At 32.1% G+C, this 72089-nt stretch overlaps 2 protein-coding genes across 4 annotated transcripts; both read right to left on the bottom strand.

Moving 5' to 3' along the window:
• Positions 1-34822: 34822 nt before the first annotated feature.
• LOC134724834 (collagen alpha-1(VIII) chain-like) lies at positions 34823-44950 on the bottom strand. Of its 2 annotated transcripts, none has more exons than XM_063588121.1 (3): positions 44813-44950; positions 38672-38848; positions 34823-35277 (listed from the first exon to the last, which is right to left on the bottom strand). In XM_063588121.1, exons 2-3 carry the CDS (start codon positions 38802-38804, stop codon positions 34880-34882), a joined length of 531 nt encoding a protein of 176 aa, XP_063444191.1. In that variant the 5' UTR covers positions 38805-38848; positions 44813-44950; the 3' UTR covers positions 34823-34879. The 2 variants fall into 2 exon arrangements, with proteins under 2 accessions (XP_063444191.1, XP_063444190.1); XM_063588120.1 differs by having other exon boundaries at positions 34823-35280; positions 44813-44949.
• Positions 44951-54397: 9447 nt separating this feature from the next.
• Positions 54398-71590, bottom strand: LOC134724833 (4-aminobutyrate aminotransferase, mitochondrial-like). Of its 2 annotated transcripts, XM_063588117.1 has the most exons (13): positions 71400-71590; positions 70471-70595; positions 69390-69507; positions 68279-68328; positions 67453-67533; positions 66753-66845; positions 66217-66343; positions 65517-65665; positions 64521-64658; positions 62225-62392; positions 57375-57521; positions 55075-55186; positions 54398-54610 (listed from the first exon to the last, which is right to left on the bottom strand). In XM_063588117.1, exons 1-13 carry the CDS (start codon positions 71461-71463, stop codon positions 54489-54491), a joined length of 1494 nt encoding a protein of 497 aa, XP_063444187.1. In that variant the 5' UTR covers positions 71464-71590; the 3' UTR covers positions 54398-54488. The 2 variants fall into 2 exon arrangements, with proteins under 2 accessions (XP_063444187.1, XP_063444189.1); XM_063588119.1 differs by lacking the exons at positions 69390-69507; positions 70471-70595; positions 71400-71590 and adding an exon at positions 68576-68617.
• Positions 71591-72089: the final 499 nt, after the last annotated feature.

The following is a 72089-nucleotide window of genomic DNA, read 5'->3' as shown; positions in this document are numbered from 1 at the left end:
TTTTCTATTCTTAATTTTAGACCTGAAAGTTATGCCTACTAAAGCTTGTAACAAGTCCATAATATGACAGTTGTTTTCCATTCGTTTGATGTGTTTGAGATTTTAATTCAAAATTTGTAATTATCAATGGACTTTCTGTTTTGAAGTTTCCTTTGCAATTTAATATATGTTTACATTACTTTTTACTAGACCTTTTTAACTATCCTTACCTTTTAACGCATACCATTGTAAAATTTTTATTTACATATTGTATAAAAACCAAATAACGCCATGTCAATATGTAAAATAAAAAAAGAAAGCTGAAGAGAGAAAAAATGTACGGATTTCACTCAAAGACATGTACCGCATATAAAACCCCCCAAAAAAACCAGAATATTTATTACAGTATAGTTTTGAAGAAAATGGTTATATACAACACCACTTTGGAGCATTGGTCTGTAATTCAAATACGATCTCACGATTTCCCATACAAATAATGAATTTTTACATGTCAATGTCCATTTGTCAAGTTGTAATTTCGAGGGTTCCACGAGTTGGATAAATGTCAAGTGAAAAAAGGTCGATATAAAAAATTACCATGTTATAATCTATTACCACGTGTTTTACAAAAAAAAATGGAGAGGGAAAAGAGAAGAAAGAAAATATAAAAGACAATAGATAATTTTTTTATTTAAAGTGCTTTCTTTTGTAATTGTTTGTTTGATTCCTAAACGTGTTTTTTTATTTGTCTATCTTAATGATAAATTGTTTCTAAATGTATTTTTATGAATTGAAGCAACCCCGTCATCCTAGATTTAAGAATCGACTTTGTACTCATAAACATGTTTAACCTAATATATTCTCATTGTCACCCTCCACTGGAGAGCCTTGATTCAGTTGTTGTCGTCAGTTGTTTTCTGCCTTATTTGATTTTTGTTTACTATATACTATTATATATTAGAAGATGTGGTATGAGTGTCAATGAGACAACTCTCCATGAAAGTCACAATTATAAAAGTAAACTGTTATAGGTCGAAGTACGGTCTTCAAAATGGAGTCTAGCTAACACCAAACATGAAGTTATACAGATCCTAAAAATTACTTGTGTTAAAACCACAAAAACGAGAAACTAGAAACACGTATGCCTATAAAAAAGAAGATGTGGTATGATTGCCAATGAGACAACTATCCACAAAAGACCGAAATGACACAGACATTAACAACTATAGGTCACCCTTCGCCCTTCAACAATGAGCAAAACCCATACCGCAAAGTCAGCTATAAAAGGCCCCGATAAGACAATGTTAAACAATTCAAACGAGAAAACTAACGAACCTATTTATGTTAAAAAAAAATAACCATGTCAACAAACAACAACTACTGAACAACAGATTCATGACTTAGAACAAATGCACACAATTGCAGTGGTTTTAAACGTTTCATAGTACAAAACCTTCATTGTTATCTGAAACAAAAGTGTAACATAACACCATAGAAAGACACACTATAAAATATCAATTGAAATGGCTTACCTCAAAAGATGTAGTTACACAAGTGAACATACACTGAACGAATACATTTGATATATGATACAATTAATGTGTATACAAGCAATTAAATAAGATAAGGGATGAATAATTGAAGTAACAGTATTTCACCGCCGTCAAATGTTAACATGGTTAAACAGTTTGATAAAAACAACAAAAACCCGCCATATACATTAATAGTATACACAGGTACACGAAAATAATTCCGTTGTTAGGTATATAGTTTTAATGGAGAAAGGAAACATATTTACAAAATAAATAGTTTTGATGTGCATAGTACGAAGAAGTTAAAAAAATAAAGTTATTCCAAACATAACCAGTATTTAGACCAGATACAACCTTGAACAAGTAAACTTTGATTAACAAAAAAGCATAACAAATATTATCAACAGGTCAAATTAACAAGACAGTACAATTTTAGAGCACTTGCAGTTACTGACAGCTAGTTTGAAGCCAAAAACAATTAATAATAAAACAACCTTGTCACCATCTTACGGTGTTTATATATCTCAACTTGTACGATTCGCTCGTGTATGTAACAATGTTTTAGATTTTAACGAGAGAAATTTATGTATTACTGAAAAATTATTACACCAGGGTTTTCGATATCACAAACTAGTCAAAACATTTACTAAATTTTAACATCGGTATAAAAACATCATTCGTAAATATAGCTCAACATGCAGACTTCTTATACGTTCAGGTATTTCACATCCAATTTTTTATGAAAATATTCTTTATAAAGCACAAAGGTGTCAGTATTCACCTTAGAAACTTACAAAACCTTTGAATAGACTTATTAAGAAGGGATATAATTACGATACTGTTGTCAAGTCATTAAAGATTGCATATTTTGGTGTTAATATTGAGTCACTGATAAGGTCTTTGCGTCGGAACTAAACACATTTAATCTAAAAACAGGTGTTGGCATGACACGGGTTATGTTCTTCTCATATATGTTATGATGGTATGATACTAAACCCCTAACGGGAAGGATCGTGCCTGATGTACATATGATGAAATCATAATCTTTCAGTCAGTTTAATTGAAGTCTGGAGCTGACATGTCAGTTAACTACTAGTAGTCTGTTGTTATTTATGTATTATTGTCATTTTGTTTATTATCTTTGGTTACATCTTCTGACATCAGACTCGGACTTCTCTTGAACTGAATTTTAATGTGCGTATTGTTATGCGTTTACTTTTCTACATTGGTTAGAGTTATTTGGGGAGGGTTGAGATCTCACAAACATGTTTAACCCCGCCGCATTTTTGCGCCTGTCCCAAGTCAGGAGCCTCTGGCCTTTGTTAGTCTTGTATTATTTTAATTTTATTTTCTTGTGTACAATTTCGAAATTAGTATGGCGTTCATTATCACTGAACTAGTATATATTTGTTTAGGGGCCAGCTGAAGGACGCCTCCGAGTGCGGGAATTTCTCGCTACATTGAAGACCTGTTGGTGACCTTCTGCTGTTGTTTTTTATTTGGTCGGGTTGTTGTCTCTTTGACACATTCTCCATTTCCATTCTCAATTTTAAATAATGCATTGGAGACTTTGTTTACATAGTTCAGAACGTGTGTTTAACCATCTGAAATGATTCACATCGTATTTGTGAAAATCTAAGTTGCAGACTGTTTACATTTTCATTAGTTTTGTGTCTGGTGGTTTGTTGTCTAATTAGAAATCATTACATGTAGGGGTTCAACCACCGAGTTCACTTCTTTGTCTGAAAAACATTTCTTAGCTTAACATGGAAAGCAGTCACAAAATATGCTCCACATTAATTTTTTACAGGATAGAAATGCGTCCATCTTTAAAAGATCTTCTTATCATTGCCTTTATTAACTAACTAAATGAAATTAATCGATATACAAATCAGCCAAAACATTTTAAGATACCTTAAGGAAAGTATCGACATCTTAAACGACGTATCAGGAGAAACTAAATGGTCTATAAATGTTACTGAAGCAGATAGACAGTTGGGATACCATACGGCGAATTTTGCCTGAGGAACAAAAGACTAGTATGCTGGAGTTTCTTATGAACAAAAATTTATTAAATTTGGAGGTAGACTTTTTCAACAAATTGTCCGCATTCCTAATTTAGCGAACTGTGTGCCTTTCCTTGACGAACTCTTCTTTTTTTCTTATGAGTCGGAGTTCCTTCAGAGACTTGTCAATATCTTCTTAATAACGTTTTAAAGTATTCTTGTATTTGCAGTAATGAAATATACTTTTACTGTTTAGTCAAGAATGGAGTTTTATGGGACTGTCATACACGTGAGAGTTTTAGCTAACTATCAAACAAGGTTGACATTTTCGACATAAGACAATGCATTTACCAAATCAGGAATATTACTGTTGTTATCCAATACTCGTTTGATTTGCTTGAACTTTCGATTTTGCCATTTGATTAGGTTTTTTTTTATTATTATTCTCAGAGTTCAGTATTTTTTAGAACACAATTTGTCAATGATATTTTGATATTGATATCTAAAATATACGAACCAGAAGAAACACAATTGTGTAAATTGATAACTGTAACATTTGGAACATGATGTGTCGATATAGAATAGATGTCGTTGATATCGTCAATACTCACATCTTAATAAGACTAACCAGAAGAAACTATATAATGGCTATATAGATAACGGTAACAGAATGATATTTTGTACATGAAAGGTCGATATCGACATTTGAAACAGACAAACCACAAGAAGTTGAATAGTCTATATATAAAAAGATTTCGAAAGCGACATTCCAGGTTAAGATTTTGACCGAAAATAAAGAATCGATATCGACGACTGATTTTATGTTTGCTGTGACACAAACAGTAAAAAGATGCATATGATATGGTTATATTTATAAATTTACTGTTTACAAAATTATTTTTTTTATTAAATACTAAGGCTTTTCTACGTCAGGCATAGATTACCTTAGCTGTATTTGGCAACACTTTTCGGAATTTTGGTCATTAATGCTCTTCAACTTCGTACTTTATTTGGCCTATTTAACTTTTTTAAATTCGAGCGTCACTGGTGAGTCTTTTGTAGACGAAACGCGCGTCTGGCGTATGTTACAAAATTTAGTCCTGGTATCTATGATGAGTTTTTTTGATATCGATAAAATATCGTCCATATCGAAACTACATCGTGTCTCTGTCATACCTCAAGATTTTTTAAATAAGCGTCACGTATTACATTTTTTATCATACGGGTTATTTTAATCGATATTATTCCTATTTGCTATATCTCATTTCTATCGTTCATGCTTGTTTATATTTATCACAATTAATTCTTCTCCATTATTTTGGTATATCTTTATTCTATATAATTTGCAAGTTAATTGTGAATGCTTTCATCTTCATGCACAATGCAGTACCTCTACTTGATCATGTTGATGATAGAGAAATTACAATAAGACACCAATAAACTGTTTTAAAAATATATTTATATAACTAAAACACGAATACACACTCCCACTTGACAATTTTGAACGACCATATAAAGCAATGAGGAAGTATGAAAACAACATAATTAAATTCGGTGTTGACATCAATAATGTGGTCATTTTTTTGTAAATTTCCTGTTTAAAAAAGTTTAATTTTTCGAAAAAATTATTGATGTTCACATCCCAGGCATAGATTACCAAATTATTTTTTTTTTTAAATAAATGAGGCCGTTAGTTTTCTCGTTTGAATTGTTTTACATTGTCTTGTTGGGGCCTTTTATAGCTGACTATGCGGTATGGGCTTTGCTCATTGTTGAAGGTCGTACGGTGACCTATAGTTGTTTATGTTTGTGTCATTTTGGTCTTTTGTGGATAGTTGTCTCATTGGCAATCATACCAAATCTTCTTTTTTATGTAATAGTCGTATTTGGCACATTTTAGGGGATTTTGGATACTTAATGCTTTTCAAATTTTTACGTGTTTTGTTTGATAAATATTTTTATATGAGCGTCACTGATGAGTCTTATGAAGATGAAACACGCGTATGGCGTACTAGGTTATAATCCTGGTACCTTTGATAACTATTTACACCACTGGGTTGATGCCACTGCTGGTAGAAGTTTCGTCCCCGAGTGAATCACAAGCCAAGTAGTCAACACTGCGGTGTTTGAATGAATACCAAAAAAGTGGTAATTTTTATTAATTTCCTGTCTACAAAACTTTGAATTTTTCGAAAAACTACGGATTTTCTTATCCCAGGAATAGATTACCTTAGCCGTATACGGCACAAATGTTTGGAATTTTGGAACCTCAATGCTCTTCAACTTTGTACTTGTTTGGCTTTATAAATATTTTGATATGAATTCAATTCAATTCAAAGTTTTTTGCCATTTAAACTTTAAAGTTTGTGACATATATCAACAACAAAAACAAATAAAGACAATAACTAAGTAACTCAATATATATACACAAATTCAGGTAAATGTTAAAGGGTCACTTGTCCTCAGTTCCACTGACTTTTTTCTATAAAGGATCCTAGTTAATTCACTTGTGTTGGTGTAAATGGATTAAGAATATATATATATATATCTTTGTCATTGTCAGTGAGATTAGCAAATGAATTACTTTCTCTGTTAATGCAATTCAAATATGTTAATGATATGAGTGTCACTGATGAGTTTTGTGCCTGCATTTCCTATCATGATTTTCTTGATAGAGGGTTACTGCTCACAAGGAAGCTATTAAACCAAGAGTTCCAAATGGTGAAGTTGAAATCATCCCTTCGTAAATTTTACGGACGCCATCACGAGTTGGTTGACCGTTATGGAATAACCGTTTCACAAATGATATCGGATATGTTCCTTACGTCGTAACTACAATCCCCTTCCCTTTCATGAATTTGACCTACCGAATTAGACTATTTACCGGATTTGTAATCACATAAGCAACACGACGGGTGCCGCATGTGGAGCAGGATCTGCTTACCCTTCCGGAGCACCTGAGATCACCCCTAGTTTTTGGTGGGGTTCGTGTTGTTTATTCTTTAGTTTTCTATGTTGTGTCATGTGTACTATTGTTTTTCTGTTTGTCTTTTTCATTTTTAGCCATGGCGTTGTCAGTTTGTTTTAGATTTACGAGTTTGACTGTCCCTTTGGTATCTTTTGTCCCTCTTTGTGAAGACGAAACGCGCTTCTGGCGTACTAAATTATAATCATGGTACCTTTGATAACTATTTAGGCCTGAAATCAAAACAAAGAAAATCAGGAATCTGCTTAAATTTGGTCAAATGACCTTTTATGACCTATTAAATCTTATATTAAAAGATAAATAGGTGTTATGGGGCAAAAGAGTTTACCTGGTATCGTATGGAAAAAGATTCATTTTTATGTGATCTAATTCAATAATTATTAATGTCTCTATTTCTCTATTAACATGATTAATACATTTTTTAAAAATGTCGAAGTAGGGTATTGTTTCCCTTGTAAACATGCGTATAACTCTTGTTTATACAGTTACTTTTCATATCAATATTTCCTTCCGCGTGACCAAGTACTTTATGAATGTTTTAGTACCTACGCTTTCCTATGATATATATTTTAATTAATTGCTTTTTAACACCGCGATATATATATATCATTATAGCAATATATTCTCATAGGTCTATCACGAATATGAACAGTCTTCCTTTAATTGTTTGTTTCTACGTTTTAACTGGAATTGATGGAAAAGGTGAGTGAATACACTATTTATTCGTTTCATGTTAAATACGTACACTACTGCTATCAAACCAGATTTGACTTACTAATTAATATCAACTGGAAAAACAATTATTACTGAAAAACATGAAATACTACGATATACCAAAAGCAGTTGAATGCAATAAGTAAAGAGGTCAAATGTTTATCTGACTTATGGGGAAAAAATCGCAATCACGAGCTCAAAATGGTACTTCAGACCAGGTAAAAGTCACATGTATAATGATTCCCTTCCAAAGAAAACACATGCCAAACAAGAAAAAAACGTAATGTAAGTGTTTATTTAGTGCATGAAAAAAAATCTTGGTATGTATAGTAAAAGAGAGGCGAAAGACACCATAGATACCAGACAGAAATTCAAACTCAATAGTCGAAAATATACTGACAACGCCATGACTACAACAAAAAATAAAAGGTAAAATCACAAAAAATACTGAACTCAGAGGAATCAATTCGGAAAGTTCATAATCACATGGCAAAATCAAATAACAAAACGCATCAAAAACGAACGAACAAATACTGTCATATTCCTGACTTGGTACAGGCATTTTCAAAAGTAGAAAATGGTGGATTAAACCTGGTTCTAAAGCGCTAAACCTCTCACTTTAATGACAGTCTTTAATGACTACAATAGAAAAAGACAAACAAACAAACAATAGTACACACATCAAACATGAACAACTTGAAACTGAGCAACACCAAAAGTTGTAGGTGATATCAGGTACTCCTGAAGTGTAAGAAGATTCTGCTCCACATATGTCTCCCATCATATTGCTTATGTTAGTTAATTTTTGTAAGCAAATTTTAATGAATACTTTCTGTCAAGTTTTCCTGAAATAATTCTCTACTGCAATACATAAAATTTAAATATCAATACCAATTCTATTGTACCTATACTTAGTTCAATGTATTAATACCTAGTGATATTGATTTTGCTTTGTCTTCTGATTCTGTTTATACACTTACACAGGAACATCTGTTTTCTATAGATGTGGATAACTTGACATAAGTAATGAACAAATAGATATGTTATAAAATCTTAGAAAATCTGTTTAGCTTTTATCTATCATTTATATGTTGTCTCCTAGGAATAATTTCGAATCATTATTCAGATTTAAATAAAATTGCGGTAACAGCAAATTTGCCTTGCAAAGAATTCAACGAAACAGACACCTTGTTTTTGTGCCTTTACAAAAACTACCACCAGAACAAAGACTGTATAGACATTGTACAGATGGCGATTTATAGAGGTATGTATATAAATAATAGTTTTCTATTAAAGAAACCATTTACATTAAAAAAAAATATTTAAAAAATGCATATCAACATTACACATATTACAGGAACCATGATACAATTGTGGGTCTGACAAGTGTTTATACACATTTTCGTTTATTTATCCATACAGTGTGTCATGTAAGAATTAACAAGCGATTAGACTTTATCTGCGGGAAAAGCACAACGAATAAATTTCATTTGTAAAAATATCAACTATTTAAACTATTTAAAACACAAAGGTTTTTTTCCCTGTGAAAACAGATGACAAACGCAAAAAAATATATATCTAAATCTATTGTTAATATTGTTGATTGAAGGAATAAATAAACTTGAACAAAGACAAGTAATAGGGTAAAAAATCTCTATTTGGGTAGTCTGACCATCGTACTGTACAACATCAGATGTGGATGCATAGATTCACGTTGCATACACTTCATATTTTGTCCCTATAGATCATATGTCTTTAAAGTAGTTCACACTCTACAAACCTGCCCTTTCAAGCTAGAAAAAATTGTTTTAGTTGTATATTTCATAAGCTTGAATCTTAGAGTACATATTGATACAGATTGTTTCTGATTTTGCAGTCCCTGTTAATATATTTTAATGGAACTTAAGGGGGCTCCTGGGTATAAATGATGTTTTTTTCTAATATAGGATTTCGCTATATTTTTTCATAAATGAACTTTATCATATACTTAAAAGAAAAATGAAATAAAAAAATGGGGTCACCGTTCATTTAAGCTAAAATCTGCCTCTGGAAAAAGCATACATTTTTGTTAATGTCCTTTTTTTCTGTTGAACTGATAGGAGAAAAAGAGGAAATATCGAAATAAAAAAATAGCCTAATATAAAACATCGCTTAATTTTTACAATTATTTAGTTTATGTACAGCTTATTTGAAAACAATAATAAAAATTTAGGTCAGCGATGTGTTAAAAAAGATATTTCAAATTTAAGGCCAAAAAATGGCATTTTTGCACCAAAGGGAGATAATTTGGAGCTTTTTCAATTTTTAAAGTCATCTGGGGCCAAACCAAATCATTTTTTTGGGTTGTTTTTTGTACCATATCATAAAGTAACAACTAATAGTGTAATAAATAAAATTTGTAATGAAAACATAAAAGTTTAATTTTTTACTAAAATTTTTGTACCCATGAGCCACCTTAATGCGTTTATCTCATTAAAATTTGTCATATTTTTGAATCCAACAGTCTTTTCTAAAATGCACTATACGTCACGTAGAAAAAAACTTAACGTTTGTTCCTCAACGTCATTTGGATAAACTTCTCAAATGATAATATTTCGAACGCTTAGGGAAAAAAATCCTTTAAACGCATGAGGTTATGACGATAACATTACTGGACGAATTGAGGACAATGACAGTTGTTAATTGTAACTAAAGGTACGAAATTGCTATTAGTTTTACATTATAAAGTGGCATCAAATATGAAACCTGATCTCCTAAAACAATAGATACGCTGATAAAAATCAACGCATTTATAAATAGATTGAGCTTAATGAAAATGATGAGAATGAAATGGAAATGATCATGAACCCTGATTAAAAAAAATTGTTGATATATCGAGACATTACCAAGAAACGAGGATTAATTTTCTTAAAGAGAAGTTTATTGTACATTGAATTTGCTACTCTTTTTTATTTAGTTACATTCACTCGGGTTAAAAATTCGGACGTGAATATTGTTCTTCACTTTTTCAATGTACCATACTTCATTCCATTACATTTATTCAACTAGAACTAGGTATGAAATGGTACATGAGTGTTGATAGTTTCTAATTACGTTCTTTACATGTGTTTTGAACGTATGAGCTTTTCATATCAAGACATCGAATTGTCGGAATTTTGTTTTCTGTTGATTTTTCCGAATATCTTAGGACTTTTCTGTTGTAATTTTTTACCGCGATGATTCACTAGTTTTCAAAATATTTTTGATAAAAGGCCATAGGGAAAGGTTATGAAAAATTGTTATACTCTCTAGTAAAAAATAGGTTAACATATTTCATATCATGTGTTCTTCAATTATTTATTATTTTATATGAACTCGTAACATACAGCCATGAATAAATCATTAACGGATAAATGTTTGGTGAAACAGTCAAAGCTTATATGTACAGACGTTAAGGGGAACAACAAATGTAAAGAGAAACAATGCAGAAGAGTATTGTTGTTTGTTATAGGTAAGTAACAAGACAATAACAATCAAAACCAAGGAGTAAACAAAGACTCGTAAAATCAAAAGTCATTTACATCAACAGTTATAAATAGAATTTAAAATTGTGATATGAGAAAATAGGATTAAAGTCTGTCTAACATGTTCCAAACTCGAGTGGAGAAAAACAAATGGGTTTCTTTGTTTTTTCAAACAGGTATTGTACCATCACCATAAAAATTAGACATCAATTCTTGAAATAAAACAACTTGCGCCGTTTTTTATATTATTGGTTATGATCTTGTTTATTTTCAGTCTGCCAAAGTATGCTTTAGATATAAAAATAAACTTTAGAAACATGAGTCGTATCAACTAAAACTAAATCGCAAGCCTACCACAGGTGGTTAAAGGTTGTCAAAGCCAACAAAAAAAAAAACAAAACAAGAAACGACTTATATCACAACCTTGCCTATGACCAAAATTAGTATGTTCTCGCTTTTTTAACCTTTATAGCGCATTATTGAGCAAAGATGAGATTGAGATTTATTTCATTTTTCATCGTTTATTTTAACATTCCAAACATTTGACAACACTGGCGGAGAAAACGGAAAGTGGACAAGGGTGGCACCTGGCAGGCCCTCTTTGTCCCATCTTTTTAATGAAAATACAAAAGAAACCATTTCTACGCCACTGAATAAAGAACAATATGTTACTTTCTGCATTCGTATTCAACCCGTTTAATGATTTTATAGAAATATTTGTAACTTCGCAAGTTTAATGTTTTAAAACAGACTTGAAACATATTTTTATTGCAGAAAGTGTACTCAATCAGCATAATCTGACAGAAAGGGGAAAAAGTAAAAAAGGTAATAAAGTACCAACTAAAAACGAGACATAATGATAAAAAATTAGTCAAGACTTTTCAACTTAATTATACATAAATGCATTAGAAATTCATCATTATACAACTTTCTAGGTTAGTGGAAGGGTTGATTACAGTTCTAAAACAAAATTGTTTGCCTTTCATAATGTTCTTGTTCAGGGTCGGGACCCTAGATTATTGTTTTATTTTTTTTATTTTTGTCTTGTATTATTGTATATACCAAATATCTGATTAGCTCAAAACTAGTCAAAAATTTTTTTTTTTTAATTAAGTTATCCCAGGGCCTCTATGTGGTACCTTTTGTTGAAGGCAGTACAGTTACATATATATGACATACACATGGCTCACAACGAACAAAAAGCTATAAGGAAACCCCAAAAATGACTAGTGTAAAACCTTTTAAACAGGAAAACGGTCTGATTTATATTTTTAAAAAACCCACACGAAACTAGTACACTTATGAACCACAACAACAAACCACAACCAATGAACATCAGGTTCCTGACTTTGGACAACGTGTTTGGACGTTTTAATAGGCGATAACCTTTTTCCTAATCTAAAACAATGGTATAACATCATACCTTATACACATCTTACAGATCACGCATTTGATCGAAGAGAAGTTCATCTACTTATATAGACCTGTTCTATGAAAGCAGATATATAGATTTTAACCAGGATTACAGTACGTAAATTATTCTCGTTATTTAGGCATATTTTTATACGCGTTCCTGTTGGGGGTAGATCTAAAGCATCGAGTTGGACACATCAAACTGGAAGAAATAATGCGTGTATTTTATCTTTAAATGCTTGGGCCATAACAGAGAGTTGTTAAGTAAAGCAATAAAATATCACGATACGAACACACTTATTCTGTAAAGTACAACTACTCTTAATTCCCGTTATATGGTTTTATTGTTTAAATGAATGGTCCGTTCAACAACATCAGCTTGTCAGGATTACACAATAAATCTGTATTCCTTTTTGTAGTTTCACTAAACTGCGATAATGATATAGGCAGCAATACTGGCGATGTAGTCACAAGTACGAGTGGAAAAGAAAATGGAGGAGGGAATGACAAAAACGACAAAGGAAAAAAGGGAAAAGAAAGTAATAGAATAGATTGAGTACATATAAATAAAGGGGTTAACTTTATACTAATAAAAAGTAGCCGTCAATGAAACATTAACCAAAAACCTTGATAAATTCTCTCAAAAGTAAAGACATGGTCAAAAGAAAAAAGTCTTCACACAGAGCTTTAAATCGCACCAAAGCACAATACAAGTTATCTTATATGGCATAATATGAGTTATCTTCGTTACATCCATAGATAGTGGGTTAGGCATTGCTGATCGATGTTTTACTTGATTTAGTTCACTTGACTGGGCGGGTTTAACCGGTTCGCTTATTTATGACTAGTCCATCTATAGACAGGTGTTTCCGATAAACTAAGGAATGAAAAGTTCAGTTATTCGTTCCATATCATACACTCAGTTCATTTGTATATCCGTTTGGTGATACTGATAGGTGTTTAGAAATCAATTATTATTATAACGGTCATCATCCTTATTAAACACATTTTCAAATACACTGTTCTTATGCAAATTAAAGCGTTAGCTCCGCCCGATCAGTTGAAATAACATTGGTAATACAGGGTGGTATATACTCTATGGATATAAACCTAGATACCAAATTTAGCAGCTGTCAAAATCCGATTCGGGCAACATGTAGAAAAATTTGGGACCAAGTTGTAACGTGAAAGCCTTTTTTTAAATTATTTATAAAGAATTTGGAAATGTTTTTATGAAATGTGAGATACTAACTACCTTTGAAAAACCCTTCGGGTATTCAAATATAATACAGTTGATATGAAGAGGCATCAAAGCTAGAATTCCATTTTATACTTAGAATTATCATGTAACTCAGAAAAACGTGTTCTTCAGGGGTAACGGCAGCAACGCCCAGTATATGGTGTAGACTCATCAGAGACTATTGGAATTTTTTTGATGTATCATTAGTCAAACTTAATCCTAGAAATGCACGATTCATTTTATTAGTTGTTATGGGCTTTGAACAAGCTGTCAGTAATTGTGAGTACTCTCAGATATGTACTTATAGTGTCATGTTGTTGGAATGTACAAGTACCCGTCATCGTCCATTCTATGATTGTGTATCCTTCTAATACTGTGGATTCATTAATATTCGTGGGATACCAATTTTCATGGATTTCGTGGTTACATGTGAACCACGAAATTAAATGTTCAACGAAGTATAAAATTTCTATTGGCCTGTGTGTACACTTTGGAAAAACCTCGAAATTGAATATCCACGAAAATATATTTTTTCCTCAAACCAAGAAAATTGGTATCCACGAAAATAAACGAATTTACAGAAAGTTAGAACTTTTCAACTGATATAATTATAGTTCGTTCTTATTTTGTACTATTATACAACTGTCCCATCTAAGGGGAAAGTTGTGATACGGCTAACATGTTTTTTCCGCCACATTTTGTATGTTTATGCAAATCGCAAGACAGGAGCCTGTAATTACCTGACTGATTTTTTTTTTACTTTTTGTTCGTTTGTTTTTGACTTGTGCTGTTTCACAACTGTCCCAGGTTAGGGAAACGTTTTAGCGCCAAGAAACTAGTTTAAACTAGTCAGAAGGCTGTAATTCAGTGGTTTTCGTTTGTTGCTGTGTTACATATTTGTATTTTGTTCATTATTTTGTACATAAATAGTGCCGTTAGTTCTCTCGTTTTAACTTTGTTTAAAATTTGTCCTGTCGTTGGCTGTGATAGCTTATCTTACGGTATGGGCCTGGCTTATTTTTAAAAGCCGTACGATCACATATAAATGTTAATTGATCGGTCATTTTGGTTTGTTATTGAGATTTGTCTCATTGGCAATCATACCACATCTTATTTCGTATATACTAGTATAAAAACCGAGGATAAAGACACATGGCGGACATACAGTCCAGTTTGGTCGATTTTCCTACTGTTGCTTTTATTTCCTACCGGAAAGCAAGATCCTTATTTAAATTACATGCGTCCAAAACGTTTTTTTTTTATTTTCCTGCATCAGAAACGCTCAAAGCAAAATCTTTAAAAAAAAAAAAAAGGATTTATTAAAACCGAAACAATTCACCGAATAAAATAGACAAATCAATTTCAACCAAATTTGCTTAAGTGAGTTGAAACCTTAGTTTCTTAATGATTTCAAAAGTTATAAACGGACAATTTAAGACATGATTTTTTGAATGAATCGTGTCAATACCGATGTACTGATTATTTAACCTCGGGGACTGGTACTCCAGCAACAGAGGAATTGACCCAGTGATGTAAAATGAAAACAACATGTTTTATAAATTCCATGTGTTCGAACCTTAGTTCATCATATTTCAAAATCTAAAAACGGACAATTTTGGAAAGGATTAGATATGAAAATGTTCAATATTGTTTTGGAAAAATAAATAATATACATACATACATATAACAATTTTCTTAATAGTTTCGATCTTTTTCAGAATTATTCAAACTTAGAGCGATAGTTGGTATATCAAGTGGAATAACAGGCACAATCATATTATTTTTTGTTATACTCATGACTATTTTCATTTGCAGAAGAAGGTAAATTGATTTTCGTGTGTTTAAGAAATATTTGACGCAAGCTATACTTTATTGTAGTTTTAAATAGGTAGGCATTTAATTCGTGATTATTTTTGCCCGAGCGATAGTGAGGGCTAAAATAACACGAATATAATGTCTACCCTTGTTAAAAGTACAAAAAAAGTATAGCATTATGGAAGCGTTTTAAGTTAATGAAATATTTTAAATGTATGCCAATTTGTTCAAATTCATTATTCTGCAGTAGCAAAAATACATGATATACGCATGTGGAAACACATTTTATTGGATTTAGGTTATTGGTTTATTCACAAAGCGAAAGTAGCACGTCATATTATAATTCATCATATTAAAAATGGCGTTGAACTTTCAGCCTTTGCTGTGTAGTACTTTGAATGCTACATTGCATGTTTGTCTATTATTGGCTTTTATATTTGTTCTCTGGTAGACTCTTTACCACTTTTTACGTTAGAAAAGTATCGTATGTCTCTTCTTTAAATTTATTTTCAAATCGGGACCTCACGTATTTTGTTTAATTTTCACAATTGACCGTGTCACATTTCTGACTTCAATGATTTTCTATCAATGTATTCTTTACATAAAATTACCGATAATCATATTGATTTTTTTCTCCAGATAAGTGCTGCATCGAGTCAGAAATAGCGTAGTTAGTTTTCATAACTTCTTTTGGTTAAAATAGCCAGAGTTTTAATTTAGGAAAGTTTAATGATTAAATAAAGGCAGCAGTCGTATACCGCTGTTAGAAATTCATAAACGGATTGAGAAAGAAAAAAATTGGGTTACAAACTAAAACTGATGGAAACGCATCAACTATGAGAGCAATACTACGATACAACTGTAACACATCATTAAAATGTAACACTCACAGAAACGAAATATAACATAGCAATGCCCTTTACTGACTTGGTAAAGGACATTTTAAGAAACAAATAACTTTCCCTTTTAGAATTTTCCTTTTAGGTCGGTTTTTGGTATTTAACCTTTTCTCAATTAATTGTTCTTTCGTCAATTATGCCTAGTATGTAAATTTTGAAAATAAGGTTTCACAATAAACTGCATTCGTATGCACGTGTAGTACGATACTGATCAATATTTTGATATTAACTATATTTTTAGACCTTTATTTTATTTTCATTTATAACATTAATGTTAAACAGATCAAAGAAAAAGAAGAGAAAGCAACATGCAATTCAAATGTCTATCGATCAAAGACTTGCAATCGAAAATTATGAAAGTGGTTCATTCAGTACAAACCAGGGAGGATACAATGTTCTTTCTGCTAACATACCTTTAGTTGCTGATAAGGCACAAGGCGAGTACTTTGTTCCCGATCCCTCCATTACGAAATACGATAAAGACTTGAGCAACCGGAAATTACCAGAAATAAAAAATTGCAGTGATGCAGATAGTGACGATGATGTTTACTACGAAATTGATGAAGATAAAATCAAATCATCGACAGATATGGAGCGTGTTTATCGGAATGAAATCAAAGAAGTCTCGGATAAAGGTTCTTATTATAGTGACCAGACAGGATATGAAATCCCATTAGGGTATGGCATTACATATTTTCTCGTTTTAATTGTTTTACGTTTGAATATGTCTGGATCTTTAAGAAATTGCATTGATGCATGTTTTTCTAATGTAGATAAATATATCTTATTCTTAAGCTCGTCGAATTTTTATCGAATTACATATTTTTCCCCTGCTTGAAACAATTCGTTGTATGTTTAACAAATGGAAATAGAAAGTTGGGCTTTTATCATGACAATCTGATAAATTCATTTTTTTCGGTCGGATTATGCTTGTTGTACTTTTTTTTAATTTTTTACGAGCAAGATAGAATCCAGGCAATGGCTGATGAATATAAATTTGAAAAAGATGAAAAAAAGTATAATATAATTCACTAATTTCTATAAAAAAATGTTGTTGTTTGTAAAACTTTGTTTATAGTAAATGAATGTGTTATCATTTCTAACGGAGCATTCATTGTAACACGATATGTTTATTGGTTTTTTTTTTAAAACGTCTGCAACTAAACATCAAATTGAAAGAAAAAGGCAATTTAGAAAATATCATCTTTTTGAATTATGAATATCATTGGATATTAATTTATGTATTGATTTCGTGTAGTAAATATCAATCTTTTGGAATTAATTGACTTTCAAAATATTTGGAAATACCACAAATAAAAAAAAATGGAGTTTAATTTTGACAATCTCACACATATTACGTCATACATTATATCGACTTTAAGGTTTAAAATAAGTTTTTTACAACATAATGTTTGCAGTATCCTGTTCGTATACGTTTCTTGTAAGATATATATTACAATTTTAAAGTCAATATACTAATCTTTTTACGTATTCCTAATAAGTACATGTATGATTCACAGATCAATAAACAAGAGGAGCGAACAACAGTCTATCGACCAACGAAGTGAGATTGAAAGTCTTGAAATAAGTCCTTTCAGTACAAATAATGAAGCAAACACTGTTCTTTTTGTGGACAAATTTTTAGATGCTGACGAGACACAAGGCGAGTACTTTGTTCTCGATCCCGCCATCTCGAAATATGATAAAGACGTGATCTGCCTTCCAGAGATTAAAAGGTTCAGTGTTGCACAGGGTGACGAGAGAGTTTATAATGAAATTGATGAAGATAAAATCCACTATCCAACAGATACGGAGGGCGTTCGCCAGAAGAAAATAGAAGAAGCTAGTAGTAAGGATAAATGGTGTTGCAATGGTGACCAGAACATATATGAAACCCCAGTGTAACTATGGCAATATTTATTTTTCTTGTTTGAATTATTTTACGCTATGTTATGTCTGGGTCGTTATATGCTTTGGGGTTTCTTCATTTCAAAAGGGCCTACGTTTATCTATAGTCGCTAATATCTACCTCATAGCAAATCAAAAATTTGGACGGCAAATATTCTACAACGTTTATTTGATATAATCAATTTAGCGGATTCTATTTTTTTTTCATTATCGGTTTTCAGTTCTCATACAAACACAAAAAGAACGTCGGGTTAATCTTCATGATCCGGTAATAAGTCTTGGTCAAATATTTTTACGTCGGCTCATGTTTTGTTCCATGTTTAAAGCTGTTATAGATAATCTATAATTTTTTTTAGCTTATTTATTGAGTCAGAGGAAAGACTGATAATTTCTAGTTTGCGATGTAAATACTAGAACGAGTGGAAAAATGTATAATAAAATTTACTAACTGATAATTCAAAAAAGGCGCTGTGTGTAAGTTAAAGATAATGCATATTTTAATGTTTTTCTTGTCGTAGAACACACCGAGGGGTGTCAGGATTGATCAAATGAAAGACCGACCGTAGGAAGGTCTTTCATTGAGCAATCTTGACACCCCGAGGTGTTCTACGACAAGAAAAACCTTAAAATATGCATTATCTGACTTATATACCGTCAAAAAAATGATTTTTTATAAAGATTTGCAAAATTAAGTATCCTATATTACCGACAACACTAAAGTGGGATATTCCTTTCTGATGCGTTCAGGTTTTGATACGCCCTACGGCTCATTTAGAATGTGAAATAAAACTCACTAATAAATCTAGATATAAACCTTTTAAAAAATATTATACATACACAATAAAAATATTACTGTAACTGCATGAAGTAAGACACAAATGTATTGTATCCATCCGATAACGGACACATTGTAAGTAATTTATTGTACCTCTTAGTTTATGGAAAAAGGGAAGGGGTATGTTTTTTTTCTATTTGTAATTTCGTTTCTATCGCGGAAAAGTGGTTCTTTTTTTACAATTTTAAATGAATCGAATGAAAAATTCAGAAAGATTGTCTTTTGAATAGCAATACATTTTATTAACAGATAATCAGGATATAATTATATACCCTCCGCATCCGACCCTTTTCTGAGTTACGTTAATGTTTTTCAATAGAATATAAAATTATCTTATCAGTTGATTATTTGATATAGTAAAAGGTATACATAAATTTAAGTTAAGAACTGACACAAAGACGAATATAAATACATGTAGGTCACAGTATCATTTCCTATGCAGCGTTTATTCTCCTGAACATGCATGAAATATCTGGCACTGGACGTTAATCAAGCAACCAAGTATCAACCAAACTATTCAGTGTGACTCAATAAGATTTTCAAAATATAACACACGAATTTGTTAAATCTGGCTTTTTCTTTATGAAAGTTTATATTAAAACTCATCTCGCATATATGATATAAATTAACAAAACTTCACGCGTTCTTTGTTTCTAAAATTAAAATGCGGGCAATGAAGGTTTCTTCATCGATTGAACTTTTAAATATAAATTTCCAAATCGGCAACAAAAAACTATCAGACGAATAAAATTTTGAAGTAAATTATAGATTGCATTTTTATCAAGGAAAATAATGACCTCACACAGGTCATTATTTTATGCCTTTGAGCATATTTAATTGAAACATGGTATCGTCCGGGTTGTTTCTGAAAAAGAATGACCTGTCGTTCTGAAAGAGAATAACTCCATATAGGTATATAAAACTTTGATAATAAAAGATATAAATGTATGTTTTACGATTTACAATGGAGAATAACAGATTATGAGAACATTGAAACAATACTTAATTTATGTTTTCATCGTTTTACCATCTACTTTGTTTTCTTTGAAAAAGAATGATGCCAACAAGTTATCGGCAATTTGAAATAAAAAGCAATTTATAAAAAAAATCAACTTTTATAATTGATATTATTGGATTGCTTTTATCCTGTGGTGTTAGAAAAACTTGGATATACGAGATTAAAAAAAAGAATTAAGCCGTTAAATTCTAAAAATTGAAATAAAATTTCCGTTACACTTAATGCCGATCGACGGTAAGATTTTAAATATGATTTCACCCAATTTCTTCAGAAATATTCGTATGCGTTCGTAATAAGATACCTGTCCAAATAATATAAATAAATGTTAAACCTTTTTTTTTACATCCCTAAATATCATATATATTTTTACAGATCAAAGAAAAATAAGAGAGAACAACTAACAAGACAACACTCTGTTGACCAAGGAACTGAGATTTCACATCTTGAAAATTGTCCATCCAGTACAAACAAGGGAGACAACGCTATTATTTCTGCGAACGAATCTTTAAATACTGACGAGGCGGAATGCGAGTACTTTGTTCTTGACCCCTCCGTTACGAAATATAATAAAGACCTGAGCAGCCTTGTCTTACCAATTGTAAAAAGGTTCAGTGTTTCAAAAGGTGACGAGAGCGTTTACACTGAAATTGGTGAGGATAAAATTTAATCCTCATCAGATATGAATAAAGATTACGGGAAGCAAATAGGAGAAATTAGGGATATAGTTATTTGCCATAGTGATCAGACTAACAATGTTATCTAATTAGTTTTTACCATCTTACCATGCAACATCAGAAACAGTCAATGAAATTTCTAAAGCATAAAAATATTGACACAAATGTATATGAGTGTTGATATATATAATGTAAAATTGTTTACTTAATTGTATGTCTATATTAAGTCTTAGATACCTTATTATTGTTTGCTATAATGCCAATCAAGGATCATTAACATTAGATTTTATTAAATGAGTAGAAAATACTGCTGAAAAATCCAATCTATTTGACAGAATCATAATGATTTTTATCTTTGTTAGATAAAAAGAATACAAATATTTTCCTATTCTTATAATTACACCGTGTACATATAGTGCAAAATAAGTTAAACCACACAGAATTAACCTATTACGTCTAACACATATCGTTTTAAGATGTATATACTAAAATGATGAAAAGATAACGTATTACATTCATTGCATGTCTTTTAAAAATATAGCTGCTATTCCAAATATTTTTTGTACATTTTCTTATCTAAATAAAAGAAGTTTATACAATATCGCTTTGAAAAACTATGTATCTTTGGGTTGCAAGATTTTTTATCATTTGCATTTTTTTATTGACCCGGTTAGCTGTGAAACCGTAGATATAAGATCGTTGAGTTAATTTATACGCTGGAGCGTATACCAAAAAACAGTTTTCAAGAAATGAATATTCAAACATAATTGGGTCCGTCATATTATAAGAAAAGATCTTATGAAACGAACAATATATATTTACAGGCTATGCACGGGCGCGCGATAATATTTTTTAGAATAAGTGCCACCTGAACCTGTTTTTTTCAAGACATATATCAGGACAAACACGAAAAACAGCATTTAAAGTATTTAACCTATTAAAATCGGAAAAAAAAGAAAATATAAAAAAAAGATGAATTCAAACTGATTTATTTATATATTTCGTTTGTTGTCTTCTTGCTTTTGTTTGTTTGTCTTTTTTATTCAACAAACTGGAAAATGATATCCCAGCAATTATCTAAATCATGCCTAGTACTCCGATACTAAAAAAAAATTCTATCAACGATATCAAAATATATGAAAACAAAAGATTTATAAGATTAATGTTACCAAAGTTTCTGCACTTGATAAGCATTTCACCGACTTATGTTTCTTTGGTGATTCTAGAAGCCAAATTATTTGAAAGTTCAAAACAAAATAATACAATATTTAGATAATTGATAGAAACAAATAAAAACAAAAAAAGTCTACACGAAAAGGTATTAGAGATCTGCATGGGGGAGAATTATTCATTAAGTATTTTACAGAATGAATATTTCCTTAAAGCAACTTATTTTAATAGAACATTAGGTTCATTTTTAAAAAAAATGAAGCAAAAGTGTGACATGGGGGGTCCAATTTCAAACTTAATATTTTGTATTTCTTTTTGTCTTGCCCTTTTACCAATACTTTGAATTTTATAATTCCAAAGTTTCAGGCAGAATGAAACAGACACATTGAATAATCTTAAATTTTAATAACATACATCTCAAAATGTTTAAACAGAAACCATACTACAGTAACTTAAAAACAAGTTTGGTGATAAAACAGTCAAGAAAACATTGCTCAGACCTTTTCCAAATAAAAGTCAATATAAAATGGAAAATTTTAAAACCAAAATTTCCATCTTTTCTGCTAAATCATATAATAACAATCAAATTGAAAAGCTTAATTTGAAAAAAATAATAGTAACTAGTGATTGAAGTTTTTGCCAATAAAAAGAATCTTAATATATTTCAGTTACAATAGTAAACTGTGAAAGCCCTGAGTTTTTGTGATCATTTGCAAAAAACAAAATGTCATTTCATTGTACCGTTTAAATGTAATTGTATGTAGAAAAAGCCTTCTATTTTCAGTAGTTTGTCACACTCCTGACATATTTTATAAAGATTGAAAAATGCTTTAAACTTTCACAAAAAAATCACTAAACACATTGCTATATCATTGATTTCAATTTCTGGTATCTTTTCCCATAGAACAGACTTTTTTTTAGGACCATTTATAAAAAAACGAAGAGAGGCACCCCAAAATGTCAGGAGTGTGACAACTGTCTTTAAACATCTACCAAAGAACACAAAGGACTTAAATGTTTTCCTTTTTTTTATTTTTCAAAAGTGGCTATTCCAAAGAGAAGAATTTTTTTTTTATTACCACTGTGATATGTTTATATCATAGATGTGGGAGTGCATTATATATGTCAGGAGTGTGAGGCTTTTTTTAAGGCACTTTCTGTCAATTCATAATTTCACAAGATTAAGTTCCACAAGTTTCTTTATGTTAGAAATGTTAAAACCAAGTAATATTCAAATCATTTACCTCTTAAATGTGTTATTTATCATGATTGTTTTGGCACAATCAGTTTTAATTAGTCATTTTCTATTTTTTGTGCACAGTAATGCAAATTTATCAAAGGAAATAAGTGTGTACAACTATAATATCATATAGGAAAGTGAGGAAATGAATTTTGTACAAAATAGAACAATTATTTTGATTTAAAATGGTATATTTAAAGATGTTTCAAGGATTAACCATTCAGATTTAATTCGTCACACTCCTGACATGAATTTAACAATTTAAGAAAAATATGAAAATTAGCTTTAGTTTTAGGACAGATAATTGAAAGACAGCTAGTAAATAGAAACAAATTTTGGTAAAACTTCCATTCCTCAAAACATCCACTAGATTTGCTGAAATAAGCAGGGCAAAATTCTCTAGAAGAAATAAATGAAAGAAGGAGACTTGGAAAGAGCGAACCTGTAAATACTGGCTGAATCTGAAATTTAAACAATTTTTTTGGACAAAAAAAAGGAAGAAAGATAAAAAAAGAAGTTGGCTTGAATAACGACTTAGAATCGAACCAAAAACTTTTCAGATTCAAATGAGAACAGATCTGTGACCGTGTCACATTCCAGATCTACAGTGAGAAAACCTGCATAACACACAAGAAATCAACTGCCACAAAACCCAAATGCTTATAACTGATCTCGTCTAGAAGGCCCTTTTTTCCAAGCATTTTTTATGATGTGTTTCAAAGTACTCGTCCAAGCATTTGGGTTTTGTGGTAGTTGATTTCTTGTGTGTTGTGCAGGTTTTCTCACTATAGATCTGGAATCTGACACAGTCACAAATCTGTTCTCATTTGAATCTGAGCTGTTTTTGTTTGATTCTAAGTCCTTATTCAAGCCAACTTCTTTTTTGTCTTTTCTTCCTTTTTTCTACTGTTTCTCTGCCACTGCCTTTGTTTTTCTTTATATTGTTTATCAAATTTGGAATTCAAAGTTCTTCTTACTTTAAGCCTTTTTTGCTAGCTAGGTTTTGTAGTTTTTTCTTTTGTTTAAGATTGTCCAACTTCCTCTGATCATTTTTCAATTTTAGATTCTGCCAGTATTTGAGGGTTCTCTCTTTCCAAGTCTCTTTCTTTGAATCATTTCTTCTAGAGAATTTTGCCTGGCTTATGTCAGCAAGTCTAGTGGATGTTTTAAGGAATGGAAGTTTTACAAAAGGATTCTTCGTTTTACTAGCTCTCTTTCAATTATCTGTCCTAAAATAAAGCTTATTTTCATATTTTTCTTAAATTGTTAAATTCATGTCAGGAGTGTGACAAATTACATCTGAATGGTTAATCCTTGAAACATCTGTAAGTATACCATTTTAAATCAAAATAAATGTTCTATTTTGCACAAAATTCATTTCCTCACTTTCCTATTTGATATTATAGTTGTACACACTTATTTCCTATGATAAATTTGCATTACTGTGCACAAAAAATAGTAAAATGACTGATTAAAACTGATTGTGCCAAAACAATCATGATAAATAACACATTTAAGAGGTAAATGATATGAATAATACTTGGTTTTAACATTTCTAACATAAAGAAACTTGTGGAACTTGTCCTAGTGAAATTATGAATTGACAGAAAATGCCTTAAAAAAAGCGTCACACTCCTGACATATATAATGCACTCCCACATCTATAATATAAACATATCACAGTTGTAATAACTTTTTTTCTTCTCTTTAAAATAGCCACTTCTGAAAAATAAAGAAGAAAAAAACATTTAAGTCCTATGTATTTTTTGGTAGATGTTTAAAGGCAGTTGTCACACTCCTGACATTTTTGGGTGCCTCTCTTTGGTGTCCATTAAAACAATAAAATATGTAATTTAGAGCACCAACATACCCTTAATTATAGTGCTTATATACCAATACAAACTTATTTTACATACTGACATTATTGGACTTTAAAACTTGTTTACAAGGAAGCTTTAATTTTAAAAGTGTCATTTTTTAGAAGATTTTTTTTCTGTACATACCTTCACAATAAAGGTCAGTGTTTACTTATTTTACAATTTTATTGCACAAAATTGCAAAAATATTTAAGACTAATAATGTAGCAACTATCAGAAATATTTCAGTATTGCATCAAAACAGTCCACTTTTTTCAATACTTCTTTGAAATTTTTTTTTTTTTTAAATGTCACGCTAAAAGCGTCACACTCCTGACAAAAATGGCCTGTTTTTTTTAACATTTCTCTGAAGTGGTTTGAGATATCTTCATGAAACTTGGGATTAAGCTATCCCTGACTATCTTGCATTTTATGACACCTGTGTTATAATTATAGACTTAACTAATATAAAAATATACCACAAAAAGTAAAAAGCTTCATTTTTTTTTAAATGGCCCATTAGCTGTTTGCTCGTACCAAGTACCTATTTGGCTTGTGATATCCTTCACGACTAACAGTCCACTAGTAGAGGTGTATAGATACGTTTGATAGCTGTGTTCTGCATTCTCTTGAATAAATTTGCTTTTTAATCAGCAAATGGTGTCAATTGAGATGATCGATTTCTTTTTAAAAAAAAACAGAAGAAAAACTCGAACCTTTGATACCGTTTTTAAATAACTAAAAAATGACAAATAGTTGGTGAACCCTGCAGGTACCATTTGTGATGGTTGGCCATATCACAAGAATAGTGCGATAAAGGTACATAAAAAAAGTTTTATCTTAGGTTGACCCTCTTTATTATGTTGCTTTACGGTACTATTTTCTAACGATCCTAGCGATTTATTCTAGATCTGTTTATAAAAATGACAACGCGGAAATAAAAAAAATACGAGTAGTGGTTTCTTGTAAGATCATTCAAGCAAGATGATTAATATGAATCACATATTTTTTTACAGTTCCCGTTATCAGAAAGATTCGTCCTCTTGTTGTTCTACCTTCACTAGTTTTAGGTTACCACAGTATTTCATTTACTTTAACACACGATATCGATTTCAGTTACCACGGTATTTGGGTAATACTAATCATGGTCGAGACTATAGAATATTTGTTTTTCTAGGAGCGTCAAAACTTAAGGTGGACATTTCCTGGTAGAGTTACTTGAAATCTTAGTTTTAGGCCATTGAATAATTAATTCATAACATATAACAGTTTTACTTAAATTATGTAGCATTAAATTCTGAAATCATAACCTCATGAGCAAATAATGCTATATGGAATTGAAAGTCATCAGCGCGCCATGATGGTGCTATTACTTTGTATAGTAAATTGTAACAACAGTGTTTTTACAATATAGTTTAAACACAGAAGAAACATGTATACTGCTTAAAAATGTTATTTCTATTAAATTAAGCAGTGTATAAATATATCATATACCATTTAAATGTTTGCTCCAATTGCATATAAACGTTCTCAACGATTGTGTTGTTCACGTAATAAGCAATAAACCATCAGTATAATTGAGATCAAAACATAACCGCTTATTTTTATCAAATATCTATTTGGAAAAGAATATAAATCTGTACATCAATGAATCAGAAGCCGATGATCCAACACGAAATACAGTATCAACTAACATATGACATATAACTCAAATTAGCAAGTTGAACATTTGCAAACGTTTTGTCCAACAGTTGGTCTTTAATATTTTATTTTCTAATATTTTGTATAGGTTAGTATAATAAACAATTCACTTTACAAAAACATTAATGTTTAATTCATAATATTTGAAGGGCTGTTGAGGTATTGTATAAATAAATCGCAAAAGTTATTGGAGTAATCATGATTATCAATGAAGTCACTTTTACTTTTAAAATATCAATAATGAGACTTTTAATTCTGCCAATATCTACGTTTGATGCGTTTTTAATTATAGTAAAATAAATGCTTTAAGTATATACTAAACTGGAAAAAAAACTCTTTTAGAAAACTAATGATTGAATCGGGGGTCAGTGTGCTTTACTCTTGAACTATTTAGTGGTATTTTTCAACCCATATGATTCACCACAATATCTAGTTTTATACATAATTTATAGTATAGTAAATATAATGAGATAACTGCAAGTGACTGCACATGATATTAGTAAAAAAATATGTGGTTTATATGTCATCAGACAGAAACAAAATGACGCATGGCAACCAGAAAACAACTCTCATATTTGTTTGAAAGTTGTAGTAATCTATACAAAATAACATGTTTTCTACGAAGAAAACAATATTGATCAATCATGAAACAAAACATAAAAAGTTTTGATTAAGTTCAAATGTTGGTTTGCTTTTAGTGTTGTTGAAATGAGTTACACTATATTCTCCGAATAGCTTTTTTAATAAATGTTTACTTCCCCATTTGTACTTACAGTAATTCATGATTGTTCTAATTCCTATGAATTGAGATTTGCGGAAATGTGAAAATCACAGAGTGCAAACTCTATTCGAATGATATCAATATGGTTTATGTTATGACAGATAGTTAGTCTCTAAGCTTCATCTTCTGAAATGTACAGTCTTTACTTGATTGTCATTTTCTGCATATTTACTGAATGTCATGGAAAGGGTGAGTTAATGAACTATTTTATTTGTTTTTCGTCCATTTTTTTTACTTAAATAAGGCCGTTAGTTTTCACATTTGAATTGTTTTACTTTGTCTTATCGGGGCCTTTTATAGCTGACTATGCGGTATGGGCTTTGCTCATTGTTGAAGGCCGTACGGTGACCTATAGTTGTTAATGTTTGTGTCATTTTGGTTTTTTGTGGATAGTTGTCTCATTGGCAATCATACCACATCTTCTTTTTTATATATTATAGATTGTTTAAAATCATTAAATAGGGGCGAAAGATATCAGAGGAACAGTCAAACTCGTAGATAGAATATAAACTGACAACGTCATGGCTGACAACGTCATGGCTAAAAATGAAAAGACAAACAGACAAATAATAGTACACAAGACACAACATAGAAAACTAAATACTAATCAATACGAACCCTTCCAAAAAAATAAAATATAAAGTACAATTCTTAAAGATTATATTTAACTAATACTAAGCAGTTTACACTTATTTCTAGTTTTACTAGTTAATTTATTTTTCCTTAGTAGCAAAAGTATTTTTGTTGATTTTCTTTGTTTAATAAAATGTGCTCTACCAGAACAAAAAAGTAAACATTTCATGTGGATCTATGGAAAGTTAAGCGGGATTTTTTACGGAATAAATTCATACATTGTTGAAAATCAAATATTCATGAAGTATCTGTTTGGAATAATTCACAATTTAATTTTTAAATCAGCCGAAGGAATCTACGAGGGAAGTGTTAATTGTAATAGACACAATACCAGTGAAGGGTTGTTTTCATGCTTTTATGAAAAATATCACAAAGAAAAACGTTGTATGAAAACAATAAAGAAATTTATGCAAAGGGGTAAGTATTTCACTGTTAGCTGTTTATTAGGACCATTTATATTTGAACTGACAGTATAACGTTGAAAATGTGCATACAAGTGCACGGGTAGTAATGTTGTTTCACGAAATTAATGCAGAATAAGCAAGATATCGAAATTGCTATGGTTTGGTTATGCAATTGACATGATTCGGTTAAGAGTCTAGAAATTCGTCATGGTTTTGGTCAAATTTGTCATGGTTTAGATTTAAATAAATATATATGTGTTTCACTTTAATACTGAAAATTTGTTTGATAGCGCCTGTGATTGAACGAAGTTACACTATATATTAACTGCCTGAGAAGAATAAAAGGGTGTTTAATCAAAATTAGAAGGTGTAATCGTCAAAGCGTAAATTAATTTTTTTAAACATGTCATGTTACTTTTCGTAAGTTTTCTACAATAGCATTTTAAAATTGACTCCATGATTTGGTATGGTGTGTCCTAGAATTGAAAATATGTCTAAATTGAACAGCTCACAATATTGGCTACAGAATTCCATCCTGAAATTTAAAAGGAAGCTTTCTTGGAATCATGATTTTTTTCATTATTTGTTATTGGTTTAAAACTAGTCCCGATAAATCTCAGTACTTTATTTGTGTCTTAAGAGTTTATGTTGCCTGATTTTATTGTTTAAACCCGATCTGGTGAGTCTTACATGTCTGATATTGTTAAGGTGAAGAAGAGGTTGGGGAGCCCGCAAACATGTTTAACTCCCCAATATTTTGTATATACTGTCTCATGTTAAGCGACTGTAATGCCGATAATATCATTTTTAACTGTATATCATATTTTGCTATTTATTTTGAACAGAAATTAGGCTGTTGGTTTTCTTATTGGAATGCCTATACATTGAATTTTGTCGCATCCTTTTATAACGTGCGAAGAAGTATGGTTTCGCTCATTGTTAAATGTTGAAGGTCTTTTGATGACATATATTTTTTCACGTCTACGTCATTTGATCTTAGGTGGATAGATGTCTCATTGGCAATCATATTGCATCTACTTATAACATATTAATACGTTGTATGTGCGTTCTTATGCCCTTTTGTGTTTCAAATGAATCAATTGTTGATAATTTTGATAGTAACTCAACTCGAGAAGAATTACATAATTGAACTATGTCCAACATGAACTTAACCATGACACGACGAAACCAAACCATGACACGACGAAACCAAACCATGACACAGATATTTCAGTAATTTTGAATTGCAAAAGAAAGGTATTGTTCAGTATAATTGACGGCAGTAATATATCACGAAGAAATATGTGATGTAACAGACAGAAATATAATAACTTTTTTATGCACGTTAAACCAATTAGCAACTTTTGAATTTTGACATACGCAAGCTTTGTTCTGTGTTAAATCATTAACTATATGATTTACGAACATATTTACTGTATCCAAAGGTTCTTGCAAGCTTGAATTATTGATCAGAAGTTCCTTTTACAAAATATCCGAATGTTTACATTTTTGCATTTATTGTCATCAAAAAGACTTAACATCGTCATGTCAAACTTATTCAAACTATGACAAAATCAATGTACTAAACGCTCCTCGATATGAGGAACTTACTACCCGTAAAGTGGAATGATACAAAAATAATTTAAAAGAGATATGTAATTCAATGTCTTCCAAATTCGTTAATTTCCGTAAGTTAGAAGAAACAGACACATATTAGAAAAACAAGTTAGGTGCAGATAAATTTAAACTAAAATGTGATGGATATGAAGTAATTGTTCCGCTTGCTTTTACAAAGCATACCATCTGCGTCCATTCGTTTTTCTGGATTTATGCGTTGAATTATGTTGGATTATGTAGGTTTTTGGTATGTATTCGGTTTTTTCTGTAATTAGTTTATACTTCAGTTTGATCATGTATATCTATTATATAGTCATTCTATAAAATTTACTGTTTGCAAAGTATAAATTATACTAAAACACAACAACTTTTTTGAACTTTTGGTCCTAAGTGCTGTTCGACTTCGTACTTTGTTTTGGCTTTTCAAACTATTTGTTTCTGAGCTTCACTTGACGTTGTTAATCTTGGGTGGACGAAACGCACTTCTGGAGTATTTAATTTTAAACCTGGTGCCTTCTTTAACCTATTATTCGTGTTTTCTTTGTCCAATATGTAGTCCTATAATGTTGTTTTCATTTTATGTTAATATATTTAATATTGCCATTAAAGCAAGAGTTGTTTGCATGTCACTAAACCAGGTTCAACTGCCCTTTTTTCTTTAAAAAATGTCCTTGTCAAATCAGGAATATTGCCATTGTTATTTTATAGTTCGTTTCTGTGTGGGTTATATTTTAACGTTGTGTTTCTGTTGCGTAGTTTGTTTCCTCATGTATTTGAGTGTGAATTCGAATTGTAGAAGACGTGTCACAGTACTTTTCGATCCCAAATTCATCCATATTTAGTTTTGATGTTATATTTGTTATTCTCATCAGATTTTTTCTAATGCTTAGTTCGTTTCTGTGTGTGTTACATTTTACTAAAAAATTTATGCGTTTCACTCAGTTTGATTATGTTTCGATCGAGTTATAAGTTTCGAACAGCGGTATATTACTGTTGCCTTTATTAAATCTAATTTAATTCAATTATTTTCCGTGATCGTACAAATTTTGAATGAGATTTACCAGGCTGTTTATTTACTAAAGGTTGAACCTGTTAAAATATAAAATACGATGATTGTTTTTAAGGTGTAGATAAATGATACTTTTTAATTTATTGGGTCTTTTGAAACAAGGAGCACTAGCTACGATATATATAAAAAAATAAAGCATGATTTTTTTAGATTAATCATTAATTAAATTGGAATAATGAAATAATAATTTGCTTTTAGCAATCAATTTGCTTTAATTTTGTTGAAATAAGCGATTATACATATTTTTTGACTGATTCACTTGCAAGTGAATACGTCATCATCATTCTAAGCGGTATTCATGTGAACTTCAATTTAACCCCTAGCTAGAGACTGACAACGCATGCATTGTACGTGAACTGGTTATTTAAAGAAGAAAAAATGTCAACAATGAAAGTGAAACTACGGTAAATCATTTGATTACTAATTCGATCCACATAAATCATTCTTATACGGTTAAAAAACAATGAGAAACTTATATTTTTAATCTTTAAATTCAAATCAAACAGACCTATAAAAATCCAATTGCACGTGCTGGTTTAACCTATTCATATCTTTATTTGTGTTTACATCGCTTATATGGTCATCTGAGGTCAAATCGATAGTTAATTAGATGGCATCTGGATTTAAATACACACGAAACGAACCTACATATCATCTACCTCATGCTCTGTAAACTGTTTATTTTAAACGTTTGATAGATTGGATAAATGTTTTACATTGTTATTAATCAAAAATGAGAATTTGAGTAAAATTGGTGACCATGAATTTGACAGCTAGTGCCCCTTTAAGTGATTGTTTGATTTACAAATGATTGTGTGTATTGAAATACTAGTATATATAATGTATATATATCTAGCGGAACGGCAACAGTGCAGGCGATTTGGTGTCACGATATCTCAGTAGCATGGGTTCGTATTCCGGCGAGGGAAGAACAAAAAAATTGCGAAAGCAAATTTACAGATCTAACATTGTTGGATTGATGTTTAGACGAGTTGTATATATATGATGACTTTTCGTTCTGATCCGAAATTTGAATATGATAAAAACATTTAATGGTTGTTATTAAACCAGCCCTCGGCTCTGTCGTGTAGTATTGCACCCTACTCTTTTTTGTTATTTATTAGTATGATTATTATCAGTGTTTGTGATATATGGGTGTTAACGGAAGACGAAGACGAATAGATAAATATCGTCCGCTTTCACCTACGTACTGAATGAATGCCGCATCTGGTTTGTTTCATGCGAGTAAATAAATAATACTGTTTGTTTTTCAAGTTATATCAGTTTCAACATTTAAAGAAAATGTGCGATCATTAAACGTGAACCTTTCTGTACTGTTGATGAAAAGACAGGAACAAAACCAAAAACACATCAAACGATTGGATAACAACTGTCATATTTTTGAGTTGGAACGTGCATAATGTTCTAATGAAGAAGATGGCGTATACGTTATCAGCTGAAAAATATAGGCCTCTGTGCGACCTGTAACAATAATCCAACATCAAATAACATAGACATATTATAGGCTAAGCCCATGACATGACATATGAAAAACAATTCAAACGAAAACTGTCCTGGCCCGTCTTGTGTACAAAACCATAAACGAAAAGAAATATGATAAACAATAAACTTTTACCACTAGATGACATACTTCTGACATGAGAAAGTCACGGAGAGAATGTGGTGGAGTCTAACATGCTTGCAGCCGCTCTTTCGCTATTCTTACCATGGACATTGGTGTTACAGCACATTATAATTATAAGAACAAACTGAAAACCAGATGAAAAGTGCACGATTCATAAGATCGATATATGGCACAAAACACTAAATACTAAATATTTATCTGCGGGTACTCTTAGATAAAGGAGGGGCAAAAGATGCGAGAGGGACAGTCAAACTCAGAGATCGAAAACAAACCGACAACGCCATGGCTAAAAATGAAAAAGACAAACAGACAAATAATGATATACATGACACAACATAGAAGACTGAAGACTAATCAACACGAACCCCACCAAAGTATGCGGGTGGTCTAAGGTGCTCCGGAAGGGCACGATAGCAATAAGTTCACATGTTTTGTAATAAACGTCATTACAATTACAGGCATTCATGTCTTTAATGTGGTTATAATCATTCTCCTTTTAGATGTCGAAGTTTAATTATGGACAATTTATTCAATATCTGTACATCTATGCCCGACAGGAATAATAAGACGTATTTGATTGGCAACTCGGCTATTAGACAAACACAAGAAGGAAGTCTTTAAAGAGAATTATAAACTTCATATTTTCTGAATTACATCCATACCAGGTTAATATTTGGGCTTCATGAACCTCGCCGGCAAATATACCGATGATTTTGAAACAATAAGCTAGTACTTAAAGTGCTGGGACCTGTTGGGTGTATTCAAATATGGGGTTAAAAATTTATTATGAAGGTTCTAGAAGGCCGTATAATGGTTTAATTTTTAAATTGTTATTTGGATGGAGAGTTGTCTCATTGGCACTCACACCACATCTTCCTATATCTATCTAGACGTTCAATTGAATTTGAATTTGCTGTCTTTTTATTATTATACAACATTCTACACAATAAGTTACGTGTTGATTTTATTTGTCTATGTATATGTTTAACCTATACTACTTAGTCCATTGTTGTTTATGATCTTTCAAGGTGACTCGGTATATCTATTATCCACTATTGTGTTATGCAACGGTAATTGTTTGCCTTCTTGTAATTTATTTATTCTGATGTACTTTGTTCAATATATACCCGTTTTTCTTTGTTGCAATACTTGTTTGTTTTTTAGTGAAGTTTGAATAGAGGTATACTACTGTTGCCTTTATTTATAGTAATTGAAATTTTGACATAATGTGGAAATTTTAACCTGGTATGTCTTTTTTGCTACCTCACGGATATCAATGAAATGGAACTCTTAAGTGATTTTCATGCAAATAAGCGTTTAAGCTAGCTATAAAACCAGGTTTTATTCACAAGTTTCTGCATAAAGAAATACCTGCACCAAACTAGAAATATGATAGTTGTTTTTCCGTTCGTTTGATTTGTTTGAGATTTTAATTTTGCCTTTTGATTATTGACTTTCCATTCTATTTCATACAGGACTATTGTTTCTTAAATGCATTATTTTATGCCAAATAAGATATAATGAAATCTTCTATGATATTGATTGTTGTTGTATACCATTAAAAGTGTTTTATCCTGCAATCAGCCGACTATTGTACAAATAACAGGTACATAAATAAATTTATGCTTGATGTGTACCCGCTGCAATTATTTGCATCTGTCCTATGTCAGGAATCTGATGTCCAGTAGTTATCGTTTGTTGATGTGGTTAACAAGTGTTTGTCGTATTTTTATAAGATTATACCGTTTGTTTTCCAGTTTGAATGGTTTTACAAGTAATTGTTGTGGTTATTTATCGCTTGCTGTTTTGTGTAAGCCAAGGCTCCGTGTTGAAGACCGTACGTTGACCACCTATAATGGTTTACTTTTAAAAATTGTGACTTGGATAAAGAGTTGTCTTATTGGCACTCATACGTCATCTTATATATAGATATAGGAAGATGTGGTGCGAATGCCAATGCGACAACTCTCCATCTAAATGTACAAATAACGTCTCCAGTAACCTGCTTCCGTGCAAGTACTTGTAATCGTTTCTTTTTCAGGTACTTTTTCAATTAGGGGTCCTCATCACTCGCTATTTGATTTTATAAGTGTTGAAATTTTGCCAAAGACGTGTCTGCTATCATATTGAAATAGTTAACCAGACGTAATCATATTGTACCACGTTATATACATTGTAAATAGGTTTTATATTGAATTACCTTTATTAGTCAAGTAAAACAGCATGAAAAAACAAGAAAAATCAAGGTGCTATGAAATATCCAGAAAAGGACGTGTGAGCTGCCCCAAAAACAACTTCTGAAGCTCCAGTATGTCTATGTTTGATAAATACTCGATCTCCAGCTGCTAGCTCCATCACAGCACTAATTGTACTAGAGTCTGCAGCTAGTCCTCTATGTGAGTAACCTAGAATGTATGGCTGATCATTCTTGTTCAGTTGGTAATGCACTACGGCACCATGATTTGCCAAAATCATACATGAAAAATGGTATAGTCCTGGAACCCTTGCTGTAAACACGCCTGTTGATGGATCATATGCTTCACCTCTATTCACTTTCACATCATCGAATTTCAAAACCGCATTTATTCCAGTTAATGTAAAATGCGGAGTAAGTGCAGCAAAAAATGCGGTCTTGACTGCTGCTGTATAAATAAAAAAAAAGTTTAATCAGTTATAACAATTAAACTCAGAACTAAAATATATAATTCAATCAGTTTAAGGAGAACGACCAGTTACGTTCCTAAAGGAGCAAACTTTTTTGTCAACGGAATTCTGCTCCTGTAGGCTTTCTTATTTAATTTCAACACTATGTATTGTTTCTGTATTTTGTAAGGCATAATATTTACATTTTCTTATATCACCGTAGTTCTAAACAGGTAAGCACATCTATTTCAAAACTGTCCAATGTCCAGGTAAACCAAACGATCGTTCTCTTATAAAGTAATTTATCTTAGATGAATCCCTTTTTGAAAGTGGCAAGTACTGAGGAAGGTGTAAGGGGTCAGAAAACATTACAGAGTGTCTAATCAAAGTTAGGATATAGGAAGTTTCATAGGACTTTAACAGTATAAAAAACGTATAAAAACCTCTCGTTATTCGTCTTCCAAACGAGCGCAATATTCAGATAAATTAATGGTGGCACGAACCCTTAGCCTAGATTTATGACCTCTTCTGTAGCCAGTCAAATACGAGTTTTTCAAACTGCAATAGTATAAAAATAACAAATATAACGAATTATGGAGATAGGCTATTTTGTACATATATACGACGGGAAAAATTCGCGCAAAGCATTATTATCTGACCCAGTTAATTTAAATCAGAATAACCTTAGTCATCTTCTTTATGCAGATGATTTAATCTAAATTTCAGAAACACCTAATGGCTTGCAACACTGTGTGGATGCTTTACAATCCTTTTGTATTGATTGGGGCCTTAATGTGAACACCAAGAAAACCCAAACTATGATTTTATCAAATAGTAAACATAGATCTTTATTAGATAAACATTATTTTTATTTTGGTCCCCAACCATTAGAATCTGCTACAGAATATAAATACTTGGGTATAGTCTTCAACAATAGAGGTACACTTAATATAGCAGCTGGAAATCTTGCTGATAAAGCACGTAAGGCATATTTCGCCTTGAAATCAAAATTACCATATTCTAATTGTATTGCAGTGGAAAAATGGGTAAGATATTTCAACTCATTAATTTCACCAATTATGACTTATGGATCTGAAATTTAGATCTCAGATTTTAATATCAATCTCGACACTGCTGATACACTGCCATTTGAAAAGGTTTAGAATATGATTATGAAAAATGTTCTTTGTGTAAGGCTTGCAATTTAGCTTAACGTACAGAACTTGAGCTATATCCAGTGTGATTTATATCATATAAACTAATGTTTAAAACTATGCTAGATTAACTGACATTGAAGTTGGAAACAAGCCAAAATTTGATTTATTAAAATCTGCATTCATTGAAGATAACAAATTTAACACAAAAGAGCTCTTGCTGGGTACAATCATTACATAAACTAAAAAAGTTAATCAACTTTGATTCACTTCAAATATCACATAATATGTTTGAAGACTCACTGAAAAACTTTTATTAATGCAAGATTTTGGGTCAACTTTAGAATATTAAATCTAATAACACAGGTAAACTAAGATTTTATTGTAAAATGGGCTCATCATTTGACTTGAAAGCTTACTTAAGATTTTATATTAAGAAATATAATAGATCACTGCTTACAAAAATTAGAATAAGTGCACCTTCAATTGCAATTGAAACTGGGAGGTATAGCAAACCAAAAAATTTGGCAAGTGAAAGATACTGCAAACTTTGTAAAGATAAAGTGGAAGATGAAGTTCATTCTCTTTTATATTGTCCTCTATATAAAGACCTTCTAGAGAAGTTTGATATTTTCAAAAACCTTAATAATGATGATGATATTATATCAACGATTTATTTACTTAACCCAGTAAATCTGGTTGACACTAGACAAATATGTAATTATTTAAGTCAAGCTTTTGAAGTTCGTAATAAAAATCTAATGTCAGTTGGTCTACCATAAGTGTAATACTGTGATATCTATAATACTAAAATTACAAAGTCCAACTTTTCAGCCGTCATCACGTAAAAACGACGAATCAAAGAATTCAACTTTATATATCACTAATATAGTACAAAGGTGTAGATTGAAAATTACACCACTCCAGGCCCTTTTGTTTTCCACGTAATTAATATTGCCAATAATTAAGAAGTTCCGGGTCGAGTCCGATACCGATACCAATAGTATATTCACCCGTTACCTATTACCTAATCTGTACGTTCCGCATCTGACAGGCGCACCACCAAACGGTATATTCAGGGTTAATATGCAACTCGTCTAAACATCAACCCAACAATGTTAGATCAGGGTTAATATGCTATATACACGGGTCATAATCACAGGATTGACACTACTAAATTGTCAAATAGCTACCTATTGTAGTATTTTAATCAGTAAGACTTTCTAAGATAACAAGACTAAAAATGAGGAACAGTTTTCAGGACCTTCCAGGACCTTTTGTTTTCCAAATAATTAATATTACCAATAATTGATAAGTTCCAGTTCGACGGGTTCACACAGAAAGATTTGAAAGCAGAGAAAAACTGTGTATCTTATAATCGGCATGACTTTATCAGATGACAATACTAATACTAAAATAAGGCTTGCGTATAGTTATATACCATAATTCAGTCACGGACCCGCGATATCACGGGTGTGTTCTAGTTATATATATAATTAGTACTTGAAATGTTTTCTTTATGTTGTACATGTATTTGCATAAATTGTCATGTTTAATGTGTTTGTATCTTGGAATACGCATTGTTTCATATGTGCTTTGTCCAATAAAATATTTTGAATTTTGAATTTTGAATGTTACTGTTTCATTGAATTTACTAGAAAAAGGGGACTTTGTGTCAAATAAACCCAATATTTTTTATTGAAAATCAAGTCTTAAAATGGAGATTTTACTGTTCTTAAATTTTAAACATAGATCATTTACTTGCTTTTCTATGATGTGCCAGCGTTTTATTGTTTACAAAGAGTTCTTAAACTTTTAATTCGAAAAAATCCAAGCTAAGTCACTAAAGGCGAGTGCAACTTAGAAGGTGTACTTGATTTGATCCATATTTATATTTGTATTTACCAATAACTAAATTTATATATGTGTTTTAAGGGAATCAATGCTAGCACTGCATGCAATAATACTATATCAGCCCCCGAATTTCGACATCAAGGGGAAAGAATGGATTTTCTATAAAATGTCCATATGTTTAGCATTGGATCAACATAAGAGTACATAATCCTTAAACGAAAACTCAGTCGACAGATGACAGTAAATATTTGTCTTTCGACAAAGTAACAATGATAAAAACCATAATAAAACAATCTCACTTTTTCCTATTGCTCACATGCCACTGACAATTACAAAATTGACAGTTAAAGATTTATCTTTAAACAAAGTATTCCATATATACCTTTAGACCTTGCCACGTCCACTTTCATTTGTTCAAAATCATGTATTATGTCCCTAACACATGACTGTGAACTGCACGCTATGAAGGGCAAATACATGGCTATGAAAATGACGATCGTTGGACACGTAATCATCCTAACTACCAATGTAATGACGTTCTTCTTTCAGCGTACGAGTTCTACAAAAAAGAAACAAACAATTTTCCTGTAGATATATCTTTTAACACTCACGACACGAAAAAACTAGAGGCTAAAGAGCCTGTGTCGCTCACCTGTGTTTATGTGCATATCATGATAAACGAATGACACAGATGGATTCATGATAAAATTGTGATTTTCTTATGGTGATGTGTTTGTACATCTTACTTTACTGAACATTCATGCTGCTTACAATTATCTCTATGTATAAAGAACTTGGCTCAGTTGTTAAGATACTTTGAAAATTTTAAGGCAGATAGACCTTGGCCTAACGAAAAAAAATGTGCAGTCAGATTTACTCTAAATGCTTGGTTTCTGAGACAAAGCCAAAAATTGCATTTTACCCTATGTACTATTTTTACCAATGTCGGCCATCTTGGTTCGCATGCGTTAAACATGCATAAAATGTCGGATAAGATAGCATGAAAAAGAGTATATATATACTTATACAGTCAAATGTGAAAGCTAAAATTGTATAAAGAAAAACTGTATGTGTACAAGTATGATCAATAAATTATGGTCGTTTAGAAGGAGTGAGCTTACTATCAAAATACATCGTATAAAATTGCAAAGGTTTCTTAGTGTCTTTGGTTGTTTTGGATTAAACAGTGTGTTAAATTTGATAATGTTGTGTCTGGGTATTGGTTCATTTGGCATAAATCTTCTTCTTTCATCTTGTAAAGCCGGGAAAACAAAAACTGGTCAATTAATCTAAGTTTGAAATGTTTTGGTAACTATTTGGTGAGGTCTGTTTTTTGCACATACAATAAGTTTGAAAATCCGGTATTGTCCAATATATTTTTAGTCTGATTATTTATCCATGTCTGTTATTTATAGAATGTAGGACAAATGGACTGTATTCCTCTTAACTTTTTAAAACTAATAAAATTGGGAATGGAAATGGGGAATAGGTCAAAGACACAACAATCCGTCCAAAGAGCAGAAAACAGCTAAAGGCCAACAATTATTCTTCACCGCAGCGAGAAAATCTCGCACCCGGAGGCGGTTCTCAGCTGGCTCCTAAATAAAAATGTCTACTAGTTCAGTGAAAATGGACGTCATACTCAACTCCAAAACATATAAAAGAACTAAAATCAAAAACATACTAGACTTAACAAAGACCAGAGGCGAGTTCGGACAGGAGCAAACATGCGACGGGGTTAAACATTTTTTTTAGATCTCAAGACGCACAGTAAAACTAAGTTTAAAAGTCAGAATACGATGTCAGAACAGGCAACAACAAAAACTTAAGAAACGTGGCAATGATGCATAAATTAACAAAGGACTACTAGCCGTTACTATCACCACAGCTTCAGACCTTAATTAGTATGTTGCAAAATTACGTATCTCTTGTTGCAGCAACACTATATGTTTTGCCATTCAACTTTTTTTCTCCAAATTTCCGACTTTTTTAAAGTTTTTTTTTATCTTTATTCTTAAAAGTCTATTTTGTTGTAATTTGTCTACTTATAATGTGCAAGTACTTGTCTGTTTAACATAAGTTGAATGGAATTCATTTATTTAAGTGCCTAAGAATCACACAGTGGTGAAAACATGACAAACAAAAACCCACTCAGGTTGACATTAATTTGTTTAAAATGTATAATGATGCAAAATTATACCATTCTTTTCATTGTCCTGTTCTGGTAATTGGAGATAAAATTTGGTTACACTGTACTAGAAATTAACAATTAAGGGGAGTTAACTCTGTAATTTGCTATCAGTCCAACCAAAGTTTGTCTCACTATTTCTAAGTTACCAGACACGCAGACACTAAAGACCTACCATTTCTAACTCAGTATTAGTGTTACTTCAAAATTTATAGGATGGCTAGGTACATGTAGGTGGGTTTTTTAAAGCCATGTTTTGATTTTTTTCAAAATTGCCCGATTCTTATAAAGACTGGCACTTTAAAAATATTAAAGTCAAAAATTGAGATTTTGATCTGCATGACATGTAAACCATATATATGCAAAATATCAATGCTTTTATTATTAAAAAATTGTGATTTCTGTCGTTAATATATTTTCAAATGACAATCATTAAAATCTTTCGAACGAATGGAAAACAACTGGCATATTCCTGGCTTGGTACAGCAGTAGCGGATCATCCAGAATTTTTCATAAGGGTGCTCGTTGAGCGACCTAAAGAGGGGCTCCAGTCATGCTTCAGTGATTCCCTATAGCTATATAATCAACCATTTGTTTCCCCACACCCCCATGGATCCGCCTATGTACAGGTATTTTCTTATGGAGAAAATGGTGGATTAAACCTGTTTTATAGCTAGCTAACCTCTCACTTATTTGACAGTCGCATACAATTTCATATTATTGACCACAATGTGTGAATAAAACAATACAAATTGTAGAACTTAATTAACAAAGAGTGCAAATATCAACTTTTTCACGTTGAAAAGGGGTCTAATGAGTCAAAGACAACAATCAATTCCTAGATTAAATTCAATTGTATACTGTATGTAAATGAGAAAATAGATCTAAATTGAGAATTATAGCAAAAAAGTTTGATTTTAGAAAAGGTGCAATTTTCTTGTTCCGAAAGTCTTTGGTTTTATAGAGGGAGAGGGTTGGGATCCCGCTAACATGTTCAACCCCACCACATAATTTATGTATGTGCCTGTCCCAAGTCAGGAGCCTGTAATTCAGTGGTTGTCGTTTGTTTATGTGTTACATATTTGTTTTTCGTACATTGTTTACATAAATGAGGCCGTTAGTTTTCTCGTTTGAATTGTTTTACATCGTCTTATCGGGGCCTTTTATAGCCGACTATGCGGTATGGGCTTGGCTCATTGTTGTTGAAGGCCGTACGGTGACCTATAGTTGTTAATGTTTGTGTCATTTTGGTCTTTTGTGGATAGTTGTCTCATTGGCAATCATACCACATCTTTTTTATATTGTGTACATGCTGTGTCCAAGTTTGTCATTAGAATATTGGGCATTACAATTTTTAAGTTTTCTTTTATGAATTTGTGATCAGTTAATGTGATTTGTTTTTCATAATTAAAAAAATAAGGCAATCGTTTAGTGTAAAATTGTAAGCACCTTTCCCAAGACCTATGTCAGGAATCTGATCTCCAGTAGTTGTCGTTTGTTGATGTCGTTCATAAGTGTTTCTTGTGTCTTGTTTTTATATAGATTAGATCGTTGGTTTTCCCGTTTGAACGGTTTTACACTAGATTTTTTTGGGGTTCTTAAAGCCTCGGTCACACCTTACCGGATAGCTCGAACGGACGCCTAACGGATAACTTTTTTTCAATCCGTTGATGTCCGTTAGACGTCCGTTCTTATCCGTTATGCGTCCGTCCATATCCGTTGCGTGTCCGTTAAGCGTCCGTTTTATCCGTTAATGTCCGTTCTGTCCGGTGGAAAATTTTGAGCATGTTCAAAACTTTGAACGGACGTCCAACGGATAAAATGTCCGTTGAACGTCCGTTAGGCGTCCGTTTTGTACGGTACTCGTCCGTTTTGTATCCGTTACGTGTCCGTTATGCATCCGTTGGAGATCCGGTAGACCAATTCATCAACAAACGTCTACCGGACGCCTAACGGATAAAACGGATGTGAAACGGACATTAACGGAAGGATAACGGATAAAACGGATGCCTACTGATAGTTTATTCTCATAAAACCATGCAAGTACAAAGGTTACAGAGAAGTTGAAAAATAATATACATAAAAAACAAAATATGCATTAGAAATGCATAAAATTCAAAAATACTAGATGTAAAACGGACAAATGCCAATTGAAATTTCGCGTCAGAAATGCCAATATATGGTATGTTTGATTTTCTTGAGTGTCATGACTATTTATTATTCGTGAAGGATCTTGGAGTAAGAGCACGTCTTCGCTACCAAGAAGCTCTTATTCATGCCAGACTCAATTTAAATGTAGCAAATATAAACATTATAGCTGTCGAAAGGAGAAGACAAAGGAGATGGTGGACACGACCATGGCTAAGTCCTGAAAGACGACGCAGTTTTGGTCTATATGACCAACTCATGACCGAACTTAGGCTGGAGGATCGGCATTCCTTTGTACACTTCCTTCGAATGCCCTCAGAGATGTTCGACGAGATATTGCAGCGGGTTGGGCCTCGCAAAGCCAAGCAGAATACCTTTTACAGAAATCCGCTGGAACCAGGACTCAAGTTAGCAATTACACTTAGACACCTTGCTTCTGGAGCAAAGTATCGTAGCATGCAGTACGGATGGAGAGTTCCGCGTAACACCACATCCGTTTTCATACCAGAGGTACATAATATAAACAAATTCAGAAAATCAACTTAAACTCTATAAGACTGAATTACCACACTGCTTCTACCTTGATTTTTTTTAATCAGAGGAGCTCTATATTTGCACACATATCATGCTAAACAAGACGCAATACAAAATAAAATCAACTAAACCAGTTAACTCAAAAAGTGACCCTCGTGTGAAGAAACGTAAAAAAAAACGGATAAATTGTTCAATTTGTTTGGTACGTGTGACCTTGATAACTGTCCTACTGACCAGACTTTCCCAGAAGCAAATATTATAATATATATACTAGATACCATGTCCATCTGACACGCCTTTAATTTTCAGATGGTTTATTTCTTTTAATTTTCAGATGGTTTATTGCCTTTAATTTTTAGATGGTTTATTGCCTTTAATTTTCAGATTATTTTGTTCATCCGTTTTATCCGTTACGCTTCCGTTAGGTGTCCGTTTTATCCGGTACTCGTCCGTTGGATGTACGTTCGACGTCCGTTCTGTCCGGTATGTATCCGTTTCACGTACGTTCAATGTCCGTTGTGTGTCCGTTAGGCATTCGTTACATGACCGTTAGTACACCAACGGACTCACAACGATTAAATTTTTTGTCAACGGATAACTTTTTTTTTATCCGTTAGGCGTCCGTTCGAGCTATCCGGTAAGGTGTGACCGAGGCTTTATAGATTGCTGTTCGATGTGAGCCAAGACTCCGTGTTGAAGACCATACTTTGATCTATAATAGTTTACCTTTATAAATTGCGACTTGGATGGAGAGTTGTCTTTATATTGGCACTCATACCACATCTTCTTATATAAATATTGTACATAGACAGGTATAGGTGACTTATTGCATATAGTCATGATGAGACCGGTTAAAAAAGGGTCTGAAGAGTCAAGGATTCAGAAATAATGGTTAAAACTGCATGTCATATAACACGAAAGTCTTTTCTCTTTGAGGCATTCTTATTTAACTTATATTTCATAAACTAAATAAACCGGCCATACCAGATATAGATATGAACATATAAACTAAAGTTTAAACATGAGTCAGGAGTTTTTTTTTCTCCATTCTGTATGTTAGAGCTCTTACTTTTAATGAAAAAGACTATTAAACACAGAGATAAAAAAAAATCACTGTAGGCAGCAGGCCATCATTTTGAAAATCTCTAAACCGTCCTTGGAAGTACGGTTAAAGGTTTTATTAACCAAATAACCAATTGATTAAGAACAAAAAATAATAAAACATTGAACCAATATTAAACTAAACTTCAACCAGGTAAATGGTAAAAGAAAAGAAAACACGCCTTAATTTATATTTTCCGTTTAATTACGTCCGATACATTTTCAAATAGCATTACCAGTTTAAGACCTTAAAAAACATGGGATTATACAGAATTCAATTTCAAAGTAAGGCTCGAACAATTCCGATTAACGACCGATACTCTAAAATATCTCTCGGATTTATCATTATTCACTATCGATACCCCATAAACTCGAAATCATAAAATATCTAGCTAGTGTACAATTCCTCTTATATTTTTTTTAACGGAAACGTAAATTTATGAATTAAGAAATGTTTGACTATAAAATTAGAAAAAAATAATCAAATGTAGAGAAATAAATATTCAAGTAAATCATTGAAAACGAATAAAATAAATTTAAAATACAACTTACCAGGACGAAAGTTATCCCAATCTGAAAAAAATAGTTCAGACGAGGTTTAAATATCCATGCCTGGATGGACAAATGAGTCTCTAGCACGAGAAAAACGAGCCCGCGAAAAGTGAACGGACAACCTAGTCGTATATCTAAAAATAGAAAAATGGATTCCGATAACCCATGGAAACCCAGTTGAAATACATCAAAAGAATCGAAGCTCTTTGTAACAGGTCGAGACTTCTAGATTTTCTGACGTCAGGATATATTTGCATAGTAATTTCCAAAACACAAGGCCAGTGGCCTTGAATAACTGACCAATCGACTCAATGAAATACAATGCATTGTGGGCTACTACAAGTAAACTACTACTTAAACCACGTGGAATTAGTGGGAAAACAGTCAACTAATATATTGTCTGGGACTGTCATTACCAAAGTTTTTATTCTGCAAATATATTTAATGTAAAATATATAACGTAATCTTCAATATGCAAGCTTATTCTCAGATTAAAAAAATATTGTTTATAGGCTTCACGATTCGACTTTCTTTTTCCCCTTGCAAAAGTAGTTGAACCGGTTTTGTCCATTGTTATGAATTGAACCTGCATTAATTTCACGACATGACACAGTGAAATATCCAATGAAGTGACTACTGTCCAGTAAGAAAATCATTTGAGCTCTTTTAAACCTGTATAATGTGATTCCAAAATCATTTCTGCCTAGAAAAACAGGAAAACTTTCATTGAAACACTTCTCTCTGTACTGAATGTGTATTTGTTTTTATCAGGACCTGAACTAATAGTACGAACATCATAATATTCAGTATGCTAAAAATAAGTGTTATGAAAGCGGCATGGGCGGATCCAGCCATTTTAAAAAGGGGGTCCTAAACCTGGACAAGAGGGGAGGGGGTACCAACTACATGTCCCCATCCAAATGCACTGATTGTCCAAAAAATCCCCGGAACCCCCGCCCCCTGAATCCGCCACTGAGTGGGTACGGTATATAGCTCAATACATTTTTTATAGTTTCATCCATCGATAATATCCGTTCGTTGCTAATTTCATCACAAAATATACCTGAGAGTTTTTTTTTATCGTTCGGCTGCTGTCCTGTTGACAAATGTAAAATAAAATTAAAAGTCTCTGGATCAGAGTGGGTCTCATATTACCTAATTTTTTTTCTTTTCTAAAACGTGCTTTGTATATACAAATAAGAAGAGAAGGTATGAGTGCCAAATGAAACATCTTTCCAACAAAGACATAATTTAGTAAAGTAAGCAGTCATAGGTTCAATGCTGAAAAGTAAGCTTTTAATGGCCCAAAAATTACTTGTGTAAAACAATCAACAAAAAAAAAAAAAAACGGCCCAATCAAATATATAAAAGGACAAAAAATCTATCCCATAAAAAAAATATATTGTATAGGGGCCTGTATTTCAGGGGTTGTTGTTTGTTTTTGTGTTACATATTTATTTTTCGTTCATTCTTTTTTATGTATATATAATCAATGTCGTTAGTTTTCTCGTTTGAATTGTTTTACATTGTCATATCGGGGCCTTTTATAGCTGACTATGCGGTATGGGCTTTGTTCACTGTTGAAGGCCGTACGGTGATTTATAAATGTTAATTTCTGTGACATTTTGGTCTCTTGTGGACAGCTGTCTCATTGGCAATCATACCACATCTTCTTTTTTTTATTATAAACCCAACGCTGCAATTTTCACAAAACATATCAAATGTTCCACCTTGTCGCACATACATATGGATAAAATCACTACAGCTTATTTCCTAATGCATGTAGAGCAAATCTTTGGTTAGCTTGTTTGCTTAGTTTATGTATTGTACAAAATATATAATATCCAAGTTAAAATATGCCTATATATGTATTGTTTAAAGATTTCTATTTATTTTCAAAGCTTATATAAACAATTATACAAACAAGGCAAGCAAGCCAACCAAAGTTTTACTTTGCAGGTATAAGAAATGTAATGATTTTATTCAGTTTGGCAAATGTCCGAGCACGTTAAAAAACAAACAAACTGAAACTACAGTTGCTGACTTCTCTACCTTCAAAACAAAGGGAACAGTTTGGAAGTCCCATATACTGAAATAAATATGACAAAAAAATACTTATAGATTTTGTTAACACTGCCATGTATGTAAATATTTCTTCGTCTTTTTTACGAACACAAAATTCAAGGATCTCACATTTGCCTTTAATTATCTATACGAACATTGCGGTACTCATGAATATCAGCACCGGCTGTTATCGACGGCTTACTTTACACTAGTAAGTTTGTCTCATTGGTAATAGTGTTTTTTCGCTGTTGTTTCGTTGCTGTCTGGTGGACAAATACATGAAATCTCTGTGCCATCAACAAACATGTTAATGACCATATATCGGGTAATTCAAATCCTTTTTTCTTCGCATAGAAACAAATCTTCGTTAACCTGAGCATGGAAGTAATACTTTATATCACGAACTATAAATGTGGATCCACAAAATGAAAAACTAAGCGAAATTGTGAATCCTGCATTGCACGAAAAAATATGTTGTATTTCAGTAAAAAACAGGTGTCCTTGGTTGATTGTAAACACGAAGCAGTCTATCATGCATTGTGACTCATTTATAGTACTGCAACTGACATCGAAAAAGACGCTTAGTTAACGAGTTTAATGGTCCGGAATAACACACGGCTGCAAAATGTTTTAAATGATAGAATGATATCTATATTTTAATTTCCGTCGGGTCGTAAAAAGTTTCTATGGTCACATTTTTGTATGTTATCCCTTTAATGGGGGTACCTCTCAATTTACGGTTTTGGGAAGTGACCTTAAAATCCAAAAATATTTTTTTGGTTAATTTTCCCGCTATTTTTGTAAATATTTTCTATGCACATATCATCAAGGATCATCGTAATGATGAAGACATAAATATAATACCATCTCCAAGTAAAAATTTCAAACTTAAAGTTGTCTGTTTGTTAAGATATAAATTTAACGCGTTTTTCTTTGAAAACGAGAAAATATATGATTCAAACACAGTACTTGACATTTGAGAGGACAAAACATATTATTGTGATACTGCATGCAAATTTTGTTGGGCATATTCCAAACTTTTTTGTCAAAAACTCAAAAATAAAAACATCATTTGTACCTTTTTTAATTACGGAAATTTCCTATCCGTCAATCAGCTCCACCATTTATTTTTTCCTTCACAATCAATTTGATAGTTTCGATGTGATTATGTAGATTTTGTAGAAGTTAATTTATTTTTGAGTGATTTGAATATATATAGTAGGTCTTTCGTGTATTTTCTGTAAATAAGTTATAATTTTGTTGATAAAATTTGGACTTTTTATAAAAGTTAACAAAATCCTTCGGATAATGACTAGTTGATATTGTGTGAAAATACATTGTATGTCAATGTTTATGCCCGTGTCACACTGTGCCGATTTTTACGCCGATGGCAACACGATACTGGAAATTTTCAAAATCGGGACTGATCGTATACATATCGGGCTATTCGTAGTGCCATCTTTAACCATCTTCAACCATCGGTCACTTTTTCTAGCCTTCGAGGACAACATCGTGAAGGGTTCTAAATCTTTTAACATGTTAAAAAATCCCCGAATGTGCGTCCGATGTTGAAGGTTCGCATTTTAAATGCATAATTTGTTTTATATGTATATTATTTTTCAACTTCTCTGTAACCTTTGTACTTGCATGGTTTTATGAGAATAAACTATCTATCTATTGAGTTCGTATCACCATCCTCACCATCGTAATGTCACCGGGAATGCATCTTCGAACATCGTATTGCATTCATGTTTCCATCGTTTCCTTCGGGCAGTTCTGACATTACGATGTCTACAAGAATGAATCACGAAGCTACCCGAAGCTCTTACGATGGCAACACGACTACGTGAATACCTCGTAATCCCGTCGTGTTGCCATCGAATAAAAGTACGACGGCAATAAATCCAGCAAAATGTATGTTAATTTTCGGGCTAAAATACATTTTTAGTGCCAGGCGCGATCTGCACTTGTCAGTCTAATACGACAGTTAAGAAAGACGTTCACAAAACATGGAGCTCATATAATATGATTCTATGAGATCAAGAAAGGCGACAGCGTTGTTTCTATTAATTCAAATGGAACAAGAAGAGCAGCTATTACAGGCTCAGGAGTCAAATACCATTTTTTTGTCAATTTTTCATATCAAGTGACATAATGAAAATAATGAACACGCCTTGTACACCAACACTGCAGGTACACGTATATAGGGAAACCAACTTTTTCTTCATTATTCTGATATTTTATGAATCGTCTGAGTTGTTGTCACACGAATGTTTACTCCATAACCATTTTGATTTCTATATGTCATATTTTGCCGCATTTGTTGCTTTCTCCACATCCTTCCTTTTGTCTATATTATTATGATATTATCCTGGAAAAAGCTCTTTTTGAATAAAAGGGATCAACGCACCCATTACCTTACCTTTAAGATAGATAGGTAAACATGGGCATAATTATGGGTGATTATTCAGACTAGTCCACACATTTTACAATGCCGAGCGTGGCATCCCCTCGTATGAAACATATTGGGGACAAATATGGACACCATATTTGTATATGCCACATTCTCAAAATGGTAATTTGAATATGCATATTTGATACATAAACTATTTTTTTAGAAATCAACCAAAACATTCAGTAACTGGAAATACCTTTAATAATGTCTTAAGAACCAACAGGTAAAAAAATGAGCAACAAATTTCCTGTGTATTATGCTATTTCAAGGAGAAACAACAAGTCCATCTGCTTGACCTTGACCTTTGGCCTTGAACGTAAAAAATGTCAGATCATTAGGGACAAAAGTTCAATGTAAGATAAAAAAAAATTAATTCACATATTTTTTTCACAGACTCCCCCTTCCCCAACCCCCTTCTTAAATTAATTTGGGAAAAATTGATTTACCTATATGGATATATGTAAAATCGATTTGGATAAACAAAACTTGCAGCAATGTTGACCCCCACCTCCAAACTATTTGATATAAGTTTTGCATTCTACATCGATCTTTTGATGTCGTCCCTTACAAGGAGGAACAATATACCAAATGTGGTTAAAATCTTTTGAAGCATATTGGTTTTGGAGTGTCAACAAGGATGATATTGTCTTGTACTACAACTGCCACTGTGACATTGACCTTTAAAGTCAATGGCGCTTCAGATATTCTTTACGAGTAACACCATACCAAGTTTTGAGCATTTTTGTTCTAGAGTGTCCATAACAATTTTATCTACACGCAACTAACATGTAGTAGGCGAGGGGATAATAAAATAAGTTTTATTAGAATTAGACAAAAAGATCAATTATCCGCCATGCATGGCAGACTCGTACAGAAACGATATGTTGTCGAAATTCTGTTCGTATCATAAAAAAGTTAAAAACAGGTAGAACGCATTTTAGACATCGTATGGCCATCGCGCCATCATCGTAATCCATCGTGTAGCCTTCGTTATCCATCGTGTAGCCTTCGTGATCCATCGTGTATGCTTCGGCTGAGATATGAAGCTTAAATACCCGTCTTCGGTTAACCTTCGTATGTCCATCTTTTGATATCGTATATAATTTCGGCACCATCGTATAGACTTCGTTATTCATCGTACTTCGAGATCGGGACCAACTTCGTACGAACTTACAATTTTCGCATTCGGGTGTCCATCGTATATAAAAATCGGGACAGTGTGACGCGGGCAATAACCTCAGAGCAATTAATATGCATGCAAGTGGTCGGGGGAACAGTACTATTGAAGTTTCGCAGAGATTTTGTGTTTGGCAAGGTGATGCTAAAACCAACCAATCTTGATTGGGCGAATCATCAGTGATGTTATGAGACTTGCACCAGAAGGCAACATTGGTGCGTCTTTAAATTAGATTGATTGATTGTTGATTGCGTAACGTCAAGTGGCAAATATTTGATGCATGTTCAGGACGAGAACAAGTTAACAATAAAAACAATAGGTAGGTTTTGTCATAATAGAGGCCATTCGGGATGATGGTCGGGAAAATTTAGACTGCCACTGGAAATGGTGGCATATTGGATTGGGACAGAAATTTTCCATTGATACAGGCCACCTACGGACCCCTCGAAGAGTTGTTGCAAGGGTTTTTACGTGCAAAGAACGGGGCACTCCCTTTACACGAGGCATCGGATTTAACGTCCCCATTCTGACCGGACGTGACTGCGAACTTGATACATCCCGCACAGCCAAACGGACGCCCCACTCAGTTTTACTGCCGGTCGGGAGAAGACCAAGTGATCATATTTCGTTTCCCCAGTCACACGTGGGGAACTTTAAATAAGAAACAACAGAAATCCATATATGTGAACAAACTGATCGACATGTATCCTCACAACCTGAAACTTTTATACTATCTCGCGCTCGGTTTCTTCCTTGTAGTTTGGATATGAAAGCAGGGTTTTTATATAAAAGAAAAACCTTTAAAAAAACAGAAAACTACACAACACTGAGTCCTCTAAACGTGTTGACAGTCTTTTAAGTTGTGCTTAATAATGTGAGTAATCATTTATCCATGCATAACCAAATACTTATTGAAGTCGAATTTGAACTTGCTGTCAGTTCATTTAGTAACTTGTTCTTGTCATGTCAGTAGCTTCGAAATTTCTCACAACAATCATGCATCGAATTAATTAATAAATTATAACACTTACTTACAAAAAAAAGATCAACTTCCAATGCTACAAAAGAGTGTCCAAAGATATCGGAAGGACATTCAAACTCGTAAATCAAAAATAAACTGACAACGTAATTGCTAAAAAAAATTAATTTAAGATATTGTGAACAATATCAATATAACCTTATGGTAACTGTATGTCAACAACATACATAATAGTTTGCTTCTTAAAATTGCTGCTCCACGAAATGACTTGAATAAAATCCGCGAAAAAAAGTATTTCGTCATACACTACAATGATGACGTGGAAAACTCAAAATAATGTGGTGTGATTCTTAGTTATACCATCAAAGCAAAAAAGGTGTAATTTTATTTAATTCCGGATTATTTTGAAAGCTGAAAACTTGAATGGATTTACGGGCAGCAAAACTAGTCAAAATATTATAATCAGATCATTCACTTAAGAATTGAATTCTTCTTTTTGTAACTTCATTGGGGTGTAAAAGCGTTGACCAAAGTACATTTTATATGAAGCGCTTCATTCTAAAATATACATATACATTACTAGAACTTATAAAGAAATGAAAATGAACAATACAGAATATTATTAGCATAATTAGCACTTCTATAACCGAAAATGACACTAATGTCATCTTGATGGTCGTATTGATCAATGCATGTTTTCAATCGGTTACACGACTGAACGATTGACATCGAAATGTCCGCCAAATACATTTTGCTGTAACTGTTACCTTAAAAGAAGATCTACAAACACCTCTGCACCATTAATGTTTACTATCTAACCACAATTTTTTTTTCAATTTTTCAAGTTATGAAAAAATATATACATGCACCTGTCTTATTTGAATGTGGCTTTCTTAAACGATTTATGAAAATACTCACGACGTAGTACATGAGTATTTCGGTTGAACCTTTCGCTCCTCTTTGCATCATTAAGAATATATTGATATTTGCTAGGGTTTACTTCTGTAGTCTGACTATTAACATTCTCAAAATAGAAAAATGCGATTCGTACCATATGAGTTATTTCAATTGACGTCTTTAACATGTTTGCAACAGCATACCTACCAATTTATTGTTTTATTTTATTTTATTTTAATTAATACAGTTGAGTTCGGCCATAATTTCTGTTCATTCATGTTTTTAATTCTAGTTTTTGCAACTAATCTAAACATAGTGCAAATTACGATTTAGTTCATTTATCTTCTTTTACTTTCGTGGCCTAGCTTTGTTGTTGAACAATAACATCGTGACTCATTGAAACAGTTTTGAAATTAAGTTTTAATGATGGGAACACTTGACCCTACTTTATATTTTTATAAAATCAAATAAAATGATGAGGAAACGTACAAAATACTCTTTAAACTTTTTCTCAATAGCATTTAATTTCTAAATGATTATGTTGTTGTTCCCTGATGATGAAGGAAGGTAATTTCTTAAATCAATGGTAAAGTTTATTTTTTATTAGTCCTTAACTTATTAAAATGAAAAAAGTAGAATAAAAAATAACGAATTTAAAAAGGGAAAGTCCATACATATCTCATATAACCATACGTCAATCAACGAAACAAATGAACAGCAACTGAAATATTTCTGGCTTGGTACAGGCATTTATTGAAAAAAAAAAATAGAGGTTTGAACCTGGTTTTATAACTAGTTGAGTAGTTTATAATGTTCACTTTTGTATATAGTGTCCAATGCCGTTCGAGGACATATAGATGTCATATTCTCATCCTTTTGAATTTTAATTTTTTTTTTAGTCAATGTCAATTTCAACGCATCTATTTATTTTTGTAAACATGCAAGTAGAACAAGTACATAACTTAGTTCCATAGCAATAAAAAGAAATTTATTCATAGAATCTGAAAAAAGCTGTAAAAAGAGACATTGAAACATTTGAAATTCCTTTTTCTAAATTAAATGCTATTATGAAACCAGATTTTTCAGAATAGAAACACTTTTTTTAGACATCAACATTTGTATTTCTAAAAAAATATAATGAGAGTTCTGCAAGTGATGGTGCAACATGAATAAAAGGAGATTTAGTGATTGACGATTTCATACCGAGTGAGAATAAGATATTGCTTGCCTGTACGAAAAAATCCAGGCGTATTTTACATGGATTTCAGACGGATATTTTAGAGGGAACCCGTTTAAAGTCCACTTTTACACGAAGAATCTTTCTTACATGGAGCCCAGGCGGGTTAAGGGCGGAATAGAGCCGAAATATGCAAATTTATCCGCCTGTCTTAGGAGGAAAAAATTCCGTCTAATTAAAAGGAAAAATGTTTTTTCTCAAAAATATATCCGCCTAAAGAGACGGAAAATGTATCCGCCTAAAGAGACAGAAAATATATCCGCCTAATGAAACGGAATTTTATCTCATAGATTTTTTTTATGCACACAAATGTGTTTTTCCATGAACAATCTACCCAAATTTAGGCAGTTTTCAACGACTCATAGCTTGAAAAATAGCACGGTGACCCATACATATTATTATATTTTTGAAAAGAGCATAGTAAAATCTTCATTTTGGCTAAGTATAAGAAAATTCTGTCCCAAAAAATATTTTCTTATGATCTACCTTAAGAAAATGCTGAGATTGATCAACTTGTGATTTTAAAATATATAGAAAACACACAACTATGTTGTTATCTAATAGTTAATTTCTAAGTATGTTGCATTAATGTTGTTGTTATTTGTTGCACTTCAGTGTTTCTGTTGGTCCGATTTTTTTTTATAGTTGATGTGTTTCCCTGTGTTTGATTTTTTTTCAATCGATTTATGACTTTTGATCAGGGATATACTACTGTTGCCTTTATATCCTACTTAAATAAATTTGTAAATTGGCTAGCAAAGATTTAAAGATTTTAATATTTCAACTTTTTATTGAAATTTAAAATTGTCTTGAATAAAATAATATTGCATGTGTTAATAAACAGGAATTAATCGAGATTATGATCAGTTAGTTCATTTCTTGGCAAACTGAATTCAACTTGTCCAGAAAAATGTCGACATGCTGTTTCTGTAAGGTAAGAGTTGGTCTCAGTCTGAGTGAGCTTTCTCCACAGGCACCGGTATTAACACCTATAACAATATCATAAGTGTACTTTAATGCTTTTCTTTGTATAATGGCTATTTTGATTAAAACATTTTTGAATCATGTATATCATTTTATTTTCATATATCTTCCATATAACAATGTAGTAAATAATGTCATAGAATTATATGTAGTCTCCCGGACATTCAGCTTTGAGAGCGGTGATTTTTTTTCTTACGAGGTACTCTGTTTAAGGTATATCATTGTACTTACTCCTGACCACAAAGAAAACGTTATTCTACTGAATCTTAGTGTGCGTTGTCCCTTGTTGCTACGTTATTATATATATCGACACATTACAAACAATCTAGGAATTTGCTAGAAACCAGATGTCAAGTTGATTTTTTGTTTTTGTTGGTTTCGGTTGCTTTTCATAAACGCATGTCTAACATGTCCTTTTATTTATAATACTGGTCATATATTGTAGACTACTATTAGGTGTATAGTTTACCTTTTGATAATAACTTGGATATAGCTTTATTTCTGTCATCTAGGCTTGGAAAATCTACTGCTCCCGTTATGCCTAAACCTCGTACTCTGCTAAGCAAATTTGGATATTTTTTCTGAAAATGATGGTTTGCAAGTACATGAAGAACACCAACATGGTTTAAGCTTGAATATGAGTAGTCCAGACTACTTTTCCCAAAAGAGAAACAATTATATTTGAAAGAATACAAGGTTTTAGTTAGAATAAACTCCACCATCGAAACATCCTCAAAAGTTCTTGTTTTACAAAGAACAAGACAAATTTCAGGTCAAATGATCAGATTACGTAGAAAATTTAGGTGTTCCCGTTGCATTAGAGTAACTATGTACTACATCCTCATATATAAGTACCTTTTATCATTTTCCCCCGTACGACTGCCACATATTCCATCCCTCTCCCATATGTAATAATAATTCTTTATTCCGTAAGCAAATATACAGCTCATAGGATTAAATACATACACAAATTATACAGTTTACATAAACATATACATAAACATATACAGCATTACTATATAGCGGAGTTTGGCATATAATTTACATTGGTAATAAAGGTACAAAACAAAAATCAAGTGTTACGAATTTTCTCTGCCTCGTACAGATATTTACCCAGATTATTTAATTCTTTAATATTTCTTACAGATAGTAATTGAACTAATTTGAAGGTAGATGGGTTTCTGTAATAATATATCTTAATATATTTACTTCTGACATTTACATATTTATCACACTCTAATATAAAATGATATTCGTCTTCGATGACTTTCTTATTACACATATTGCAAACACGCTCATTTCTGGAAATATTAAAGTATCTTCCAGTTTCTACATTAAGTGAATGTGAATTTATTCTATATTTAGTTACATATGACTGATATAAACTGTTCAATGGTCGATTCAAATAAAATTGCAAAGTATGTCCATCATGTATATATTGATATAAATAACATTTTGAAGTGTTTTCAAAAAATGACAAGGCTTCGGCTATATAATTATCAACAATTCTTTTTTTAAATTCATGCAAAAATAATTGACTATTTCCAACACTTTGTGCTAACCATATATCATTAAATCCATACCTGTTTAGTATGTCTCTTATTTTACAACTCCAATTGAGTTTATCATTCGGTTTGACAAAACTAGATTCGTACATATCTTCATAAATACTATTCAATATACAATTATTAGATTCTAATAGCTTCAACCAATAACGTACCATTCTTACATATCTATTAACATACAATGGTAAACGACCAAGTTCAAAATACACCATATGGCTCACAGTCGTTTTTCTCACTTTCAAAATTCTTTTTAAGTAATACAAATGAAGCGTTTCTATATCAGCTCCTTTATGGAAACCCCATATTTCACAACCGTAATTCACAATACTTGTTACATATGTATCAAAAAGGGACATCAAAGTCTCAGTGTTATAACAATCATCATAAATCTTACTCAATAAACAAAATGTAGCCTTTCTACCCTGTTCAGATAGTGTTTTCTGTGTTACAGTAAAAGTACCGTTATAGTTTAATAACAAACCAAGATATACAAACTGATCACACATTTCTATCATTTTACCATTCAAATACCATTTTTCGTTCTCTTTCAGTACACCTTTGTTACGAAAAACAACTATTTTGGTTTTTCTTAAATTAATATCAAGACCATTCTTGTATGAACTATCATATACAGTGACTATCATTTTTTGTAAATCAGAAATACTTTCGCTGAAGAGAACTGTATCATCAGCATACATAAAAAGATAAAGATTTAACAATTTTACTTCATATGGTTCTATTCCTTGTTTAATTAACTCAATTTCTATGTCATTTACATAAATTGCATATAAAAATGGTGATAATGATTCGCCTTGCATTAGGCCAACATTACAATGAAAGAAATCTGAAAATTCACCATCTAATTTAACACAAGTTTTTAACTTAGAATACATTGATTTAATAAGATTCAGTAAATTTCCACTAATACCGCATTTTAACATTTTTTGCCATAAAACATAATGTGACACACTGTCGAAAGCTTTGACAAAATCAATGAAACAACAATAGAGACGCTTTCCTTTACGTAAACTTTTTGATACAATAGAATGAAGGGCAAAAATCGCGTCGTGTGTACTGACAGTCAATGATTTCAAAATAGACGTTGCTTTTATCTTGAGCAGAAAAGGGATATCAGTTTATATACAAAACATCATATTTTCTCTTGTCCGAAGAGTACTCAAATAATTAACAATGTTTAACTAACCTGTATTTTTTCTACTTCGGGCCATAGATAATTTCCAATTTCTGTAACTCGATTTAGAAGATTGTCCCGCTTGATTACTTTAATGACAGCTTCTAGTAAAACGACCTTTGATGGGTCTCCAACCCATGTGTTAAATATTCTGAAAGCCTAAACAAATATAATAGTGGAAGATATTAGCAGGCAAAATCGAGGGAATTGTGCAAATGATGATACAAGCATGAAAATTACAACAAAGCATCATAATTATATACTTTTATAGAAACAACTGCTGGCCATTAAAAAAAAAAAATTTTTCAAGATGGCCACCGCCGTTTTCTAAAATGGCTGCTTTTTCTGTTTGAAAATACTGATTTTTTCTGGAAAACTTTTCGTTTACCTTCTTTTAGTGAAAAACTGCTGTCAGGTTTGGTAGCTACCTTCTTTACATGTGAATAATTCACTAGACATGAGTATTTGACACATACAGGGTTTGCGCATGCGCGAAAATGTAACAAAATTCAATAAAAAATATTCTAACTAATTACTATAATATAAGTGATTTGGGATTTTCTATGATATTATGATTTGGTTTGATAACATTTTTCCAGGTTATGACACACATGATTTAACAATTTTGCGCATGAGCAAACTATTTAAAGACATAATGAGTGATTTGTATGCACTACCAGGGCAAACTGGTATAAATCGTAGTTCATCTCATTACTCTAAAAAGCAAGTAAGTGTAAAATCAATGATGCCACTGTTTAAAAACAAGCCAATTCAGTTGCGATGATCGGGTATTTGATGGATAAGACGGAAAATGTGGTTTAAACGAGAAAAACATCAATAGTAACGGCAGATCAGCCACTTTTGGTAATGAATATTCAGTGGGAATTGCCTGATTTCTACAGAGAAGATAAGTTTATCGTCATGTAAGGTGGATTTCACATTGAAATGACTTGTTATAAAATTCTGGGTGATATATTACGTGAAGGTAGATGGACACATGTATCATGTGTCCTCACTAAAACCATTATTGCAATACCTAGAACGGCATATTCTTGTATGTATGTTCAAATGTACCCAGGACTAGACACGCACATCAGATAGCTCTATGTGTTTTAGCTTGAAATGTATAAATCGGCTTAAGAAAGCTAAACACAGAAATTATAATCATGTCATGACTCTGTGACGTTCAATGATTTGATAGACTGGCGTAAGAAAATATATTCATCTCTACCACAGACCAATTCCTGGCGTTCAATTATAGAATAAGAACTTCTTGTGAAATTGGTAGTATGCTTATTTCATGAGTCAGATGTTGTACAAACAGTCCATATAAAGCATGATACTGTATTAATTTAGGTCTTGATCGTGGAACAATTTGTCGATCGCGACCGACCTTCTCCGAGATATGGCTTCCCTTCTCTTAAGTCACCCACAGGTGGCAATTGATTTTGAAAATGATAATTTTACTGTACGTAAGACCAGAAAATATTTTTCTTATAACACAATTGATCAGACAAAATCAGAATAATGCAATTGTAAAGGGCGATGTGTTGTCATAGGTTAACCGAAGACCTCATTAAAACGTATTGATGGTAGCTAGACCAGAAGTCAGTAGACTATCAGATACATTTGCAAGATCTAGTGGTTTGAGGCATTCTGTAATAGATGAACAACTTAATGAACACACAAGGGTTTCTTTAAAAAGATCAAAGGCAAATAATTTGAAAATCGTTTGAAGCAAATATAAAACGAAGGTGAACCGGTTTCTTATAACCAGATTAAAAAGAACAATTCCTATTATGTTGGTAAAATCAAACTGTAAACGTTTTTGTAAAAAACAAAGCTAGAGCTCTAAGATATCTTTTCCAGACTTTTATTTTTTGTCGCAGTGGATAAATTTATTTGGAATATTTCTTAATCCATAAAGACAAACTGCTCCTCCGTTTTTTGTCTTCGGATGTCATTTATAACAGTGGTATTAAATCGGTGCAAATGGATAAACTTGAAACAAATAAAATCTTGCATCAATAAGTATTCAAGAGTAGATATTGTGTTAGATTTACTAAATGAATCATTGAAAGGCTAGATGTGAGAAGACAAATGTTGGGTTCTGAAGTAGTTTTCTCGATGAAGATGACAACGAAACGAAATTTGTCAAGTGTCTTGCCGACAGAAATGCTTCTGTAGAGACTAATAAGGATACTTTCCAGCTACCCCTTGTAAGCATGGAGAAGCAGATATACGAATGTTTGTCCATGTTCGGCCTGATTATAAAAATTGTTGTAGGACGGTAATTTAAGGTAGCATCGACACAAATGTAGTAGTATTAAGAATTGCAGCACTCCAAAAATATGGTGGAACAAACTGTGAATAGGTTTTGGCAGGAATGAAGACTTTTGATGGCTTCCTGTACATGCTGTACACGATATATCAAATGCGTTTGGTCCTCGTGTATCTACTCTTCTTTTCATTCATCATACATTCAGTGCATGTGACACTAAGGGAATAGGTCAGTTTGGATGACATAGGAAGTATTTCAACATGTAAGGGACGTACTTATTTCTTTGCTGAGGTATAAAGACACATACAAGGACATAAAAGAAGCATTTGTTTGCATCATGTATGACAGAACAACGTCACTATTTGCTGTTAACGAGACACGATGTAAATTTTTACTCAGGAAGCAGCGGCATTGTGATGTAGTTCCGCCTACAAGAGGTTTTTTCGGAGCACATCCAAAGAGCAGCGTATCAAGGAGGATACATTTGGGCTCAGCCTGATTTATGTACCAATTCATGAACACTGGGGTTGGATGAAAGAAACAAATCGAGGACTTCTTCGGCTACCGTTAAAGTTTCATCCTCCTGTCAGGACCTTTTGAAATGAGGAAGCGAAAAATTCCAGTTGTGTTGGTGACTGTTAATGAAACAGTTATGTCCTTCCTTGTACGAGTTTTGTTATTGGCTACTGTCCGATAATTTTAAGATAACGAACCTGTCTTTCTAACAAAACTAGGCATTTAATCTTAACAAAGAATGAGATATCACTTGTTAAGTTGATGAAAATTATAAAAAAAAATACATTTTCAAAAATTTTGCCGCTATTTTGAAACCGGAAATCACTCTTTTTTGTCATTTATGCGTTGTTTTTCCGTACTTTACTGGAACTGTAATGTACGCTCAATAAAACCTTACATTGGATTATACCTATAACACAACTTTAAAAGATTTACAACTGGATATGACGCCATTTGCAAAATGATCGGTGGCCATCTTGAAAAAATGGAAATTTTTAATGGCCAGCACCTGATTTCTTTTAATTATCGCTTAGTTCACCTGTATACCAAATTTCATGCTTGTATTTCATTCTTGTGTTATTACTTGTTAAGTTGATGAAAATTATTAAAATATTTTTTACGTATTTGCATCCAATTTGGAACCGGAAACCACTATTTTTTCTTCAGTTATGTGTTGCTTTGTCCTACTAAGTAGCTGTTTTATTTTAACCTTTCTATCATATCTTACATTGAATTATACATAACACATCTTTCAAGGATGAAAATCCCTTGTAAAATTGCTTGAAAGTAAAAAAAATCGAAATTTTTGACTCGTTAGCCGACATTTTGAAACCGGAAATCACCTTAAGTTACATTAATGTATTGTCTAGTCGTTATTTATGAACTGTCATTTTCTTTTTATCAAATCTAACAATGGATTTCACATATAACACACCTTTCAAAGGATTAACACATATTGGCTAATTTGTTATGACGCCATTTTCAAATAAGTGGTGGCCATCTTGAAAAAATGATTATATTTTCTGGCCAGCAGCGGATTTTTTATAGGTATCATTTAATTAACCTTTATACCAAATTTCATGCTTGTATCACGATTTGCACAATTTTGTCCATAATATCTCCCACTATAAAGACACTAATTGAAAGTCAACGACAAATTGAGAGAAAAAAAAACGAAAATTTCAAAAATCTAAGTTCTCACAAAACAACTCAGAAAAACAAATACTGTTCTCAATTCTAAATGAATATAATCCCAATTATATTATCTACAAAATAACTACTTCAGAATCAGGCCTAGGATAAAGGAAATAATTCAAATTCTACAAACTGTAACAAGAACACTCAATTGACTCTTTTGATTTATATGTTTCATTGAATTTGTCTTTAACATTCATAGTTTCGACCTTTGATAAAAACAAATATAAAAATGAAAACAACAGTTTATAATTTTATGAGTCGGAAGCAATTTTCTGGATTTGCCTTCCTCGTGAACATTCGAAGCAGAATATTTGAAATAAGAACCGAAACAGTTGAAAATTCAACACCAGTTTCAGTGAACAAGACATATGATTCTGGAACGGCCTCCATCAACTTCACTCAAAAGTTAAACACTCGAAGGACAAATATGAGGCGTTTATTTATACAAGGTCTTTTTTCTGACATATAAAACAAATATTAAAACTATCCAAAATACCAAAATTAAATATGCCTATATTAGATATCATAAAGTATATGGATATATAGTGATGCAAACCAGGCCTCCTAATTTCACTAACAGTCTGGTTACGATTCGTTCCTTTTAGTATTGTTTGACAATAAATATATCTCTAATGATTTTATTAATTTCTAAATTATACAGAAATTGTGGTTTTGTCAAAGAGACTATAAATTGGTAAAATGCAAACCTAACATTTGCTACATCTAAATACAAATGTTAAGAACTATCTGTAACTATCCAAATATAACGACCGAATGTGTGTCTTTAAATTCTACCAAATGCTTAGAGATTGTCTCGTTAACTGTAAATTCCAGATGATAAAAAAAGTAATGGAATCAAATATATTACCTCCTGTGATCTGTATTCAGACCTGTAGTAAAAGCCTCCAGTTAACATCTTTTTACTGAATGTAACAATATCTGGTGGTTGTTTAAGATTGAAATGTTCATGAGCCCAGAAAAGACCTGTTACACCACAACCGGTTTGCACCTCGTCTAAATTAAAACAGATATCATTCTGAAATAAGACAAAAAATATAGAGAATCTAGAAGATTGTCATGATACATTTTCTTTTCGAAATCACTACTCGTTGTATCCTGTTTCTCTGTTTGACCGGTACGACTCCAACACATGGTCGTCTTTTTTTATGTGTTCATGCATGAAAACTCTGCAACGACCTGTCAGAATAAGGACCATTGAATCTAAAACATCATGGACAATCGTGCAACGACATGTCAAGAGTAAGGACCATTGAATCTAAAACATCACGGACAATCGTGCAACAGATCTAAAGGCAAAGATAAACTATTTCTGTACATGTCCAACATAACCTCTCCTTTTTAGAAGAATGCAACATTCTTGGATTTATTGTCAACTTATTATTCAGGTATTTGATAGTAAAATATACGCGAACACATCTTTTCTACAAAACAATTGTTAATCATTTCTTTTGATTAAATATGGGAGATCTGAACATAAATAGTAAATGAACGGTACTTGCTTGAATAGAAGCCAATACGAACATATTTTGCGCAGTCGATTGCATCTGGTAAAATGCTGAAGTGAGTATTATAATAGGGATTAAATATATTATAATAGGGATTAAATAGTAACAGAGTAAGAGCTATGTCGAAATAAAGTGTCTAAATAAATACGTTTGCTACCTTGTAAACAGTATGTGCTTCAGTAACTGCGAGTACTCTCAAATCGTATTTTCTTGTTAATTCGACCTGTTGATACTGTTTATAATTCTTTCTTGTTATTTTTTTATTTATATGGATCATGTCTGCACACCAGCTTTGATTATTTGTAATATCTTCAATTCTTCACTTATTCTTACAACATTTGTATAAACTTCAAGATTATAAAAAAACGTTTTTTTTCTAAAGTGAACATTGATTGGTTAAATATTTCTCAGTGTGTTTGAATTTGTTTGTTAACTTTTTGGTCATGAATGTTTGTCTCTAATAATAAATTAACTGTGCATTTGTATTCAGATATCCCAGATCAAATTTATTCGTTCATTGTGTAATCATATGTTTTTTGATTGAGTTAAGTCTGCCAATTGATATTTTATCGTATGATTTTCTATGTTGTGATGTTATGCTATTGTTTCAGAAAAAGGGAGAAGGTTTGGATCCATTAAAACGTTTAATCCCGCTGCAAATGTTTGCACCTGTCCTAAGTCAGGAATCTGATGTACAGTAGTTGTCGTTTGATTATGTAATATATACGTGTTTCTCGTTTCTCGTTTTGTTTATATAGATTAGACCGTTGGTTTTCCCGTTTGAATGGTTTTACACTAGTAATTTTGGGGCCCTTTATAGCTTGTTGTTCGGTGTGAGCCAAGGCTCCGTGTTGAAGGCCGTACTTTAACCTATAATGGTTTACTTTTTAAATTGATATTTGGATGGAGAGTTGTCTCATTGGCACTCACACCACATCTTCCTATATATATTGTCTTGTATGAACAAGCACGTTTACATCTTAATTCAGCATGTCGGTCTAGCATGTGTTATCATATGAAAGAAATTCTGGTGTGTAAGTTTTCTCATTGGCAATCTTATCCTCATTTTATATGTTATAATTCTGAATAAGCATGCGAAATTTTCGTTTGAACTATAGAATGCAACCATAACGTCACATAAATAACTAATAAACAGACCTTGGGAATCTATTTTGGTTCTTCATTTCTCTTTCCTCACAACTCTCTTTTGTAATAGATTACTTTAGCCTTATGTGGCACAAGCTTTTGGAATTTTAGGTCCTCAATGCACTTCAATTTTGTACTTGTTTGGCTTTACAACTTTTTTGATCTGAGCGTCACTGATGAGACGTATGTTAACGAATAAACAACCAGGATTAAATTTTACATTTACACCAGACGCGCGTTTCGTCTACAAAATACTCATCAGTGATGCTCGAATCCAAAAAAAGCCACATAAAGTACGAAGTTGAAGAGCATTGAGTACCAAAATTCCTAAATGTTTTGCCAAATATAGCTAAGGTTATCTATTCCTGAGGTAGTAAAGAAACACGCGCTTGCCTAATAGTTTATAATCCTGGTACCTTTGATAACTATTGATCCTTGAAAACAGCTATAACACTGGTATGAAAACTAAAAAAAATATGAAGGAAGAATTACCTTGATACATATATCTTGTAAACCTTGAAAGAATTGTGGTGAGGCAAAGTTGTCTCCTCCCTCTCCCTGTATTGGTTCTATAACTACTCCAACAATAGGTTCACCTTTCTTCTGCCACATGTCAATTAAATCTTCAACCTTAAAACGATAAACATAAATTGAATAAGTAAAAATTTAACTTAGTTCTAAAATTATTAATCATTATATTAATTCAATTAAAATTACATACGTGTGATAAAGTATATTGTTAACATTTTGCTTAAAACGTAGTGCACACGAAAATAAAATCATTTGTCTTTTTGAATTTTCTTGAGTGCCTGAAATAAATGGTTATAAAAAATAAAGGGTGATTGTATTTATCGCTGAAAGTATAAGACAGATGTTAATGCAAATACGTGTGTATTGGAAAATCGTCAGCTCTTTGGCAAAATAAGACTTATGTATACAAAAGCTAGACATTATTACGCCAACATGATATGATTGAGTGGTGGTTAACGTCACTCTCGGTGCTATTATGTGTTATTTTGGCGGCCAGTTTTTATTGATAAAGAAAGCAGGATACCCCATAAAGAACCACCGATCATCGGTGGGAAAACTGACAATCCTAGTCCAATGTTATGGAATCAAACGCACCTGTCACTTGCTGGCTTCAAACTCACAACCTCGGTGTTATACGAATAATAATGCGAGAAATGTCAGCTTATGTATACACTACAGATTAAACTAAGACTTCATTTTGCACATTTAGCCCATATTTGATTGTATTACTGTTCATAATTGCATACATTTAGATATAAAATATATTATAAAATTGAACACACATGAATTATTTAGAATAATCTATTCTTTATAGTGTAACACTAATTAGACCGCGGAGAGGAAAAAATCTTTAATTTTTTAATAGTTTGGTTGGGTTTTTTGTGTGTATAATCTGACAAAACTGAAACAAATTGATTGTGTTAGAAGTGAAGACATAACACGAGTACAATATACTACCTCTTCAAGGCATCGTTTCTCCTCGGCTTGATTCTCTCTGACGTTGTCCTCTAGAGGATACTTTAACATTGGGAAAGTAGCAATAGGCCATTTAGGTTGTGGGAAATCTAATTTATGCATCGGTTTAGTATGCGTTAGGGCTAGTGCACCTACAACATGAATTAGAATAGTTGACTTTAATCAAACTTCAATATAAGCAAGGGAAACTGCCATGTTGGTGCAATTAAAAAAAGGCAGCAACCTTATATTAGTTTTGTTTTAAGATTTCGATACAAATGTCATCTGGCTGTCTAAATGTTACAACGATGAAAAGAGATGCAAATCTTTTTTCACGACCCCACACCTAAACGTATCTAACTGGCCATTCCGAAAATAAATATTTGATTCACATCAGTTTTCGTATATGATAAATTTTATTTGAATTTTAACTTTATTGCTTCATTCTATCCCCCATACATTCCCTTTACCTTATAGACAATGTTGTAACCACGTCAATAAATATGAATAGCATAGACTAATTATTAATTTCTTTATCCGTTAATGTAAATTTGATTTGTTTTTTTTAATGGCATAGCTGTTGTATAAAATGTTTCATATTTACCATGTTTACTAAAAAAAAAATGAGAATGGAAATAGATAATAATAGTATGTCAAAGAGTCAACAACCCGTTTATTAAACACTACAACTGATCTTACATACCCATTGTCCGTCCATGAAAAGCATTTTTAAAAGACAATACAGACAAATTAGGAGTGCCTGGAAGATCATTTGTTTTACATGATTGAAGTTCCTCTTGGGTTGGAGGAGCACCTCCTCGTTTTCTTCTCTTCAATAAAATTAAAATAAAGATGTGTTAGAAAAAGTAGAACATGTATGTTGTTTGGAGAAATCTCATTTTCATATTTGTCAAGTTATAAAAATGAAGCGTTCACTGATGCGATTTCCTTAAAACAGAAATAGGATTTTACTGAGACTTACGTAACATTTACTATAGAAGTAATGAAAACAAAACAAGACACCAATATACAAATAAGTCTTCGTTTTGTTTAATGGTCGATATGCAGTTGTTCTGTCATTGTCTACTTCCTTATTTTTAATGATTAAGATTTTTAATATAATTTGATAAACATGAAAAGCAAACTCACAATGCTGAAATAAAGAAGGAAATTAAAACTTTGCTCAGAAAGAAGCCAGTGTAACCGTTCAAAATAATAATTCATTATATAAAATCTTACCTGAAAAGCAATAAACATTGCTTTCTGTGCATGTTCAACTGAACAAGCTCCACATGCCATGGTCTGTACTTCAGAAAGACCAGGTGGTGCAACCTATATAAACATTTGAAGTTATTCCGAACTATACTTATGTTTTATATAAAGAAACTTCTTACAGTAATAGGTATAACATTCTCAAAAACTTACTCGTTTTCAATGGTTAAACAATAAATTGGATGAACTGTGGTAATCAGACATTGACGAATGATTTTCTGTCGGTGTATCGATGTTATGAAATCCATACTTCTATTTTCATATTTTTGTTCCATTTCCAACAGTATAAATATTGAAAATGCTCACTTTACTTATTTTTTTACTTTGTATTGTGAACCCCTTCTGACAAAGATAGTTGCACTCACAAAGCTTCAGTTATTATTTTTTTATTATACAGTTTTGATTACACTACTTTTCATGCATATGTGTTCCACGTCATACAAATTGGGTTCCAGACGTAAATGATGATGGTTAATTGAAAAAACAATTTTGAACGCAGCGCTATGTTTTATTTTGAAATTTTTAATTATCGAATTTTTTTTTTTTTTTATTATTTATAAGATAATAAATATGAACTCAGAAAATAGAACAACTATCACATATACATTTAGAGAGTTATTGCGTTTCGATTTGACCTCTTCAAATCAAAGTTCTACATAAACCCTACCGCTAACAGTGATGTTTGTAATCTTGTTATCCAATCTCGGGGTGGGTAACATCCTAGTGCAGGTCGATTTACAAAAGTCGACTGAAAAAAACAAGCAATCATTTTCACGTAGTGTTAATCTTATTGAATGTTCAAATAAAGAATAAAATTGAGAATGGAAATGGGGAATGTATCAAAGAGACAACAACCCGACCATAGAAAAAGAAACATATTTTTCATTCAAATCAAATTTCCAAATTTTTCAATATGCTTTTAATGTCCATTAAATGAGTGGGAAAAATACCGATGTACGTCCATAACCTAACAATAAAATTAATGGCAAACAGGAAAAGATGATGTTTTTCGAAGGTGACGCCAAAAATCAAAAATTGTACCAAAATGCTACAATTCAATCACCACAGTATAAAAAAAGTTCTTTTAAGTGCATGCACAATCATTATTAAATTCCGTAAACTTGAGAGATAGACATATTACAGTAAAAAGCAAAGACCGTTTTTCATGAATTTGGACTGAAACATTACAATAAAGTGAGGTTAATAATTGAGAGGAAACAGAAAGCAGTTGAGACTACCAGAAAGAACTGGTGTTCGAGTGTGCTACTCAAGTTTTGTTTTAAATAGAATATACAAACCAAGGGGAAACAACTGAGGGAATCACATCAATTTATAAAGGAGCGGAACCGGGCACATCGACAGGGGAAAATGCGAGTGCACCATACTTGTATAACACGAATATTCTGTTTATAAGCTTTATAATTTGCAAAGAACAAAACAAGCAATTAAAAGCAGTTAGAGTCTTAATTGTACTGTTTTGTAATACAACATACCAAATTATCTTCGTTCTTCACTGCATCAATTAAACTCTGGTGGTTATATCCTGGCGAAAAAAAGATAGATATAAATGGATGCTATAGTTTTCATTCTCTATAATTAAATCAGTTTTTCGTGATTTATTGAAGGACTTACTCAACAAAGGTGAAGAGGATACATAAATGTTCAGCCTGACGTCTGAGTTATAAGGACCGTCAGACTTGAGAGAAACTTCGGACTACTTTTTATGGAGAATGGTGGCATACCTATATATACTCATTTATAACTAGCCTTTTGCGTAGAAAAATACATACCTATGGGGATAGAAGCAATCTGTGTGTACAGATCCAACATACAATTATACATACCTATGGGGATAGAAGCAATCTGTGTGTACAGATCCAACATACAATTATACATACCTATGGGGATAGAAGCAATCTGTGTGTACAGATCTAACATACAATTATACATACCTATGGGGATAGAAGCAATCTGTGTGTACAGATCCAACATACAATTATACATATCTATGGGGATAGAAGCAATCTGTGTGTACAGATCCAACATACAATTATACATACCTATGGGGATAGAAGCAATCTGTGTGTACGGATCCAACATACAATTATACATACCTATGGGGATAGAAGCAATCTGTGTGTACAGATCTAACATACAATTATACATACCTATGGGGATAGAAGCAATCTGTGTGTACAGATCCAACATACAATTATGCATACCTATGGGGATAGAAGCAATCTGAGTGTACAGATCCAACATACAATTATGCATACCTATGGGGATAGAAGCAATCTGTGTGTACGGATCCAACATACAATTATACATACCTATGGGGATAGAAGCAATCTGTGTGTACATGTAGATCCAACATACAATTATACATACCTATGGGGATAGAAGCAATCTGTGTGTACAGATCAAACATACAATTATACATACCTATGGGGATAGAAGCAATCTGTGTGTACAGATCAAACATACAATTATACATACCTATGGGGATAGAAGCAATATGTGTGTACAGATCAAACATACAATTATACATACCTATGGGGATAGAAGCAATCTGTGTGTACAGATCAAACATACAATTATACATACCTATGGGGATAGAAGCAATCTGTGTGTACAAATCCAACATACAATTATCGTCCACGTCAACAAGATAGTTCCCATAACTCTTGTCATAGTCAGCAAAGAACTGCACCGCTCCTGTATTCTGTAATGGTAATAATTCACAAGTATAAATAAGATAAAAGCTGTGAAATTTAATATGGTGAAATCTATGTGTTTATTTTTTGTTCACTTGTATTTCAAGGTTGGTGTCGTACAAACGCCCGAACGTTAATTTCTGTCAGCAATTAAGTTAGAATTGACGCATGGGATATTGACCATTGTTCGTTAAGCAAACCCTTATCAACTTATATCAAAGTCTCCTTACTCATAAACTTCATACAATTTATTAAAACAATTGATCTTACATAAATGAAAAAGGGTAATTCATGTAATTGGTTGTCTTGATCGTCCTTGTGAATTCGTTTGTGAAGAAATTGGTCACTAACGAATTTGGAAAACTTTCATCGTTCTCTCAGGCACGCATATATAGTATTGAAGATTTTCAAGTAGGCTAAATAGTATTGAATGAAAAAGTGTTGATGTTGTATATTTTAGTTTATTATTTGCTTTCATTTATGCTTCTAGTTATTAGAAAATTAAAACTCGATAAATCGATGTTATCTGCTTGGATCAGACAAGATTATTCCCTAACCGGATTAGTGAATTTCCCTATTAAAGATTCTAAAACCATATTTTACACAATCTTATTAGAATTAGATCTCCGTTCTTGCTCTTATGCTTCGCCACAGTATGCTTCAAGCACAAGTTCTGATATCTAAATTTGTAATTGGATTGTAAAATATATTTACCAACAGATTCTAAAACATACTACCAATGCATTGTTCATATTTGCCTCATTCATGATTTTAAAAAAAAAAATCAATCTTGAGGCATTTGTTTAAATTGTAAAAAAAAGTATATTTACATGAGATATTAAAATTTGAAAAACAAAATATTCGACCGTGGTACTAGAAATTGGTAACGGAGAAAACTCAATCCTTCAAAATTTGTGCGGAATAATTCGAACACACGATTGTCCAATTAAATATAAAAGCTTTGAACAAACCTGAATGCGGTCCAGTTCTTTTAACAGCTGTCGAGACTTAGGTCCAGGGATTTCCGTTCGGACATTAGGAGAAGATGGCTCAACTGTTGCAATTTTCTGTAGACAATAGGCTGGTCTATGAAAAGCTGAAAAAGATGGTACACTACAATATGTGTATATATATATATGAAGATGTGGTGTGAGTGCCAATGAGACAACTCTCCGTCAAAATAACAATTTAAAAAAAAAGTAAACCATTATAGGTCAATGTACGGCCTTCAACACAGAGCCTTAGCTCACAGCGAACAACAAGCTATCAAGGGCCCCAAAATTACTAGTGTAAAACCATTCAAACGGGAAAACCAACGGTCTAATCTATTATATATAAAAGTATATATGTACAGAATCAACTTTTCAATAAGTGGACCGTCACGAAAAAGTACCGTGCAATGATTGCCTTGTCATAAGGTCTCTAGTATGGTCACTGTTACGATTAAGACTGTACGTGTACTTTCTAATTTTGGTTGTACCTATACGCTTTGGACGAACTAAATGTATACTTCATTCTCGTTTTGAATCAAAGCTTCTATATCATAAAATCATCCTGGATATGTCTCACACGGTTTATCGTAGTTTTCTACACATTCAATCTGAGTTAAGATAATGCGACCAAAATTACATATATTATACATGTACATGTATTATATGTACTTTAATCTTAAGAAATTTTTTTCAAAGGAAATGACCTTCGTTCACTTTGTATACCAAAGCGATTTTACATTTTACATCTAAATGAAAATAATAACCTCAAGTTTGACGAAAAAGGCACATTATAGATATCATTACTGTTTACACACTAGCCATTTGTTTCTTCTCTACGGATCGATATCGATCAACGATGAATCAATAAACAGATAAACGGATGAATATAAATTGAAAATATAACTCACCTCGTGAATTTTTAAGTGCATCTTTCCAAACGAGCGAAAGGCATTGTTTACTACAGCAATGCATCTTTTAAAATGATTTTAGTTTATGTGTACACATCCATGCCTGTTTATGCAGTACACGTATCCTTTTATCAGGTCATTTACACGAATAGATAGTTGATAAAATATTTCTTACGATTATGTCCCGCAGAACCCAGATAGCTTTGATTGATTGGTTTAATTTTTGCCTAATGTACAGTGGTAAATATTTCATGCATGTTCAGGAAGAGAACAAATAAACAATAAGTACGATACCGGTATATATAGTTCATCATGAAAGTCGGAGAAATTAGATTGCGACAGGAAAATGATGATATTTGAATATGAACAGACATTTTACCTTGCAACAGGCTACCTACGGACCCTAGAGTTTTTGCAAGGGTTTTCAACGTGCATAGATAGTCACTGTGGTACTCTCTCTACAAGAGACTTCGGTTTTAAAGTCTCCATTCTGACGGGACGTGGCTGCATACTTATTCATCCCGACTGTGGCAAGGGCAAGAGTACGTTTATTTGCCGCTTGAAAGCAGACAGACGCTATCATAAGTAGATTATAGCTATAATTCCCAGTGTTGGTTTTTTTAACAAAACAAACTTCCTAATAATATAAGATCGATCATTTCATTCGTCGTATATCTATTTATCGAGTGC

The sequence above is a fragment of the Mytilus trossulus genome, chromosome 7 (genome assembly GCF_036588685.1).
Source record: "Mytilus trossulus isolate FHL-02 chromosome 7, PNRI_Mtr1.1.1.hap1, whole genome shotgun sequence".
Taxonomy (NCBI): Eukaryota; Metazoa; Mollusca; class Bivalvia; order Mytilida; family Mytilidae; genus Mytilus; species Mytilus trossulus.
This window is presented reverse-complemented; position numbering and strand designations above follow the sequence as displayed.

What these genes read in the sequence shown, in the direction of transcription:
- LOC134724833 (XM_063588117.1), bottom strand. Translation starts at nt 71,463, where the DNA reads ATGCATTGCTGTAGTAAACAATGCCTTTCGCTCGTTTGGAAAGATGCA. An exon ending in TGCACTTAAAAATTCACGAG is followed by an intron (nt 70,596 to 71,399) that starts GTGAGTTATATT and finishes CATCTTTTTCAG; the next exon opens with CTTTTCATAGACCAGCCTAT. An exon ending in AGAAACGATGCCTTGAAGAG is followed by an intron (nt 64,659 to 65,516) that starts GTAGTATATTGT and finishes TATCGTTTTAAG; the next exon opens with GTTGAAGATTTAATTGACAT.
- LOC134724834 (XM_063588120.1), bottom strand. Translation starts at nt 38,804, where the DNA reads ATGATTACGTGTCCAACGATCGTCATTTTCATAGCCATGTATTTGCCC. An exon ending in GGACGTGGCAAGGTCTAAAG is followed by an intron (nt 35,281 to 38,671) that starts GTATATATGGAA and finishes TTATTTATACAG; the next exon opens with CAGCAGTCAAGACCGCATTT.